This window comes from Phodopus roborovskii, unplaced genomic scaffold (assembly GCF_943737965.1).
Source record: "Phodopus roborovskii unplaced genomic scaffold, PHOROB, whole genome shotgun sequence".
NCBI classification, from domain to species: Eukaryota; Metazoa; Chordata; class Mammalia; order Rodentia; family Cricetidae; genus Phodopus; species Phodopus roborovskii.
Genome location: NW_026126461.1, coordinates 14737778 through 14809866, shown reverse-complemented (window position 1 = coordinate 14809866; position 72089 = coordinate 14737778). Strand labels below are relative to the sequence as shown.

The 72089-nt window shown below is 41.6% G+C and overlaps 1 pseudogene; it reads left to right on the top strand.

Annotated features, from left to right (window-relative positions):
* The first annotated feature begins 11589 nt into the window (after positions 1-11589).
* On the top strand, positions 11590-63494 carry LOC127226604 (ribosome biogenesis protein WDR12-like; annotated as a pseudogene).
* Positions 63495-72089: the final 8595 nt, after the last annotated feature.

The following is a 72089-nucleotide window of genomic DNA, read 5'->3' as shown; positions in this document are numbered from 1 at the left end:
AATACATTGGGTGGAGGATTGCCAGCACACTCTCCAAGCTCTTCTTCCCGGCTCTCGACGCCCGTGCCCTCTCGTCAAAGAAGCCATCGGAAATCAGTCTGCAGAGCAAACACAGAGCGCCGGCAAACAAGAGGGTTCTACGCTTTATTATGAAGTAAGTGAACAGTGTTTTGTTACCAACTCACGATAGCTCACAGAGAAATTGTAAGCAGGTGAAATGTTACTTAACTCAGCATCTCCCTTTCAGTTCCTTGCACAGCCACGTCCTAAGGGTCTTATCCAGAGGAGGCTCTTCTTGAGAAAGTTGCAGCCTCCTCAGGAATGATCTTCTCATGTTTGCAACTGGCCCACAATGCAAGCTTATGTTAATGTGATTCTTGTGTATGAAGAATACAAGTAAAAACAAGAACACACCCAACGCTCAAAAGGCTTAAGGCTTCGTTTTTAGACACATTTGAATGTATATGTGTATATACTTAATGTGCATTAAATACAGGTAGCCTAATAGTCATCAACAATAACCACTTGATAAGTTGTAAGTATAAGGATAATTATTTTGGTTTATGCTTTAAACACTTGCTAATGATTTTTATTTTAAATTTACTTTTAATGTCTTAGGAAAGTGCAGAATTGGGATATATTGATTTAGGTAAATGATTGTCCATATGTACTTGCCATATCTTCAATGATAGGTATCTTTAGGGTCTCAAGCTATTTATAATAAATGTACCTTAGATATTTTCTCTACTTCTCTTCTGATGTACCAAAAAACATGATGTATCTCATTGTGGATATACTATGGGCTATGATTTACATTGTTAAATATTTCTGTAAAGCTTTATTTGAGACAGGAAGATTTTATTTATTCCCCAACCTAGCTCATTTAAAGAATACATCATATTACACATTTTTGCTGTTAATTTTGACAATATCACAGAGAACTCTTAATTGTTAATTTCTTAACATTTTTTTTATGTTTTAGTTTTTAGTTGAGCAGGATGTTTGTGGAAGCCTGATAATTGTTAGACTGCACTTTAAACTGTGATACCTTACACATTTGATTATTTTAATATTATATCTGCTATCTCCGTATGTTAGAAATTCTTGATTGGCTTTATTTTGGGAAACTTCCCTATATGCCCTGAATCTTTTATTTCTAGCCTGATCTGAACACAGTGAATAAATCTAGCTGGTCTAAATTGCTGTTTATAATGTGTCTATAAATTTAGATTTAAGTATGCATTTTTTCCCATTATTGCAAATGACTTTTCTTAAGTATTTATCTTTATTTATTACTTGACTAAAATATTGCTGATTTCTTAATGTCAACTGAATATTTAAAAAATACCGAGTTGCCTCCACAAAAAGGAAGTATCTGAATGTACATAGAATTATGGATTGAAAATTGCCCTCTTTCGTGTTCTTTGGTAATATTTGAACTTGTATATGTTTCCCTTGATAAGTTCATTGCTAAATATTTCATCTATGTAGTGTTTAATATAATCTTTCCTCCATATTTAGCCTCTATAGTTGTTTCTCGTGTGTGTTCCAGGCTGTGATGTTGTGTAGATTGATTGGCAGAGACTCTTAGTAATCCCCTTAGAGACTGGTTTTCTAGCTACACAGTTTTACCAAGTACAAAGGGTTGAGTTTTCCTTCTTGATTTTTGTGCTTTTGCCTTCTTTCCTTTCTCTTACATGCTATAGTGTCAGCATATCCTTGAAAATTGATTAGCAACAATAGTATAATTTAGTTTCTTTTCAAGTGCCTAGAAACTTTTCTGTGTTAATCTTACTAGGTCACAAGTAAGCTTGTAAAAAAATCTAAAAAGCTTAAAAATTACCAAGTTCTCCCCCAACCCCTGAAACAACACATGTTTGAAATTTTCTAAAAGTTTGGGAATTAACACACTTTTGAGCAACAGCTGGATCAAAATATAAATAAATGGAGATTAGCACTTAGATGGAGACAAAACGAAAATACACGATATTACAAGTGTTGTGCCCAGACTCTGAACTCCCCAAACCACCAAGAGACCAGATCCAATGTAAAAGCAGAGTTATTTACGAGTTGACTGTAGCTAGCGTGGGTCCTCCATCCATCCGACCCAGTGGGTAGGGTAGGAGGGACCCGAGCATCAGTGAGTGGGGCAGGGCATATATTGGAGTAGAGCAAGGGCAGTGTCTTGGGGTCTGCTAGTTGCATAGCAACAGTCTCAGGATTGGGCTTGGGCAACCTGTCCTGAGCTGATTGGTCAGCTGCAGCTGCAGAAAGGTTGCTATGCCCTGAATTCCATTGTTACCGGAAAAGCACACCCAGGACCCCCAGCTAACTTCTGATTGGTTCCCTACCATATGGAGGGTATCTGGTGGTCACTGATTAGGACAAAGTTGGGGGCTCAGCACATGCTGCTGAGTCAGGGGTCTACATCTTGCTGGGTCTTTTCCCAAGCATGTCGTGGTTGCCAAAGCAGGGGGCTGGGTGAGGGTTTGGGCCCTTCATAAGTTATGAATGGAGGTCAGGGAAGGGAAGTGAAGCCTCAGGGATGGAAAGGGTTAGGGGAGGGAGCAGAGAGGAGCCATAGGTACTGAATGAGCCTGGCCTGGGGGCACTCTTCAGCCATTTGTCCTCCCTTTCCTAGGGGCCAGACAGTAGGTGAGGAAGATGGCAAATTTCTCAGTTGCTTCAGCACAAAAGAGCACTCTGATTTTAGTGTGAAAATCTGGAAACATACTCGCAGGGGAAAATTGGGAGCCTGTGTGCTGAAACATCATTTGCTGTGGATAATGTTCTAATGGATATCTCCCCTTCTAATTTTAGCACACAAACTGAAGACAGATTTGTGGCTTTTGCTATTAAATTATTCAAAATTGTTATCTTCTATACATTAATAGGCACATATTTTTACTTCAGTGATTTATAGATTTATTTCTCACATAATTTCTCAAGAGGAAATCGATCATTGTGGTTCTATGTGTTAAACTGGGGCTTGGTGGTGGTTCTTCTAACTTAGTGGAACATGTCATTATTTGTATGTTTTTGCTGTGTGTGCCTCTTGGCATTCTTTCTAAAATGGGAAAATATCGTTATGGCTCTTTGCTGTTTCATAGCAAATGCCGACAGAACCCCTTCCGCTTCACCGTGTCCCTCCCTCTTCTCTCTTTGCCCGTAGAAGTGTCTTAAGTCTCCCTTATAACCCCAAACATAAGTTTAAAAAATAGCCTTTCATGTCTTTGTTTGTGTCTGAGTGTCTAAAATACACACATTTTCTGTGCTTATACCTTGAATCTGAAAATTCAAGGTAATTTCTATTATAAATAAGAGAACAGGAGAATATTAATTTGAAAATTTGTAATTAATAATACTTAGTTGTCCAAAGTTTAGTGTGAAGACTTTGTTTATCAGCAAACAGGAAGACAAAACCCACGAATATCTGATGAAAACAAGCTTTAATACTGGCCGGGAGAATCGACACTGCTCAGATTCATACCCGGGATTCCCAGATAACGGCACGGTATTCGGTTATTCAGGTAAAACCCACAAGACTACACACCTCCTACCTTTGTCCAATCAGAGGCAAGTATGCATCCTGACGTACCACTTCCTACCTTTGTCCAATCAGAGGCAAGTATGCATCCTGACGCACCTCCCACCTATGTACCTTTAGCCTACTTGCCATCATGCACATCCTGTGAAATTGGGGTGCAATGCATGAAAATTGCAAATAATTAATAAAAATACTGTGCTTGGGGAAAACTGATTTGTTTAGGGGTTCACAGTCTTTCCCTCTGGAGTTTGGATTTAAAATTCAGGTGTTGGCTCCCATCCATTGTGCTCTTTTTCTCCTTCCAGTGAATGCCTTGACTTGAGCAAATGTTAGAAAGCTTGCCTTCAACCCATAATAAATGAAACTCTTCTGTATATTTCTTTGCAGCTTCTGCCCTTTGATTTTGAAGACATAATGTTGGCTAGAATGCTTATCTCTAATAGGCCCAGAACCTCTTCAGTTCATTAGTAGGGGATTTATACCAAGCAAGAAGCACTTTCTAATTACCCTGATTTTTGCCGAAGCCAATGAGAAAACTGACATATGTATAGAGTTTAAAAAGAAGAGTCCTAGGGATTGAATTGGTCTGTTATTTAGTATCTTATGGATTTGACTCTTCTTCTGAGGTCCCTAAACAAAATCCTACGTATGAACCTGTTTATTTCTGTTTCACATAGGGCACAAAGCAAAGGACTCATTTTGTTTTACTTTGACTGACTTGTAATATGTGTTCACATTGAGCATGATGACCAGACCGAGGCGGCATTTCTCGTGCGCAGCAGCTTCATGTTTGGAGCTATGAGGTGCTTCTCCTCTAGGTGTTCCTAAAGCTATCTCTGGTGATTATGAACTGTGTTCATCCCACTGTGCCGAGGAACAATCAAAACTTGTTCCTTCTATTTGATTGTGCATGAGCATCTGTTAGTTAACTTTCCTTTGCCTTCCTCACCTTAAATCATCACCGTTCTGCATTCAGATAAAATAAAGTCAGTTTAAGATAGTGTACCCCTCCCATTCATCCATTTCCTGCCAACGAGATCACTCTTCATGGAGAGTAATCTCCTACTGCACAGAGACCACATGTTCTTCTCATCCACTCATGTGTGGACACTCCAGAGCTGATTCTGTAATATCTTTGCTAATGTGAATAGTACATTACATATATACAGGAAGATACATCATTGCTTATGGCAGACTTCATTTGATGAGCAGTTTTCCCACCAGCCTGGTCCCAGAGTCACATCAGCCCCAAATAACACACAGAGATTATGTATTAGATATAAAGCTGTTGGCCTGTTACTAGCGTTTCTTATTGGCTAGCTCTGTCTTAAATATTAACTGGTTTCTATCAGTCTAAGTATTTCCATGTAATCTTATCTTACAGAGAGAGGGTCCCGACTTCTTTCGAGTCCTTACATCTTGACTTCTCTCTACTACATCTCCCAGAATCCTCCTTGTCTCCTAGTCCTGCCTATCTTGCTTTCCTATTGGCCAGCAGTGCTTTATTAATTAACCAATAAGAGAAACACATTTACAGAATGACATCTCCCGTCAGCTTCATCTGTTAGTGCTGATAGAGCTGGATCTGATGCTACATCTGGTTTTAAGTTTTTGAAGCGCTTCCATGAGGTCCTCTGTGGTTATAGTGTCCGCATTTCTACAAACAGTGGGAGGGTTCGCTTTTATCCACACCCTGGTTGGCACTTGGCGTTCTCAGTTTTCATGAAAGCCCTCTAGTCGAGCAGGATGGCGCCTTCTCTGGGTTGGGTTCAGTTTCCCTCATGTCTAACGACACCATGTGTGTTTAGAAACCTGTGGTCCATTTGTGTCTCCTCTCCTGCAGTGTCTGTTCAGATCATCCCTGCACTTAGACTGCTCACTTCTTTGTGGAAAAAGAGTTTATTTTTGAGTCTTTTACCCAGCTCTGAATGTTAATCCTTTGTCAGGTGAATAGTCTGCAAATACTCCCTGCTTTGGTCTTCTGATCATTTCTCTTGCCCTGGGAGCGCCCTCCAGTTTGAGGAAATTCGATCCGCCTGGTTTCCGTTTTGTTGCCTGTGCTTTGATGGTCAGCTCTGGAAGACCATTGCCACTACCATCTGTCTCGCAGCGTTTTCTGGATTTGTCACACTGCTTTCACAGTTTTAGGCATTGCACTCTGTCTTTCACACACTTGTTTACTTTCGAGCAGGAGGGTCAGGCTTCGGTCCTGTTCACGTGGGGATGTAGGCTTCCCAAGAGTCTGTCTTTTCTCCAGTACACGTTTGAGCATCTTTGTCGTCAAGCAGTTGTTTTTAGATTCCTGAGTTTATCTCTAGGCCCCGTGTTTTCTTCTGTTACTCTGTATGTCTACTTTTATACCAATGCTATAATCTTCGGTCAAGACGACAGATTTAACAAGACTAAAATTAAATTTAAAAATTGAACTAAAGCAAAACATACAACAGGTACTTATTTAAAAAAGATTTATTGTTATTTTATGTGTATGTTTCTGACTGTATGCGTGTGCACCACATGTGTGCAGGATCCTCTAAGAAGACAGAAGGGGGCATCCAATTCCCTGGAACTGAAGTTACAGGCAGTTGTGAACTGGATGATATGGGTGCTGGGAACTAAATCCATGTCCTCTACAAGAGTAAGAGGTACTCACCACTGCTTAGCCACTCTCCAGCACTAGGTATTCATAAAGTATTGGATAGGATAATAGAGCACACTATATATACTATTATCTATCTGTCTGTCTGTCTGTCTATCTAGCTTTCTTGTTTGCTTTCTGTTGCTATGATAAAACACCAACCAGAAGCAGTTTTGGGGAAGAAAGGGCTTATGAAGTTCCCAGGTCATGGTTGGTCTTTAAGGTTAGTCAAGGCAGGAACCTAGAGGAAGAAACTGAAACAATGTTGCCCGCTAACTTTCTCAGCTTATATAACCCAGGACTACCTGCCTAGGGATAGTAACACCCACAATAAGGCCCACCCTTATTAATCAGTCAAGAAATTGTCCCACAGATATGCTTCACAGACAGACTGACGAAGGCAATTCCTAAGTTGAGGGTTTGTCTTTCTAGATAATTCTAGTTTTTGTCAAATTGACAAAAAGTAACCGGTATATACTCATTAAATTATGAATCAGGTATCATGATAAGATTATTAAAATAATAAAATAATTATAATGATGCTATGTTACCATCATCACTTAAGAAGCTGGAGAGATGACTCAGTGTTAAGATGACTTGCAGCTTTTGCAGAGGACCTGGGTTTGGTTCCCGGCACCCGCACAGTAGTTCAAAGCCACCCACAACTCCAGTTGTAGTGTGATCTGATGTTCTCTTCTGACCTCTGTGGGCACCAGACACGCACATGCTGTACATATGTATATGTAGACCAAACATTCATACACAGAAAATGACATAAATATTTTAAAAACCTTACTTAAAACCCTAAAACCGTTTATGGTCACACATTATATTAGTTTTGTTTTCTGACAGCTTCTTTCTGATTGACGCTAGTTAGTTAGCTAACTTCTCTTAGCCTTAGCGGTTTAACCTATGAAAGAACCGTATGGTGAAGTCAGACTTGTCCTGAAAGAAGAGGGTAGGTAAAGTGCCCAGACATGTTAGCTTCTTACCTTCTTGTTCAGCCATTAATAGATTTTCTTATTTATGTTCTTCATAAAGTAAAACTATACTGCTAAGACCGTAATGGAGTGTATGCAGAAAGCATCTTATGTTTTTGCCTGTACTTTTTCTGAGATACCACCTGCTGGGAACTTCCAGAGAACACACTGTGTTATGGTGGTTTTGTGTTTTTATATCATTTTCCTCTTGCTTCTGTATGGTTGTAAAGCAGTTTCTATCTAGTTTTCATCACATCATATGAGTATGTGTGTGTTTGTGTGTATTTGTGTGTGTGTATGTGTATGTGAGTTTGATTGTGTGTGAGTGTGTGTGTGGTGTATGTGTGTGTATTTGTGTGTGTGAGTGTGTGTGAGTTTGATTGTGAGTGAGTATGTGTGAGTGAGTGTGTGTGTGACTGTGTGTGTGACTGTGTGTGAGTTTGATTGTGTGTGAGTGTGTGGTGTATGTGTGTGTATTTGTGTGTGTGAGTATATGTGTGTGTGAGTTTGATTGTGTGTGTGTGTGGTGTGGGTGTGAGTGTGTGAGTGTGTGTGAGTGTGTGTGAGTTTGTGTATGTGAGAGAAAGTGTGTGAGTGTGTGTGTGGTGTATGTGTGTATGAGTGTGAGTATGTGTTTGTGTGAGTTGTGTGAGTGTGTGTGAATGTGTGTGAGTGAGTGATTGTGTGTGCGCACGTATGCTTCACAGTGATATTCGGTAGGATTCTCTATGGGAACAGAACCAATAGACTACATATCTATTAGTTCTATTTTTATCTTTTTGCAGATTTTTTTTTAGGTGGCCAGAAGAGGGCACCAAATCCCCCGGAGCTGGAGCTACAGAGGCTGGTGAGCCACCCAACCAGCGAGCTATCACTCCAGCCTATGAATGCTTTCTTATCTACACTCCACACACTTATCTTTGTGCTTTGGACTATTGACCTGATTAGTGACGTTGAAGATCTTTCTATACACATGTTGGCCATTTGAATGACTTCTCAGAAGAATGTCTTTAGATTGTCTCTGCCAATAATCAAGTTATCTGTCGATTTTTCTTTCAGTTTGCAAGAAATGTTTTGTTGCTGGATTGTATGAGTTCTTTACATATTTTAGATATTAACCCTTTACTTCTTTATTTATTTTTGAGACTATAATCTGCTTATAACATTTATCTCTTTCTTTTCCTCCTTCAAACCTCCTATAACTCCCTCCCCACACTCCTACAAATCTATGGCCTCCCCCCTTTTTAATTAATCATTACTGTATTCATATTTATTTATACATACACATATATTTTCCTAAATACAACATGTTGTGTCCACATAATGTTACACGTATGTATATTTTTAAGGCTGGCCCTTTGGCACTGGACAAACAAATGTGTGTTCTTCCCTCAAGAGGGCACCTCTACTACTTCCAGCTTTTTCTTAGCTGCCTGTAGTTCTTAGTGTAAGATGCTAATCCTTTATCATATGTTTAGTTTTCTCCCACCACACGGGTTGACTTTGTTTGTCTGTTTGTTTGCTATGTAGTTCTTCAGATTGATGTAGACTTCGTTCTTTATTCTGTTGATATTGAAGAGCTATAAGGTGAAATCCAGTGGCCAGTGATAAAAACACATTTCATTTGTCCATTTCTGTTGCACATCTCAGCATTACCCACAATCTCATCTTGAAGGTGGGCCTCCCTGTCTTTGTTCTAGATACTCCTCTTCCCTGTTTGAGCTTCTGGAACAGCTTGCTTGCAGCAGGGACTTTAGTTTTGCATCAGTGGACTCATGATACACTTCAGTTTCCACATTTTATCGTAGATGTTTGCCTTCGAAACAACCAGTACCCTGTGAACTCATCATTAAAGGGGGCATAAGATGTAGAATTTTCAACATGACACAAGTATAAAAGTGATATCAATGAGACGGAAAACAGTCTACATTTCAAGAACAGATTAACTAGAATCAAAATGTCAGCCTTGTGGGACAACAAAGTATGCAACAGAAGACAAAATCCACATGTTTAGTTTTGTGTTTCATTTTTCATATGCTCTTTGGTCTGACAAAGAAAAGGGCACTCACTATTCAGCTTGTTGTAAAATGTTTTTGCAGTAGTTGACAAGCATTTATTACCTACTTGGTTAGAATGAGAGCTTGGATATGACATTAATAAAAAAAATTTTTTTTTATCATTGTTCCACTTTCTGAGCTCTCAGAAAACATGAAGCCAACAATTTACAGGAATTAATGTTTTCTTCTTTTAAATACTAGATAGAGTCAGGTATTTGACATGAGCACAAACTGAGCAAGACCCTGTCACCTCTTCAGGTGAAATGAGGCTTAGGGAACCTAGGTTTACTGCAGAAGATACTTTCTACAGATGGCAAGCAGAAAACTGAGCTCCCGTGAGACATTGTCTCTCTTCACAAAGCACCAGTTGAACACCTCTGTATGCAGGCATTGTGTGAGGTACCACACAATAAAGAAACGTACCACACAGTAAAGAGAAAATAAGCCATAGCCAGGAGTGTGCCTGGCAGCTTCTCATCTAGATCAGCATTTGCGTTTCCAGCATATCTTTCCAGTAGAACTCATTCAAAATGGTGGACTCAAATAGCTTATTTTTCACATACTTCTTCAATTGTCGTTTGCTGGATGCCCCAGATAAAATAGATAATAACATAGCCATATTTTTTTTCCCAAGAGAACTTGAAGTCAAGTTTATAAGGTAGATATCAATTAAAACTAGACATGTAAAACCAAACATATATGTTCAATATCCATAATAAAAAGTGTGATGGAAGAGTTCATGGTACCTCGATGATGTTCCAGAGAGTGTGTGTTTCTGAAGGCTTATGAGAGCATCACCGGGGTGGTCAGGGACAGTCCCAGGATGCAGTTGCTATGGTAAGCAGAGGAGAGACAATCGGTAAGTCCCAATGGCGAAAAGTGTGTAAACACTTAAATAAGTAAAAGAGGTTCATGTATCACAGGATAAAGGGGTTCAAGAAGTTGTAAAGAGGCAGAGGAGAGAGTGTGTTTCTGACGCGGTCTAAGGTATTAAGTAGTGTAGTTAAGGGATGCTGGGCAAATTAACTTCTCTAAACATACAAGTGTCTTACATAAGGCAATGATAATATTTTTATTTTTGAGTACTCTTGAGAAATTATGAAGTAATTAAAGGTGTCTATTATACACTACTGCATATATACATTTATGAGGTTTTTAATGTGAGTGTGCGTGTGTGTGTACATGTGTGTGTGCACATGTAATATGAAATTACTTTGTGGAAGAGAGATTTGTATAATAAAAAAGCGATTATGGTAACATCTGGGATTGTGTAAGTGCAAAACTATAATATTAGTATATCCTAATATAATCTAATCTGTAAACAATGTGAATGTATACACTGCACTGGTCAAAACAGAGGAAGAAGGCAGAAAGACTTTTGATAATTAGAGAAAAAGCAGTAGGATTTGGTAACAGATTGTGTGTGTGTGTGAGAGAGAGAGAGAGAATGGGGAGAGAGAGAGAGAGAGAGAGAGAGAGAGAGAGAGAGAGAGAGAGAGAGAGAGAGTATGGTAGCAGCCGGTCCAACCGGGGCTCCAGTCAAAGAGGGAAGGAAGGTGGTGTGGTGTGATGAGAGGAGAAGACAGAAGTTTCTCTGGAACATGCTGAAGGTGCTTTTACATTCTCTCGGTAGAAGTGTCAAGTGGGCAGTGAGTTTCACAGTTCTGCAGCTCAGGAAGAAGCGTGGGCTGTGAATGAAGGTGGTGATTGAAGGCATGGGCGGAAGGAATGTTGTCTTGGCAAAAAGCACTGAGTAGGATGGACAGCAGGGAGAGGTTGGGATGTTGAGGGATGCTACCGTTCATTGTCTGGAAGAAGGACTATGTTGTAAAATGGTAAACCACACCTTAGAAAGAGCCAAGAGACTGGGAGAAACATCCATGGAAACTTATGAAAATCTGAAGGAAAAAGCACAGAAGCCCTTGGAATCCTTAAGCCATAGTACTGATAATGATGATGATGATGATGATGATAATAATAATAATAATAATAATCATAATGATAATAAAATCCAAGACCGCCAAGACAGTGACAGAATCTTCCTCTTCAACACCTCTGGGCAGCACATTCTGTCAGTGAGTGCAGGGGACATCGTGGAGTCAGTGGAATCTCAGGCATTATGCACTCCCCAAGGAGCTCCGTGTCTGTCTCATGAAATGATGTACATAATGGGAACTCCAAGAGGGACCAGGTGCACTAATTGCATATTTTCACTACTCCCTAAGCTGCTCCAACCCCACCCCCAGGCTCACCCAGAGCTCTGCATCAGATCCTCTGCTGAGCCCTCCTTTCTCCCTCACCCATCTCCAGGAGACCACACAGATCTTCTCTTCCAAATTTCCCTCTTTACTCTGATGTTTTCTTCCCACCATGGCACAACTCCGGGCAAGTTTCTACACTGGGAACAAGAAATACACAGTAGGTGATGCTCCTTTCTCAATCCCTACCTTCTGGAGACCAAACATGAGCTCCACAAACATGTCAAGTTCAATTTCCTTACCTAGGGCCAGTTTCTTCCAGTGTCCTTGGTCAAACACATGGAACTGGAGAACATCTTATTGGAAGAGGCTGTGGAACTAGGATACATGGAAAAATGGACTGCACCTCAGCCAGAGCAATTCATGTTCCATGATGACTGGATCAGTTCAATTAAAGGGGTAAAGAATAGGACCCTGTCTGGTTCTTATAATAAGACTTCTCAGATCTGGGCCTTGGAAGGAAAGTCCATAATGACAATTGTCGTAAATACAAATGTTGCGGGAGATGTGAGTTGGGTGAAAAGGGCAGTTTTTCCTGTTTACTACTGAGCACCTCATGGATCAGATTGTTCTCTTAAGGGAAGGTTAGAGAGGAACAAAGTGCAAGCCCCACGCTGTTGCAGAAGTCATGCTGGGAGTGTGGATTCTATAGCAGTCGGTAGTTCAGGAACTAAACTTTGGAGTGGCTTTTGGGATAAGACGCTAAAGATCTGGTCTACAGTCACTGGGGGGGGGGCGGTGAAGAAGATGAAATGGAAGAATCCACAAATCGACCAAGAAAGAAACAGGAAACAGAGCAATTGAGGCTAACAAGGACTCCCTTGGTGACCTTTTCTGGCCACACAGGACAATTTGCTCAGTACTTTGGTCAGTCACTGAAGAAATATGCAGGACATCTTGGGATCACGCAGTTAGAGTGTGGGATGCTGAGTCTGGTGGTCGTAAGTCAACACTGACAGTAAATAAAGGGTTTAGCTGTAGTCCCCATTCTCCCCTTTGTAAACATTAGGTACCTGGAAGCACAAATAGGCTTATTAGACCGTGAGGTCCCTGAACTAAAGTTGGTCCTGTGGTGTTGCTGTCCCACCCTGTCTACGGGCTGGGTAACATCAGTAGTCTCCTACCCACGAGTAGTCGCTGACCTCAGGGTTAGACAACACTGTCAAGCTGTGGGTACAGGAAGCTATAAGGCCGCAAAGAGACACCATGACCACGGCAACTCTTATAAAGAAAACGTTTAATTGGGGCTGGCTTATAGTCTCAGAGGTTTCGCCCATCATCATCATGGCGGGGAACACGGTGGCGTGCAGGCAGACACGGTGTCTGCTACACCGTGATCAGGAGGCAACAGGAAGTGGACTGTGACACGGAGGGAAGCTTGAGCAAAAGAGACCTCAAAGCCCGCCCCCACAGTGATGCCCTTCCTTTCACAAGGCCACAGCTCCCAATAGCGCCCCTCTCTATGAGCTTATGAGGCCCAGTTGCATTCAAACTGTCACACTGGGGCCTGGGTTGAACTTTTGAAACCCCAAATCCCATCTGGCAGCGACACACTTCCTCCAACAAGGTCAGGCCACACCGACTCCAACAAGGCCACCACTCTTATCCTCTCTTAAGTAGCACCGTTCTCTAATGACCAAGCATTCAAATATATGAACCCTGTTCAAACCGCCGCCGGGGCCTCTGGGCCCTGTGTCTGAAGTGCAGGGTGTCTTCAGCAATAGGGACTTTCAACTACGGGGGTCAGCCAAGGGTAACAGCTGCATGTTGTGGTACACCGGGATACTGACTGACAGCTCAAAGGAGGAGGGCTTTCATACCTTGTGCTGGGACTTTTTTTTAGATTGTTCTTGGGTCTTGGTGGGGGGGGGGCGCATTGTCAGCCCGGATGGGAAATTTTCATTTATAAATATGTGTATTTATACACAAACCTATGCAGACTTTTTGCACTTTCAGGCAGATAGTTAATAGTATGACTTCTCATGACTTTTTCAGACATCCTTGCTATTGTTTTACCCTCTTCCCTTCTTAGTCTGTATTTGTTTCCCTCCCTCTTGCTAACTGGGCCCCCTGTCCTCCTCACCCCCCTTCAGTGCCCTGCTATCCCTGTCTCTGTCATTCCCCCACCCCTGTAATGTTCCCTGCCGCTTTGCTGATTTCTGTAGTTACTACAGGTCATGTACTCACATAGAAAGCTTTGCAGCTAGGAATCTCAGATGAGAGAGAACATGTAACATTTGTCTTTCTGGGTCACGCACTCAATATGGCCTCTTCTTGCTCCATCCATTTACCTGCAAGGTTCAGAACTTTCTTTTTCTCTCTCTGTCTCTGTCTCTGTCTCTCCCACTGAGGCAGTGCCTTGCTACGCAGCCCTGGCTGTCCTAGGACTTAGTATGTAGACCCGGGTGTTCTTGAACTTACAGAGATCCACGTACCTCTGCCTCCTGAGTTCTGGGATTAAAGGCGTGCGCCACCCACTCCTGGCTTTATTTCATTGTCCTTTTCAGATTGTCAGTATCCCGTAGTGATTAAGTATAAGATTTGTTCATTATATGTGCCATGAAGAATATCAGTGTGTCTCTTCTCTTGATTGTTTCAATAGAAGTGCCCAGAGCCACATAGTTGGGGGAATTGCCTTGTCCCATGGCTGTTTTAGTTCTAGTACTTCATGCCTTCCATTTTCATTTGAGAGAGGGAAACTGCACTGAAATTAACCAGACCATGGCAAGGACTGTGGTCCAAGCAGAGGCCTTAGTACATGGCAGCGTGTGCTAATGGCCAGAAGAGAAGGAAGGGGAGACTCGCTCAGGAGATGGGTAGATAAAGCCATGACACTGTTAGAATTACGTCTCACACATGCCTTCCTTGCCTCCAATGTACGTCGCTGCTAGATTTCTAGAATTTCTGCATACTACAGATAGGCCTTTCATTTCTAAGTTTAAACTCCTACGTTTTTAACTCATCTTTTTTTCCTTGTTTTTTGTTTTCTTTCTCTCATGCCCTTTCTAAATGTCTGCATCCGTACCCAGTGCTAATCGTGCCTTTGATCTTTCATAAATTGTCATAGCCATTTATCATTCCGAACAGCTTCCACTTGTAGTGCCAAGACTGTCAGTGCAATATGAGATCAGTAATTGCTACCGATCCATCATATCTGAAGTGATATGTCACTAAGTTCTTGGCAATCCACAATAGTTCACTAACCTGAGTCTTGTTGAGTAGGAATTAATGTCAAGTGTTTTTCTTTCTATTTTTTTTTTAAAATGTAAAAGTATTCAAAGGAGAAAGCCTACCTTAAGCATTGAAATTTTACCGAACCATTTATGTAAGCAAACCAGTGTGTTCAGACACAATCTAAGCATTCTGAGCATGACTGGCTGACAAATCAACCGCCTATTATTGTACTGTCATTAAGACGGAGAGATAGTGATGAGTGGTCCACAAGGGAACAGTGACATGGCGATTATTCTAGCTTCTTTTCTTTCGGGGTTAGAAATAACTTGGGATGCAGCCAGCGGGCACCTGTTAAGAACCTCTTGCTAAAGGCCATGCAATTTACAAAAGAGACCTATTCTCTCACAGAATGTCTTTTAGTCTCATTTTATTAATGTTCACCTTCCACCAATACATAAAATACAGGAGGAAAGGGACTTAAACGATGGGGTCCATGTTGCACCAACTTCCACAGCAGAATTCTATTTGGCCAAGAGGAACAGGACTGCTGAGTCAGTGAGGTGAGAAACTCCATTGGCCTTAGTGGGACAACAAACCTCTCCGTGAGGATCTGGGACCCTACTTCTGCACTTTTTATACTGGTGCTCTCTGAGGTGGCCTCTGAGACACTCTAGTTGAGTGTGAGTTGATACACACAGACTTAAGACCTTCCTTATTTTGGTTTGGAAAAGGAGGAAGCAGCAGAAACAGCTCAATAATTGGGTTTCCAGAACCTATCAGCAAAGCCCTACACGTGCTTTTAGAAGTCCTTCCAAAAGCTCCATCCTTGCCGTTTCCAGTCATCACATTGCAGTTGCTGTCATGCGGAACTCTAAACACAGCTGGCCAAACAATCGGCGTAACTTAAGCACAGAATCTGACGTAAGGCGGGGGGGGGGGGGAGTGTGGGGGGAGGCTGTGGAGCTGTGACAAGTGCATGCGCCAGAACAAAATGTCACATAAAGGAACCAGTGCCTCCCTTTTCCTTCTCTTGCTCAGTTTTATGAACTGTCTGTTGGTCAGTCCAATATGAAAAGAGTTAAAACTCTCTTAAGTTATGGTTACTAGGAATCTGCTAATATTGCACCTAAGCCAAGACAGACTCAGTGAATAGTTTTACTATAAATTTGTCCAATTCTCTCCCAGTAAGGATGTCCCTCTAGTCGGCTTTATTATTCGTATGATATGTTCAGAAGGATGATAAATTAATAAGCCCAAGACAATGGTCATTTGGCTGGAAGGCGTGATAGGAAAACACAATTGCTTTTTGAAAAGGATGTAAAGACAGGGTGTTATATTTTGGGAAAGAACGTAGTTATATAAAGGGAAACACGCCGAGCGCTCAAGGCATTCTGCCCTCTTTCTTTCTCAGTTAAAGATTCTCGTAACTCATCTCACTCCAGAGCTCTCCGCTCATCAGAATGGGATTTGCTCAGTGTCTACATGCTCAGCGGCTGAGCAGTCGTCACTGTCAGTGACACACCGCGACCCTCTCCTTCAGTTGTGGCTGCGTGTTGCCTGTGCAATGAGATATTTGTGGCTGTGGTTTTCCTAAGTTATGATAAAAGATAGGTTTCATATAAAGCTGTAGGCCCACAAAAATGGGATAGACGACAGAATATTTTCTTTATATTTACGCTTCTCGTATTGGTCGATGAACAGAACCCTGATTACCCGGTAGCCAGGCAGGGAGTACACATGGGTTACCAGATGAGAAGAACTCTGAGAGAAGGCAGAGGCCGTGAGAAAGAAGCCATGTAGCTGCCAGACGGGTAACATTCTGGGTTACGGGTAAGCCACAGCCTCGTGGCAATTCACAGTTTAATAGAAATGGGTTAATAATTAAGAGACAGCTTGCCAGTAAGAAGCCTAAGCCATTGGCCAAACGGTTTGTAGTGAATATGTCTCTGTGTGCTTATTTGGGGGCTCATTGGCTGTGGGACCAGGCTGGAAAGAAACTCCAGCTACAGTCTCACTTGGGGAAAACTCTCTAATGTCATAGAATTACTGAAAGTGAAATATACACCTACGTTGGAACTTTAACCTCCCCCCCCCCACACACTTATAGCTTAGAATTTAAATGGTAGGTTTCCTAGGTCTTAACCCTTCAGAGTAGAACAGGAGATTTGCCGTTTTACCCGCTTTTCCATCTTGCGTGGAGCTGTGCGCCTGCCTTCCTAACCACCTGACATTGCCTCGCTCCCTTCTGCCTCCAGGCAGAGCTCTGACGGATGGAATCCTTAATATTGTAAATGCTTCAGTTTTAGCTTCTCTATTTGAAAGCTCAACAGTAAAGGTGTACAAGGAACCCACTTTGCTCTGCTCAGGCAACTGTGTTAAAATGTTTTCTCCATATTTATTTATTTATTTATTTTAACAACTGGCATCCCATAGATACACCTCTCAAAATATAGTTTTAATAGAGGATTGCATAATTACTACCACACATGAGATGAAAACTGTGCAGAAACTCACAGCAATGGATGATAGTTGTACTAATATGACTGCTGTATCTATAAATAGGCAACTGCTTTCCTTGATAGCTGAACGCAGACGTGCTGTGCTGTGTTTGCAAATGACCTGATTGGTTCAGGATAATAAATTGCTAAGTTATCCAAAGGAACGTGTTCTTTGGCTTGCAAACATCTAATAGGAGGGAGATAACGAGAATGGAACACGCAGAACATCAATTATCCTCTGATAGAATGTAATCTTAAGGGTCACCTCCTCAGGTGCGGGAGAGGCACAGGCATCACTTTTCTTTAAGGAGGTCGCACAGCTCCATTTAATGCTCAGCCATTTGGCAAACACATAGGTTAATGCCTTTCAAGTTAAAAAGTGAGGAGAAGGAGGAATTCTGTGAATTCAGCAGTGGAATTTAGGGCCCGTTCTCCATCACGGGGCTGGGGTAGTGGATACACGGAAACCAAGGGAAAGAATGGAGGAGGAACAGGAATGTCGAGCAAGTGAATAGCGTAGGATGTCTGCACACACTCGAGTGCACTCGCATCTGAACTCAGTGCATGAGTCTGGAGCACGTCACTTGGGTCGCCTGTGGTGAGGGGTTACAATACTGGCGATTTCCATTCATTCTCCAGTGGTCTCCTGTCCTGATTTTGCCTTCAATTTTATACTCAGCTATACAACCATCGGCATTCATCATCATTTAAGTGAAGATATAAACACTTCAGATTTAGTGTACACAAAACTGTAAATGTCCCCCTCTCCCTCACACCTACTCATCCCCATCATTTCTCATGTTTCTGTTTCCTTGGGCGTGGATATGATTGTTCCCTATCTCGTTTACGTCCCAAACTGAGCCTATTGGATGCTCTCACAGATCTGTTTCCCGATATTCCTAAAATATAGCCAATTTTCCATCTGTTTCCACCTGATTCAAGAAGAAAAGAAACTGACATTCCAGCCAAGACAACTGGTTCAGCAGCCAGGGTGACCCCTGTTAAGCGTTTGGCTATCAGCAAAAGTAAGAGAAAGCCGAACAGGACTGAAATGCACCGTGCACAGGGCTGTGTCCCATCCTAGAGAGGTCTGGCAAGCAATTTCACAGGGTTTAGAGCTAACTGCCCAGCTTCACTTAGACAGTAATCTAATATGCACGAGAGGTAACTCAGTAAGAAAATGAGGTACAGGTTGCTTTAAGTCCACAAGTAGAAGTAACAGAACAATAAAATTGAAAATGCAGATTTCTACTTTAGACGTCCAGGAAAGATCTCTTTGAGGAGGAGACACTTGGGTTAGACTTGCTGAAGAACAGCGCAGCCTTGGAGATTGTGTGGGCAGAGAATGTTGACCAGTTTCCGGCTCACTCGAGGCCCAGAATGAGAAAGAGCTCAGTGTGTCATCATGAAGGAGGTGGTTGGTCTACCTGCCCACCAGTGAGAGAGCTTGGGGGAGGCAAGGCACTTGATGCTGTCACTGTCCGAGGCTAGGCGGCGGGGTCCCTAAATCTGAACTAACACTCAGTTTTACTCGGGGGACAGAGGGAAGTGATTTTAACCAGGGGTGACAACACTAACTTACCCGTAAAAGCAAAGATTATGGCTGGAAGGTGATAGGTGAGCTGAAATGACATTTCTCTTACTCTATTTCCCTTTCAAAATTAAAACTAGTCTTTGAGTCGACCTGGGTCTACACTAATTATCTACAGAGTTTTCCCTGCCAGAGCCCTTCCTTTCAGAGGGTGACAAGTTCAGCCTGTGCCAGCTGAAATTCACTGGTAAACCACTTCTGGCCTGATGAGGGCAACATTTGACCAAGCCATCGCAATAATAGGAAATACATAGAATACTTAAAAAAGAATTACTATTCTTAGTTTAAAAAATACCCTAAAAGGTTAGACGGTTGAAGTTGGCATTTAATTTTGGATAGTTTATTTACTAAAGGTATTTGTATCATTAATTTGTTTTGTTTAAAAACTATGCCATACCTGTTAATGGAGTTTATAGTGAAAACAAAAGCCTTAAAAGCTATCAATATTCTCAAAATATTTTGCATCTTAATAATTATCCATTTCTGTGTAATTATAATTACTATCTTAGTGGCAATAATAAGTTCATCTATTTCTGTGGCAGTTATGTATTTTTCTTATCAAAAAATTCCAGTGGTTAAACTGGGAAAATTTTTATTTTGACAGTGATTTTGACTCTCACATGTAATTTTTATTTATTTATTTATTTACATATCGATCTTAGTTCCCTCTCTCTCCCTCCCTCCTTTCCTCTTTCCCTCTCTCCCCTCCCATGCCCCCTGGCAACCCTCCCCTCCCATTCCCCCCCCCCCTACTCCACATGTAGGGCAATGCTATCCAGGTGGGGTCATCTAAATCTGTCAAGTCATTTGAAGTAGGAACTAGGACTTCTCTCCTGTCTCTAAGTTAAGAGAGTATCCTCCATGAGGGATGTGCCTGCAAAGTCATTTTGTGCACTAGAAATATATCCTGGTTTCACTGTCTGAGGTCCCTTAGACTGCCCAGGCCTTCTAGCTAAGGCCCATGTTCAGGGGGTCTGAGTCAGTCCAATGATGGATTCCCAGCTATCAGTCTGGGGGCCCATTAGCTCCTCCTTGTTCAGATCAGCTGTCTCTGTGTTTCTGCAGCTGGTCTTGTTATCCCTCTCTGCATCTGGATTCCTGTTTGGCTCAGTGTTTAGATGTGGGTGTCTGCTTCTGTTTCCATCAGCTACTAGATGAGGGCTCCATGATGGTGAATAACTTAGTCATTGATCTCATTATCAGGGAAGGGCATTTATGGTAGCCTTTCCACTGTTGCTCAAATTGTTAGTTGGAGTCAGTCTTGTAGGTCTCTGGACATTTCTCTAGAGTCAGTTTTCTCTTCAAACCTATAATGGCTCCCTCTTTTATGCTCTCTCTCTCTCTCTCTCTCTCTCTCTCTCTCTCTCTCTCTCTTCTGTCTTCTATCCCTACCCTGACTCAATCTTCCTAGTCCCCTGTGCTTTCCTCTCCTCCCCTTCTCTTTCTCCTAGTTCCTTCTCCACTCACTGCCCCCCCCCACTTCCCCTGTGCTCTGAAGAACTTGTCCCTTCCCCCTTCTGTGAGGGACTTTATATGGCTCTCTTAGAATCCTCCTTGTATCCTAGTTCCTCTGGCGGTGACTCACATGTATTTTTATTAGCATGTACTTTTTGTACTTGAGTATCTTGGGCTACTCTACTCCTTGTAGAATAATTCAGTAGAACTGAATTAAAGATCAATAGAACTAGACTAGAGCCCCTCCGCCATGACTGTCAGACTCCCTTGTACTCAAGCAAAGTCATCGTATGGGACCTTCTGTTTCTCCTCCAATGATGATAGTTTCCCACAAGCCAAGTATTTTTATACCGTACCACATTCAGCTGGTTGTTTTGGAAACATTCACTTACAATGTCCACATGACATTTTCCCTTTGCAGTTACTTAAATTTTAAAGAGGCTCTTGGTAGTCCATTATCTACTGACCCTATGGAATGGGTTTTTAATGGGGGAAATTCTTCATTTATGGCTATTTGGAATGAAATAATTTCTCGTTTCCCTAAATCATAGCTCACAGCAGCACCGTTAAAAAGATGACCTGCACTGCTTAAGGTGGCAATATTAAGCTATACCTCTGCGAAATAAATTTGTCTCATGAAAAGTTGTGCTGTAACTTTTGAATATGGGCACTCAAAAGTTTTAATCCCTGATTGTATTTAAAATGCCGTTTTAACTCCCTTGTAAGGGTTCTAGTTGGTGGCCCCGAGGACAAAGTATACTGATTAGCTAAGATGAGTCTAATTACTATTTATACTCTACTTTCCTCTTACAGTTCCTTCAGGAGAAGCTAATTAATAGATGGGACACCAATACTTTGTATTCAAAGGATCCAATGCATTAGGTTGTGCGCTACACCTACAGAGTCCCTTCAGGATGTCCATTAGGACATCGATGAACAGGTATTCACCATGTCCTTTCCAGTGTGAGCATGGAGGGAGCCCATGTTTTCACATCACTAGTTTTTGTGAGAGCCTGAAAAGGATGGGAAGAACGTCACTTTATTTAGTGGAAGCAGTTCAGAAGCTACCATGCATAAATGCATTGTCGAAGTAAAACAAACATTTCTGAAGAAATGTAGAATGCTTTGCAAAATCATGCACACCATTTTATAGATTACATTTTTACCGTTCATGAGTATTTTAGGAGTGTGTTGGGAAGATCCTTGCATAAGGAAAGGACTATTTCTAGGGCCAGATGGAAGCTTGCAATTTCATAATTCAATTATTATACCGAATATAAATACTATAATTATCTGGTTATTTTTCTTTCTAATTCCAGCTCCATGATGATTTAATGAGTTTGGTGTCTTCAACTTTAGGAAGAACACAGGCTAGCCTAACCCATGGGCCTCAGAAGTATCTATTATGACCAATTATTTAGTCTCATTATCCCATATTTGTAGTGTTTTAAAAGTATTGTCCAGTCTTTATTTTCCTATTTCCTTGTACTTTGTGTAAACATTGTCTAGTTCTTTAATTTTAGCATCTTAAAGTTGAACCTTAGATCCTTGGTTTTAAAACACTCAATATTTTCTCAAATATTTCTTTCAACTAAACATTCCCTTCCAAGCAGACGCTTTGAGACCTGGTATTTTCAGAAGAACTGAGTGTGACTAAGGTAGTCCTTTTGGTGAATTTTTCCTTTGACGGTTATGTAATATCCTTCCTATTCTCTTTTAGATATGTTTGGTTTGAAGTCTGTTTTGTCAGATAACACCAGCTTGTTTCCTGGGCCCATTTGCTTGGAATATCTTTTTCAGTCCTCTTATACTGAGGTGATGTGTAGCCTTGGTGTTGAGTTTCTTGGATGTAGCGGAACAATGGATCTTGTTCATCCTATTCATGCCTTTTTATTGGTGAATTGACACCATTGGCATTGAGAGTTATTAATGAACAGTGTTTGGTGGTTCCTGATATTTTGTTATTGTATGGTTTTTTCTCCCTAAAATATTTTTATTTGCTGGTCTAAGATTTATTCTTTGTCTGTTTTAGGTGTCATTAACCTCTTTAAGTTGAAGTTCTCCTTCTATTACCTTCCGTAGAGTTGGATTTGTAGATAGAAATTTCCTAAATTTGGTTTATTGTGGAGTGTTTTTCTTTCTGCATCCATTGTTATTGAATGTTTTGCATACAGTAGTCTGGGCTGTCATCTGTGGCCTCTTAAGAGTCTGTAGAACATCCATCCAGGCCCTTCTGAGCTTTAGAGTCCCATTGAGAAATCAAGTATAGTTCTAATGCAGTTGTCTTTTTATGTTGGTTGATCATCTTCCTCTGCAGCTTTTAATATCCAGTCTTTAGCCTGTACACTTAGTTTTTGGGTTATTATGTGTCATAAAGAATTTCTCTTCCAATGGTGGTATGCATAGCTTTAACCCCAGCATTCGGGAGGCAGAGGCAGGTAAATCTGTAGGTCAGCCTGTCTACAGAGTGAGTTCTTAGACAGCTAAGGTTATAGAGAAACCATGTCTTGAAAAACAAACAAACAAACAAACAAACAAAAAACCAAACCAAAACAAAATGAAACAAAAACCACCAAATTAACAATCCCACAAAAAGCCACCAAAACCAAACACACACACACACACACACACACACACACACACACACACACACACAAACAAAACCAAATCAAACAAAAAGAAAGGTGTTTTTTTAAACAAATGAACAGACACTTAAGTTAAATAAAAGGAGGATTTCTTTTCTGGTGCAGTTCTGTTTGACGTTGTGTATGATTCTTGTATGTCCAAAGGTACTTCCTTCTTTAACTTAGGGAATATTCTTTATGATTTTGTTAAAAATATATTGCGTGCTACTTTGAAGTCCTGCACCTCTGCGAAGCCATCCCCATCCCAGAAACAAGTTCCACCCAGGAACTTCACTGGCCACACCCTGCAGATATTCAGAAGCACTGCCTACCAGGCAACCCACAGCCACAGCATTCTCCTGAGATCCAGAAAGGGCAAGGGAAACCAAGGAACGGGAAACCCACCCAACCAAGACAAGACCAGATATCAACTCCTACAATTACAAAGCTACTTTGAAGCTCCTTTGTGCCTCAGCTGTGGTGACATCTTACTAGTACAAATAAAGCCTCTCTGAGGGTCAGAGAACGGAGCTTGCCACTAGCTAACCATAGAGGTCTGGAGGTCTGTGCAGACAGACAGGAAGTGAGCTAGCTGGGCAGAAACAGGATGTAAGTGGGGAGAAACAGGAACTCTTGTGTGCTGAGACGCTAAGGGGGAGAAGTGTGGCTGGGGCTCGCTCCTGCTCTCTGATCTCTCAGCGTTTCCCACCGTATCTGACTTGGGCTTTTTATTATCTACACCAGTTAGGAACTCCATTCACATTTAGGCTCCCATTATGGGACTTGAACCCTGGACCCTCAGATGGGGCATGATGCTCCTTTGGCTTTTATATGTTGTCCCACCTTCAGCTTCTCTGTGCCTTCATCTCCCAGGATTCTCCTCCTCTGGAAGCCCCGCCTGTCTTCCTGCCTGGCTACTGGCCAATCAGTGTTGTTTGTATTCATCAGCCAATGAGAGACATTGTATTTGTATTTGTACAGAAGGACACCCCCATCATCAGCCGTGTTACTCTTCTCAGGGCCTGGGCTCTTGTGGAGACACATAGTCTTGACGGTTGTTGTGTTTTTTAACCAGGCACCTAGGCATCTGGATTTGGGACACTTGTAATTGTAGGAGTTGATATCTGGTCTTGTCTTGGTTGGGTGGGCTTCCCGTTCCTTGGTTTCCCTTGCCCTTTCTGGATCTCAGGAGAATGCTGTGGGTTGCCTGGTAGGCAGTGCTTCTGAATATCTGCAGGGTGTGGCCAGTGAAGTTCCTGGGTGGAACTTGTTTCTGGGATGGGGATGGCTTCGCAGAGGTGCACATGCTAAGAAGGTCCGTAGGGGAAAGAAAAGCTGTGCCTGCCAGAAGGATCTGCAGAGACCCCAGGGAATGGAGGCAGAGAGGGAGGAAAGGCCTCTGCAGGTGCTGGAGGCTGGGGTGAGACTGTAGGGTGGGTCAGGATTGGAGGACAGGCAGGAAAGGACGCATAGTCTACCTCATGATTAGTTTCTTTTATAAATGTCAAGCTTAATATTTATTTCTGTAATTGAAAACATTTCTCAATCTTTTATAGTTATACTTACAACACACACACTTTTTTGTTGGTTTCTCATGAGTTTTATCTTCTCCCTGCTGCCCTCCGTCCTTATTTCCGTTAATGAGCATTTTACTATCCTACTTCAACTCATCTTTGGCCCTAAAAATATTTGTATCTATTTTATTTCATATAGTTAGTTCCTTTAACAACGTATCATAGTATCATCATCATTACCAAACCACCTCATATAATATAAAAATCACATTTCAGGGGTTCTGGATTCTGATAAGCTTCCATGAAGAGTTCATTTTTGTTTTTTATTACCCAGCAATTTAACTCTTGGTTGATAAACTTGAACTTGTGGAAATTTCTTTTTTATTTGTTATAAATTCTCTTGTTTTTGGGGAAAATCATTGGTCTGGTGAAATTCTCTCTAGTTGTAACACATGGTTCTTTGGATTTTAATGGTGAGCTGACAATTTTTTCCTTGGCTTCTTAGATCTGTCAGTAAGCGCGTCCCCCACTGTTTCGGTCAGCGATCAACAGCTTGCTTCTCTGCTTAGCCCTTCTCTCGGCTCGGCTCATTGTCTAAGGTCCTCCATCACCTAAACATTTTACAGAGGCTTATGTGCGGATGCCCTGGACTCCTCCTCCTTCACACCCTGCTGCACGGAATCCTCTATTTCCAGCCATCCCCAAAGACACCAGTTTTCCTGACTCTCGAAGGAATGAACCCGGATGAAGCTTTTTGCTCATTTTGGGAGCCATTCTGCTTACAGGAAACCAGCATGTTCCCCTTAGGGCAGGTCTCGTTTATGATCGCATTGCCCAGTGCATCCTTAGTTCCCTTTGGCATCTGTTTGCCCTTGGTTGCTGTCTAGCGCTTTAAACCGTTGGCTTTCATGTTTTATCTAGAACTTAAGTTCTACAGAGGGTTAGTGCAAACTAAGCTGGCCTGTCACCCTAAGAAGAATGAGTAGAGGCGTATTAAGTTTTTAACGTTAAGACTCCCTTATGAAGGCATCCGGAAGATCCGGTGCCAGGCAGGGTGTAGCAAGTTCTGGGAGAGACACACAGCCACTTTTTGGAGGTGGTTACTTTAATTAACTAACTAATTAATTAATTAATAGCCATTTTAACATCAGCTTCCTTATTTTTTAATTATTTCATGACTTATTTATGCCCATGCAACACACGTGATGTGTGTGGGCGTCGCCACAGGACAGGAAGTGGCTTGGTAGCTCCCAGAGTGGAGCTACCGGTGGACGTCAGCTGCCGTGTGTACTGAGAACTGAGCTTGGCCTTGTGCAAGAGCAGTGAACACTCTACACTGTTGAGCCATCTCTGTGGTTCCTGTCTCCTCTTACGTTGAATTAAATGATGTTGCTATGGGAAAGTTCCAACAAAGCAGACATGTTTCCTTCTTGCTGCAATTTGAAGTCTGTGTCATAATATTAGTGCGTATAAAGCCTTTCAGATTTGGGAATGTCTTATTTTACATGTACTCTACATAAATTTCCCATGCATATTTCATGAGTGTTTAAATTACGGTTCATAAAATGGATGTGTTTAAAGTACGAGACGTTGAAATTACTGTCTTTTGTTGTCCCCTTAATATTTAAAAACGACGTGTCCTATTTTATTTCTGTGCGTGTTTGTATACATGCCTTGATGCAACTGTGCAAGTCAAGGACAGCTTTCTGGGGTTGGTGTTCTCCTACTACCGCAGGCTCCCGGGCTATCAGCCAGGCTGTCAGGCTTGCACAGCAAGGGTTTTTGTCAGCTGAGTTACCTCACTGACCCTTAGTCATTTGTAAAATGGCAAAATTCAGTGTTTTATTTTAATTTATTATGTCAAGAAAGAAAAGGAAATTAAAATTGTTCTTGAGATTGAGGGCAATGAAAACGCAGCCTGCCAAAGCCAGTTGGACGTGGTCAGGGCAGCTGCGAGGAGACACTTTACAGCAATGAACTACATCAAAGAAGAAGGAAAAAGAACCCAATAAAGGACCTGGCATTGCAGCCTGAGATCTAAGAAAGCAGAGAATGGAAACATAGGGGAGTGATAACAATAGTCCTGGGGATGGGCCCCGTGTGTGCGTGTGTGCGTGTGTGAGTGTGTGAGTGTGTGTGAGTGAGTGTGAGTGTATGTGTGAGTGAGTGTGTGTCTGTGTTTGTATGTGTGTGAGTGTGTGTGTGAGTGTGTGTCTCTGTGTGTGAGTGTGTGTGAGTGTGTGTGTGTGGTTACAGAGGTTGATGTTCCTTAGGGTGAGCCGTGTGTGTGTGTGTGTGTGTGTGTGTATGTGTATGCACACACACATACACACACACTCACAAATAAATTAATAAATAATAAATGTAAAGAGATGGGAACATTAACAATGTTTCCATCAAACAAAAATCCACGTCCTTACTGTTTCATCATTGAATTCCAACAACTGTTTTAAAAAGTCATTGTCAATTCTCAGACTTCCAATTAAACTGAACTTATATTTTACAACTCATTCTATAAGATCATCATTGCCCCATTATCAAAATCAAAGACACTAAAACAACGACAGAACTAACATCTTTGCTGCACACAAAGAAACAAAAACACTAGCAAAATACTATCACACAACCCAAGAGTAGTGTGTGTGTGTGTGTGTGACTGTGTGTGTATGTTTGAGACTGTGTGTGTGTGTGTGTGACTGTGTGTGTGTTTGAGACTGTGTGTGTGACTGTGTGTGTGTGTGTGTATGTGTGACTGTGTGTGTGTGTGTGTGTGTGTGTGTGTGTGTGAGTTGTGATAAAACTCCAGGCCTTGCATATGTTAGGCGCACGTTATACCACTGAGCTATATTTCCATACCTATACAGCATATTAAAAATGGTAATCATTCACCTTGATCAAGTGAGGTTTATCCCAATGATGAAAAGATTGTTCAATATATGCAAGCCAATAAATGTGACATGCTGCATTAACAGACTAAAGTCAGGCAGCATGCTTATTTCAATAGATGAACATGCTCATTTCAAAGATCTCTGACAAAATTCAATATTCCTTCATAATTAAAACTCTTAGGTCATTAGGATAGCATGGGTATGTGAGCACAGGATGAGGCCTCTATGGCAAAGATAGACTTAATGTCTCACAGGGTAGGAAAAGCTTGGAAGCTTTTCCTTTGAGGTCTGGAAAAGACAAGGGTACTATTTCTACTCCGTTTAACATAGAACTAGAGTCCTAGTCAGAGCACAAGGCAAGGAGGAAATGAGGGCACCCTAGTTCAAAGGGAACAAATTAAGTTGTTTGCAGATAACAATCTTAGGTGCAGAAAACCATAAAGTCACCAGGGAAGGGTTGTTAGAAAATCCGGTAATTCTCATGACACAATATCAATATGTGAAATCAGTACTGCTTCTATATACTAACAGTAAAATGCATAGCTGAGATTCTATTCATAGTGGCCCCATTGAACAAGCAAGCAAACAAAAGGCCTAGCGTGGAAGATGTCTCTTTACTGACTCACTCCTCCCACCTGGACCGTTAAGGGGTAGAATATCTAGGTGAAGTATGGTAGGCACCAACAAAGTAAACATGCACGGCCTTCCAGCTTGGAGAGACATTAGAATGTTCTAGAGGGTGGGGCAGTTTGGGGAAGCATGCATTCATTATGTACAGAGCTGGTCTTGGTGATGTTCACCATTGACTATGTCATGGACCATTATGTCAAATCTTTATTTTCAAGAGAAGGTGAAATTATGAATTCTTGAAACTTCCTTACACTTAAAGCGTCCATAAGGTCACATGAAATATGTGTAAACTGATGTTTGTTTGTTTCTGGTCTTCTTTTTCCATTTGCTAATTTTTCCTTGCTCATGTAGAATGCCTTTTCATAAGAATCTGCTAAGACCCCATTTTTGTATTTTTGACCCACATCTCACATTTCCCACAGAGCTGCTGGAATCCTTATCTTTGGCATCCATGAAATGTCTATTTACAGTTTATAGACTACCACATAGCTTATTTTTATTGTCGTCATGCAATAATAATTGAGCTTCAGTCCCTAGAATCTTTAGTTATCTCTTCTATAGATTTTTCAATAATCATTTACTAATGTATGGTTGGTGTTCATCATGAGTTTTTTTTTCCTTAAGGCATGGCACCTAAGGAATGCTGAGAGGGAGAAAAATAATCTTTCCCAGGGCAGAGCACACAAACTGGTTACCCAATACCAAATGGCCAGCCTGAAAACATACACAAGTAACATTATACAGAGAGAGCAGGTTGTATATGTGAGTATACATGTTTATGCATATACATACATGTATGTAAAAACAATTAAAAAAAGAGGCCACGAATTTGAAAGAGAGCAAGGAGCTGTGTATGAGAGAATTTTCAGGGATGCACCTACAGTACTCACAATAAATTTTTACTTTAACTGTACAAATTTATAGGGTACTATATGACAATTTGATAGAAGTATTATAGTGTTTCATAATTAAAACAGTAGAGTTAACATTTGTATTTCCATGAATAATTAAACTACTTAATGATTGTATATGTGTTTGGATTCCTCTGTGATATTTTAATGTATGTATACAGTATGCATAGATCAGAGGAATTAATTTCTCTGTCTCCTTGTCAGCTCATAGTGGTCTTGACAGCTGTGCTACAAGCTTTCTCTTCAGAGAGTCCTTCCCTTTAATGGACTTAGTGTTTCTGACAGTAGTCTAAATCAAAACATAGGAGAAATAATTCTTGATGTTGATTTGGCAAAATTTTCTGGAAGACATCCCAAAGCGTAGGAAATAAAATAAAAATACACAAATACGACTACAACAAAGTTTTTTTTTTTCCCTCAGCAAATAAACCAACATATCAAGAGACACTATAAACACTGGAAATAAGTAGTTCTGTCAATTTCATAAGGGATTGGAAGAATATATAAAATCTCCAAAAATCTTATCAACCCTTTTCAAAGAGAACTCAGTTAACCCAGGAGAGGAAAACGTAAACATGACAGAGATGGAGAAGGGCAGCCGGGATGCAGGGATGCACACACCTCACACCCAGCAGGTGCTGAAGCAGGAGGGGCCTGAAGCTGAGGGTATCCTAGGCTACAAAGTGTGACACTGTATCAAACAAATGAGAACAAAAGGACAAAAGATGACAAGTACTGACAAAGACGTGAGACGGTTACATCTGCTCATTGTTAGGATTGTATAATATCTGCAAAGCCAAAATAGAAAGTAGTGTTGAGCAGGCTCAGAATTACAGTTACAACTGCTTTGTGCCCTGCTGATCTCAGTACTGGGCACATATCAGAGGGAAGAGGAGTCAGCATGCTACAGAAATACTAGCCTCTGTGTGTGTGTGTGTGTGTGTGTGTGTGTGTGCGTGTGCATGTACACTTACATGTGTGGGTTACAGCATTTGTCACAACAGCTACAAATAGAAATTATCTAGATTTTCATCTGATAATGAATAAAGTTTGCTATGTGTATAAAGTGTGATGTGTATATAAAGTATGATGTATATGCATATATACATATTATACTTTCTGCTATATATTTTATACTAGTCTACTTTAGTAGAATACTATGCAGACATAAAAAGAATCCTACCGTATGCCAATATTAAGAGAACTGATGATAATCATGTTATGTGGAATAAGCAAGTAATAGACAGATTGTGTAATCTCTGTGATGTGCAACCTAAAGCAGTTGACTTTGTGCCACTTGGAAATAGAATTTTAGTGGTGGGGGAAGCAAGGTGGGAGGGGTGTGGCAGGTTTGGTTACGTAGGCTACGGTTAAGTAGGCCACGGTTACGTAGGACTCAGACATGTTATAGCCTTCAAAGAGATGAAGGGTTTAGTTTATACCAAAATGAAATGATCAGTATTTAAAGAGGTAAAGTGTTGAACTCAACTTGTTGTGTATCAAAGAATGCCATGTCACTGCACACATGTACTCAAGTTCTGTGTTGGTATGTACCAGTACAATCAATTTAACTGAAACACGGGGAACTTGAATGATGATATCTTTATATCCATAAATTTGGAGCTAACTTGTTCCTGGAACTATTTCCATCCTATGACCATGGTGTAACTTATCATTTCGTTCTGGATTTGCTTTAGTTTTTATATACAGATTGGCTGATTTTTATTTTATTGTGGCTTTTGTTTACTGTTTGCTCTTGTGAGTGTTCCTTTTTTATATGAAAACTCTAAAGCATGTAGAAAAGCAGAGAGTAATATACTTACCCCCCTTTCATACAAGCCCCATGTTCATTGCCATGCGGATACTGCTTTATTTTTCTTAACACCCACTCCCTCATCAAATCCCGGTTATTTCTAGCCCATCGATGGTATCACCTAATTTAATTTACAGGGAATGGAATATGGTGATGTTATTGACTTCAGTGTCCAACAGTCTGTCACTTATGCTCTCGTGGATTTAGCACCTGATTACATGATAATGCTCTGTAAATTTGTTGAATATTGTCTTTGAAATTGTATTGGGTTAATTTTATTTAAAATAATATTTTAGACTACTCCTTGAGGTGTTAAGTTTTGTTCTATTTATATTTTAAAATATACTGCTAGGTCATAAAATAATCTTTCACTATAATTTCAATCTGTTGCTTTGTTCCTTTCTAATATTGTTTGCATTTTTATATTTAAGGTTTATTTACTACCTAAATAATGTTTATCTTTTAAAGATGTCCCTAATTTTTCTTCTTATATTTACTGCACCCTTCTAATTCAGATTAATGGAGGTTTTTTTTTTTTTTTTTTTTTTAACCTGAAATTGAAATGCAATTCATAGTCTGGAAAACGAACCTTTTAGCCTTGTCAAATTCAATGCTTTCTCATATTAGTAAGTGTGTAATCACTAACACATCTAATTCTGGAATAATTGATTCAATTAGAAATCTGTGGCCACTATTAGACAGTCTCTATCTTTAGCGTTTAAGGATTCTTTGAATAAATCATTTGACCACTTCTTAATCTTGTTATAAGTTTGTTATTGTGCAATGTACTTTAAAAATGCACCTTTTGTCAGACCTATACTTTAAAAATTCTTTTTTCCCATTGTGTATATTTCTACTCTTGTGTACTTTAATATGAATTAATTATACTCTATGTTGTGCAGTTTTCCCCATCTGCTTCTGATGCCTTAGAGTGCAATGCCACAGCTGAGACACTATCGCCTAGTTTACAGTAAGGGAGTTGTACATTTTTCTTCTAGTTGTTTTATTCTACCTATTTATCTCTTAGGCTAAAGCTTTCAGCCTCACTTAGCTAATTTCTTTATACGGGTTGGGAGATGTCTTCTCTTCAGTGTGTGGATAACACATTCTCCCCACAGTATTTACTCCGAGAACTGTTTGCTGCTTTGAACCGCCTAGGCAGTCATTGCAAATCAATTTCATGAACTTTCAAGTCAGCTCTATTGATATTATGTGTATTTCACTGCGCCAGTTGAAAATGAGGGAATGGTGAACTCTTCCAGATTTCCAATTGTGTTATGGGGTTGTTTTGATGTTTTTGTTTTTCTAAATTTCCATATATTTTAGAGTTGAGTTGATAGTTTCAGCAAAAAGATACTTAATAGGATTTTAAATACTATGATACACACACACACACACATACACACACACACACACAAATTATTAACATTTTAAAAATACTGAATGGTACAATCCATGAAAATGGGGTGGCTTTGCATATGTTGTTGGTTTAATTTCTATATGTAACTCCTCTCAATGAAGTGTTATTTTTTATTGAGAATAGATTCCTTTCTCATACTCTATATCCCGATTATAGTTTCCCTCCCCTCCAGATTATATTCCCTCCTCACCTCCGGTCCTCTCTGGATTGATTTCCTTTTTGTCTCATTAGAAGAGAGCAGGCTTCTAAGAGACAACAACCAGGCACGACAAAATAAAATATAATAAGATGCAGCAAAAACTTTCATATCGCAGTTGGACACAGCAACCCAGTAGGAGGAAGAGTCCCAAGAGCAGGCACCTGAGTCCGGAACCCACTCGCTCTCACAGTCAGGAATCCCGTAAAAACACTAAGCTCACAGCTATCGGAAACATGCAGAGGGCTTGGTGCAGATGCCTGTAGACCCTGTGGTTGCTGTCTCTGTGAGATCATAGTGCTTTGTTTGGTTGACTTTGAGGGCCTTGTTCTCCTGGTGTCCTCCATCCCTACTTTACAACCTTCTGCTTCCTCTTCTGCAGGATTTCCTGAGCTTTGAGGGAAGACCTTTGCCTTCCTACACTGTGTGACATTCAGTCTCTTTGCAAGACATAAACCTGGCTAGCTGGCCCAGGATCTCCCAGAAAAATGTTGTCTCTGCCTCCCATCTCTGGTAGAAGCACAATGAGATTACAGACTCCCCCATTCCATCTGATTTTTTATGGGAATCCTTTTTTAGTTTTAAAAGATTTATTTAAGTTTTTTTTTGTACAATTTATTTTGATCATGGTCTTTTCCCTCCCCCAGCTCCTCCAAGAAGCGTCCTACCCACCCAACTTCATGTCCTCTTCTATCTCTCTCTCTTTTTCTCCTTCCTCACTTTCTCAGAAAAGGAACAACCTCCTTTCCACCATGAAGATCAAAACAAACTAAGGCAAAACAAAACAATAAGATAAAAACCAAAAAGCACACACACACACACACACACACACACACACACGCACGCGCACACACACACACGCACACACACAACCGTGGAGTCCCTTTTGTATTGTCCATCTTCTTCTGGGCACGAGAGCTGCTCTAAAGTGTCCTTGTGACAACTCCACCAGAGAATCTTGTTCCCCTTTCCCAGCAGGCATCTTGGTTAGGGGTGGGACTTAGTGTTCAATTCTCCTGCTCAGTGCTGGGGTCCTGTCTGGTTTGAATCTATGCAGGTCTTGTGCCCGTTGTCACAGGCTCTGTGAGTTCAGACATGTATCATGCCTACTGTGCTGGCAGATGCTGATTTGTTGAAGTCATCCTCCACCTCTGACCCTTTCTGCCTCCTCTTCTGTGTTGAACCCTGAGCCGGGAGGGGAGGGGCTTGGTGAAGACGTCCCATTTATGACTAAGTTCTCCACACTCTTATTCTCTCCGTATTGCCCACTTGTGGGTCTCTGAGTTGATTGAAGTGTGCTCAGGAAGAAGTTTCTCTGATGAGTGTAGAACGATGGGTATCACACTACACCATTAGGAATCATTTTTATTGTCATGTAGATTTTCTCCTAGAAGACCCATGACCTATTTTGTCTCAGGTTCTTGGCCACTTCAGCAGTGCCTGGGATGAGATCCGTCTCACGGAGTGGGCCTTAAATCAAGTAAGACAGAGATTATTTACTCCCATGACATTTGTGCTACTATTGAACAAATACATCTTGCAGGCAGGTCACTGCTTTGGTTGCAGAATTTGTAGCTGGGTGATATCGATGACTGTTTGTAGCTCTACCCATTTGCCTGTAAACTTCAGAATTTCATTTTTCTTAACAGCTGAATAATATTCCACTGTGTGAATGTAACAGATCTTATCTAGTCATCAACTGTTGGACATCTATGTTATTTCTAATATCTTGTTATTATGAATAGACCGGTAATGAACATGAGCAGACTTCTCTGTAGTAGGATGTAGAGTCCCATTGGGCATATGCCCGAGTGGTATAGCTGGACTTGTTATAATTTTAGTCTCTAAGGCCATTTGTTTAGTGCAAGCATTGGGGACTGGCTGTATCCCTCGACCTTCAGCACTGTTTGCATTATAATTTCTGAAATCTTTTAACTTTGCACCCATCTGTGTCTTTGAAGGACAAGTGTGTTTCTTACTGATAGCATATGTCTGTACTATGTTTTAATTCATCCATCCAATTTCCACCTTACATTGGAGTATTTGGTCCATTTCTACTCGACACAGCTTTTATGTAAGTCACATCTTTTATTACTTTTCTCCATTTCTGTCTGCTCTTGTACAAGCTTTTTTTTTTTCTAGTGAAATATTTTAATTTAGTTTTATTTTATTGTTTTTAAAAGTTACTTCTTTCATATTCCCCTGCAATGTGGTACTAAGATAATTACTATTTAAGTCTCGGTTCACACTGGTTTCAACTTAATTTCAACAATCTGTAAAATTTTGGTCTTCAAGACCATCATTCTTTCCATCTGCTTATTGTTGCACAAAATTATCTTTACAGATTGTACCGCTATGAGATTTACAATTAATGCTTTTTAAAAGTAATTTTAAAACATAGGAGACAAAAGGCTTAAGACATAAGTGAACATATCTTTATTCTTTCTTTGATGTTTACCTGTGACATTGCATTTACCAGTGTGCTGGGCTTCTTCTGTGGATTTGAGTTAGTGGCATACATTTCCATCGTAAGAAATTCCTTAAAATTTCTACCAGCTACGGGAAGAGTCTTAATTTTTTTGTCCTGTATATAGAACTTTTGATGGATACCTTTTGGCGTCAGCACTTGAAATGCATCCTGCCACCGGCTTCTGCCTGCTTAGTCCCTTTGAAACGACAGAGCTACAGGCTTGTTTCATTTACTTTTACCCATTTAAATTTACGGATTTAATTATAAAAGTCTTCGTAACTGTGCTAAATCCATTTGCTGTCCCCTGCTTTCTATAATTTTGCTCATCATTTATTAAAAGGCTATTTTAAATGTTTCAACACATTTTCTTGTGTGGTGGTAATCTCTGCCTGGAAGTTGGTTATACATGCCTGCTCCTCTTCTGTAGCAGGAGTATCCTCTCCCAGTGTTCTGTCCTGTGATTATCATCCCTGTGATGATGATTTGTCATGTTACTATTGACTTTCTACCTAAATAGTTAGTGGTTCTTGGTTATTAATACTTGATCTTCCATTTAAAAGTTCTGTTCACCCTATCTGTGTCGCTGGGTCTATGTAGCTATCTTGCTTCTTACTTTAGGGCCAGAAGGGGAAATATTACCAGTTAGCATGTGCGAAGGCCCGCCTTCTCAATAAGTGTTTCTCTCAGATCTTATTGGGTTTCTGCAGCTGAAAAGAGGAAGTTTGTTCAATCTGGAGTATATCGGGTAGTGGCTCTAATCCAAGTGTAAAAATATAACTCAAAACAAGTTTTTGCATATATATATATATATATTTTAATCTCTTCATCATCAGTTATATGAAATGTTTGATTTCCTGAGTTCTGTTTCTATCTTCTGGTCACACCTACTTTTTGTAAAAGATTTTTTTTTTTTTTTTTTTTTGATGTGTGTTTTGCCTCCATATAGATGCCATGTGTACCTGTGGTGGCCACAAGAGGGTGTCAGGTGTCAGGTCCCCTTGACTTGAAGTAGTTACAGGAGGGTGTGGGCCATCATGTTGGTGCTAGTAACAGAAACCAGGGGTCCTGCACAGACAGCAAATATTCCTAACCACTGAACCATCCATCCAGCCCCATATCTAACTTTCTAAATGAAATTATAGTCTTAGGATAATTTCACCACCCACCTACGTAGCTGCATAATTTAGCATTGAAATTTTATGAATAAAATTACCAGGAAGACATAGTAGCATGGCAGAAAAGGCAGCACACGAAATAACAAGATGGAGAATATAATATTATTGCACAGAATTGTGAGTTCCAAGATGATTACTGGCATTCATTCAATTATCACGTACATGTTAAACATGTCTTCTGCAAATAATATTGATGATTGATAAATAAATAGCAAATACATATTGACTAGGTACATAAGGTTAAATTAAGTACACCAATATTCTAATTTAATGTTTTAAACAACTATAAAGTAACACAGTGATTATTTTGATCCAAAACAATCTTTTCATTCATATGGAGAATACTGGCTAGTTTTCAGTTTGGTGCAAATTATTGGCGCATATTCTTGTGAAGTAGGGAATTGCTTTTTATTACACAAAGCAATTGCAAAGTATGACCAAGAGGTATGAGAGGCATGTATGCAGAGGTGTAATGAGGCCCATTATTTTGTATAGTGTGTGCATATTGGCCATTTTTCTATTCTACACCATACTCCTGTGAGCCAGTTCAGCATCTGTTGCCCATCAATATCGAAGAAGTTAGTAAGAAAATTTGTTCACAAGAAAGTTGTGATGGGCCGTATGGTGTGGGGAACGAATCTGGAAGCCATTTTTCCACGTTATCTTCAAAACAACCCAATGAAAGGAAATTTTTAGATGTGGCCAATAATTTAACTCACTGATTGTCTTCACTTTAACGTTCTCTCCAGCATCTTGGGAGAACACTTTACATTCTGTACCTGGGTATGGTGACTTCTTACAGATTCAAATTTGCATATGAAATGACAGCTACGAAACCAACACTCGCATAGACTGGACCAGTCAGAAATGGAATAGAATCTTCAGTGGCAAGCCTTGACTTTTGCAAATCATTTGTTTCGAAGATAAGACGAATGATTGATTTTCTACTCTAAGGGACTGAGACCACTCAACACCAACTTCTGCCTTTTTCTCAAGATGTGAAATAAGATTTAAATATTAAATGTTGAAGGAGTTAAAACGGAAATGAATAGCCAAAGGAAAGAAGTTACATATGAAAGGCAATTAATATAAATATTATTAAGTGGTCTGATTGATGGGAATAACTTAAAATATTATGTATTTTTCTCTCAGCAGAAAAAAGTAATGCATTAAAATTTATATTGAATTTCGATAGCTGTAAATGTATGCTGTAAGGAGTAGGTTTTTCCGCCTGCTGCTGGTCTGGTCCCGCCACCACGCCAGCCCCAATTATCACACTGAGACATTGTATTTGATATAATGCTGTTGGCCAGTTACTTGTTTCTTATAGGCTAGCTCTGTCTTAAATATTAACCCATTTCTATTAATCTAAGTGTTTCCATGTGGTCTTATCTTATCGGAGAGAGAGAGGCCGGCGTTCTGCTCTCTCCCTCTCTCCACCTTGACTCCTCCCTACTACTTCCTCGAATCCTCCTTGTCTCCTAGTCCCGCCTATCTTGTTTTCCTATTGGCCAACAGTGCTTTATTCATTAACCAGTATGAGAAACATATTTACAGAATGACATCACCCATCAGTGCAAGTGTACATCTTGTACATGTGAATGTGAACTCAAGTGAATTCTTTAGAAAATACTCCGCCATGGACTTCCTGGTCTTGGGAGCAGAACTGTGTGTTGTAGGATATCATTTGCATCCAAGAGTGCCTTACTAGACATTAGCACAGTTCTATTGGAAAATGCCACATTTAGTTAACAACTGCCACAAAACAGTAAAAACAAGATTATCAGGCAGATAACTTCAAGAATTCAAAATGTGCATTGAAAGTAGGGTAAATGAGTTATGGTAAGCTAATTAACTCTTATAAAAGGAGAACACACAGGCTGTTTTTTCCAGGTAATTAATAATGACCTCAAAAGCCAAGATATAAGATATGAGCTTTATGATGCCGTTTTTATCATGTTGAAAATCACAACCTACAGACCTTGAAGGCTGACTAGAGGCCACATTTGGAGAATGGCTAGTGACTAGGAATGGAGCATGAAGGGCATTAGCTTATTTGGGTTATTTATTTTTAATTTCTTGACCTGGGTTTTATTCAACAAAATCCAAATAATTCAAATTGTACACTTGTGCATTAAAATCTATATATTCATGCTATTATCTCAACTGTATCTATAAACAGAAAGCTAAGGTTAAAAAGATTTTTTTTCTTTACCTGTGTACAAAATACATCATATTTTAACAGGAGCAAGGCAAAAGGCAGCCAATTAATATCTAGGGTCTGAAAGATATTGCTTTTCTATTTGAATATTTCAGGAAAAAGATTTTGCTACCTTATTTATTTATTTTTTTCAAACAGTAGGGTAGTTTGAGATAAGCGTTTTTCCTGTTTGAATACTTTGTATTACTCCCCATCCTAACCCCCCTCAAGCTCCTCCCATGCCCTCTTCCTTCTACTCTTCAAATTCAGGGCCTTTCTTAGTTTATAATGATTACTACACATGTATGTATAAATATATAACTGCAGCCTGCTGACTCTATTTAGTGTCACCCACGTTATTTGTTTTTTGGGCCAACTCTTAATCCACCAAGAGAGATCATTCGCTACCCCAAGCCCCAATATCTCCATTTGTTCTTACTCAACACACTTCTTTTGTAACAATGAATAGACCAAACCATGCCCAGCACTCCATTAGCCAGCTGGAAGGCAATTACATCACTGGTCTAGCATAGACAAGACTTCACTACATTAAAAACACAAAACACCACATCATGATAGAAACGTCTTGAAAACTGTGCCTATTCCTTTTGCCTCATATAAAGACATTTAGCATCTATGACTACAGAAGAATTTTCATAGCTTTTTTATTCTCTCATCAATTTCAAGTTTAGCACCCTAAATCTTATTTTGAATATTTTACAGTGTCTGTTTCTATATTTATACATGGAAATATGGTGGAGAACTGGTACTCTTTTTTTTGGATAATCCCAAACCACCCCCAAATGGCCTGAGCTGCTGTGATATTTCAGATGAAGTTGTGTTTTAGTGTGAATTATGACAATTATTGCACATCTCCTTCTTACACGTGTTCACAAATGTCAGCATTTGTAGTGCTGAACAGTGATGAGGACAGGGATTTCAAAATGAAAGGAAAACAACTGATTTTGAGGTAAAAATTTAGATTCATGATTATTATTTTTGCTGAAAGTTAGAAAACTAAAAAAATTAACTTACTAACATTTTGGCGAGCTTAATGACTTTTCAAAGTTTATAAAATAAAGCAGAAAACAGGTAGTAGTGAAATCGGGTGACTCTGGATGATTAACACAGGAAAAGTTCGTAGACTTCTGGGACTACACAATAATAAAAGATTCAGTGTGAACCACGAGATTCCTGTGGCTGAGCCGTGGCACATGCTAATGCTGTTCCGAATGGGATAATGAACACCTTTCCACTGTAATAACACCTAGTCTAATCCTCTCACTCTAAGTTGAACATAAATATAAAGGGTATTAAGAATATATTTGAGATGTCAATGAAATAAAATGTTGTCACAGGATAATGGTCTCCTGCTGCTTCAGAGAATGCCAAGCCAAAGGCAAGACTTTCATTTCTCAAGTAGACCATGCTGATCCACGACAGCGCTGTGTCGCAGTGATTGTATTTCCATTACACAAAATGAGCATGTAGATTTAATTAGTTCGTCTGATGGGTGCTGATATAGTGAACTGACAATAAGTGATCGTCATTACAAACTGTTGTCTTTACATAGGCAGCTTATCAAAGGAAATAAGGATATTTCATGAAACTGTCTTCAGTGGTTCAGGGGGATGGTGATTTCTGAATAGTTAGTTGTAGGTTGGTTTTGCTTAAAAGAGCAGTAGTTAATATAACAATCAAGGACCAGTGTGATTGACATGCACAGACTGCCTTATATAATGTTCTTGCTAATATTATAGTTCTGCATTTCAACTTCCTGACAGGCAAAACATAATAATTAAATATAATTACTTGAGCAAAACGCACGACGACACAAAGTTGGATTCCTTCTTGGAATGATTTACTAAGACATTTACAAAACCATCTTTGTTCTTTTTGAATAACAACTGCTGAATAATGGTTGGTATCATCAGCCAAGAAACATTATTTCCCGCTTCTAGTACTAGTCTAATACAAGGGTTCAATTGTGGAAGACATCTTAGGGATTCTTAGGAAGTTCAGCGGTATGATCCAAAGCAAGCTTTGAGGTAATGAGATGGGACTCGCTGCTCTTTTCCTCCTGGGGGAAATGATATTAATGCCAAAAACGCTGGGCTTTTGGTGAATGTGTTAGATAGAATGCTTTCTATTTAGAAATACTTGTTAACACCTCAGTGGGTGTTGGGTTTGTTTTCAGAAGACTCCCAGTGTTTTTAAGTGGGACTACAAGAAAAGTTAATTTCTTGTTCTCAAAGGCGGATTTGATTGCACACACTATTGTCAGCCTTAGGCTCAGATAGTTCAATACTTGGCCCCCAGTTTGCAGAGCCCGTTAGGTTAAGGTTGGGAGGTGTGGTCTTTCTGGGTGGGCGTTGAGGTCCAAAGCCCACTGTCATTCCAACTTTGCTCTCTGTTTCCTGCTTGTGGTTCAGGATGTGAGCCACCTGCCTCCACTCCACCATGAGGGACAGATAATTGCTCCCTTCCGTGAGCTGCCTTGGTCATCCTGGTGTTTTATCACAGCGATAAAAAAGTGACTAATCCACATACCTTTATCATATTTGTCGGTGACCTTACCTAAGTGATTTCCATAATTCCAAAGCCGGTCTGTTTTTAAAAAATCATGTTATCCTGTGTGCATTGGTGTTATACAGCCAACAAACCTGAAATGTAAACTCCTTAAAAAAAAAAAAAAACCAAAAACCAGAGAACTAGGTAACTGAAAAAAGACTCCCCACTCCCCCCCTCTTAAAAACTCAGTTGTCAAGCACACTGCATGCTGGGAAATAATTGTCAAAAGTGCAGCAAGAACACCACGGGAAATGCTTACATTCCCAAGACACCGCTGGCCACCAGGCTGGTGGTGGCTCCGCTTGACACCTAGGACCTTTACGATGCCTTCTATTCCATAGAAATTTTATCTGTTCTCATTTTTAGTGAGCATGGGTCTTGTCAACATTCTAGGAATGCCACGACAGAATAATACAGTCTGTATTGGTGACAGAAGAAACTCATTTCCAGCACACAAGTGTAACGAGTACGGTTTTTCCGCCCGCCGCCGCTGGTCTTGTCCTGCCGCCACGCTGCCAGCCCCAAATACTACACAGAGACTCTGTATTTGGTACAATACTGTTGGCCCGGTTACTTGTTTCTTATCGGCTAGCTCTGCCTTTAATTATGAACCCATTTCTGCTGATCTATGTATTTTCACATGGCCTTCTCTTACCGGGGAGGCGGCTGGCGTCCAGCTCTCTCCAGACCCTCCATCTTGACTCCTCCTTCCTACTTCCTATTTCCTCCTTGTCCCCTAGTCCCTCCTATCTTCCTCTCCTATTGGCCAACAGTGCTTTATTAACCAGTATGAGAAACATATACAGAATGACATCTACCATCACACAAGGTCTGGAATCAAATCACTGTGTGGCTTGGCTCTTCTCAAAGCCTTTGTCTGTGATGCTCAAGATGTCTGTCTTCTTGTTGTGCTCTCTGCCTACATTTATTTTTGTCTGTATGCACAAATCTTGGTTTTTGTCCTTGTGCAAAAACTCCCTTTTGGATAAGAACACAAGGCAAGTTGTACGTGGGCCCGTGCAGGTGACCTCATTTTACTGTTGACAGCTGAAGTTTCCATTTCCAAACAGAAGCCATGTTCCAAGGCGCTGCGACTTAGCACTCCAGTGGGCAACAAAACTCATCCCACGATATATGGAAGCAAGATTTCTGTTGAAATTTAATATGCATATGAAAGGTGATGAGAACAAAGAGGTTGGCCAACATTAGCTACAAAGTAATAACAAAGCCAGAAGTAAATATTACCTATTTTAGAAAACAAAACAAAACAAACAACAACAACAAAACCAAACACAGCATCTCCATTAACAGGACCTTCCATTGCTTTTCTGTTTCTAAACAACTATTCATCATGATTCAAGGCATTGTAGTGTCACCTCCCACTGCTAAAACATGTCTGTGTGTACCAGGTTTCTTCTGGCCTGGGGGAAAGAAGGCATTCTATCTATGGTTCCTCTTTCCTGTAAAGGAGGAGTTTCTTAAGAGATGGTTTTCCTATTGCACATAGCACAGACCTTGGGTACTAAACATATATTTTGAAAATTAATGGATGAATGCATAGGTGCATAAAATAACTTTGCAAGTCACTTGTCAGTTTAGAGCTACAATTTAGATACATTACATCTGAGCTTAATTAGGACATAAAACACCGTTCTTTAGGGTACATAAAAATGTACTTTAGAATATATTACCACTAAACAGATTTAAGAAAGACTTTGTTACATGGCTACAAGCCCAAATCTTCTAGCTAATAATAAATAATAAATAAAATTATACTCTATTGGAATCTAGATAGATTTTCCTATTTCCCCATTATGTCATTAAATATTGTCTGTGTCTTGTTACCTGTATGCATGTCTCTTTGTATTGCATACCGACTGGGAGCTCTTCCTTGGGGAAGACCATTTCTCCCACTCAGGAATTTTAGCTACTACAGTCCTTTGTCTCAGGTTGAGACCCCACAAGGTACCCTTCTCGAGTGTTAGAATGTCCCCTGGTGTTGTCCATGTCACCATGTCCACTGGTGTTCTTGTTTGGGTCGTCTTTAGGCAGCCAGGAGACCTTGTGGGTGTAGCCTCTCTGGCATCTCTAGGAGACAATCTCACGGCAAACTTCCTTTCCTCTGGCTCATCTTTCTGTCCTGTTTTTGACAATAATTCTTGAACCTCGGATGTGAGGATTTTTTTCTAGTTCCCTGTTTCTTTTTTCTGTCTTTATTTCCTTTTTAATTTAAAATTGAAACAAGATTATTTTACATGTCAATCCTAGTTCCCTCACCCTCCCATCATCCCCTATCACTCCCCACCAAACCCCAACCCATCCCCTTTCTGTTCCCTAGGGAGGGTGAGGCCTTCTGTGGGGAGTCTTCAAAGTCTGTCATATCATTTGGGGAAGGGCCTATGTGTCTAGAGTATCTATCTGTGTGGAATGGGCTCCCAAAGTCCATTCCTATACTAGGGATAAATATTGATCCATTACTAGAAGTCCCATAGACTGCCCAGTCCTCCTAACTAACACTCAGATTTAGGGGGGCTGGGTCAGTCCTATGCTGGTTTGGGTTCATGAGCTCCCCCTTGTTCAAGTCATCTGATTCTGTAGCTCTCTCCAGCCTGGTCTTGACCCCTTTGCTCATCACTCCTCCCTCCCTGTAACTGAATTCCATGAGTTCGGCTAGTATTTAGCTGTGGGTGTCTGCTTCTGCTTCCATCAGCTGCTGGATGAAGGCTCTAGGATGGCATAATAGTCGTCAATCTCATTATCATGGAAGGGCATTAAAGGTAGCCTCTCCACTATTGCTTAGATTGTTAGTTGGGGTCATCCTTGTAGATCTCTGGACATTTCCCTAGTGCCAGATTTCTCCTTAGATCTATAAAGGCCCCCTCTATTATGGTATGTCTTTTCTTGTTCTCTTCTATTCTTTCTCTGTCTCAATCTTCCTCTTCTCCCCTCTCTTTCTCCTGACTCCCTCTCCCCCCCCCCCCATGCTCCCAATTTGCTCGGGAGATCTTGTCCCTTTCCCCTTCTCCGGGGGACCATGTATGTCTCTCTTAGGGTCCTCCTTGTTTCCTAGCTTTTCTGGTGGTATGAATTGTAGGATGGTGATCCTTTGCTCTATGTCTAAAATCCATATGTGCGTGAGTACATACTGTGTTTGTCTTTTTGTGACTGGGTTAAGAAGCTTGTGTTCCTCAGATGGGTTTAACACAACCTTTTCCTGTCCAGGGCCCCAGAGCGCTGTCTAGTATCGTTACAACTGAACTCTCCTCACGAAACCCATTTGGTTCCCTGTCCTCTTCTGCACTGTGCTCCTCTAGGCCAAGCCACCTTGGTTTTCTCCTTGACGACCACAGCAGCTCCAAGCGTTGTCCTCAGTTGGTGTTCTGTGCCTTCGATCTCATCTTTTCTACCACTGGACCAATGTTTTCCCTCACCACACCCACTGAGGTCTTACTCGGGAGCGTAGCTTTCATTCTCAGAGACATGGAGAGGCTCCTGACAGGACCCCAGTGCACCAGAAGGATGCGTGGGATGCTTACCACCGCCTCGCCTCACTAATGACCGCCAGAGTGGTTGTCTTCAGGGTTGGTTAAGACTTCTGGGCATCCTAGCCTCCATCGTTCTCTTAACATGATGAGAGATGTCATTCTGTAAATATGTTTCTCTTATTGGTTAATGAATAAAGCCCGGTTGGCCAATAGGAAAGCAAGATGGGTGGGACTTGGAGACAAGAAGGATTCCAGAAGAGATTCAACATGTAGGACTTGAGAGGGCAGAGGTCTGGATCCTCTCTCCGGTAAGACAGACTACCATGGAAATACTTAGATGGATAGAAATGGGTTAATATTTAAGATAGAGCTAGCCAATGAGAAACACTAGTAACAGGCCAACAGCTTTAGATCTAATACAGCGTCTTTGGGGCTGGTGAGGCTGACAGACCCGACAGGTGGGAAAATCTGCTCCTGACATTAACTCAGGCCTCATGGCTCTTGGACTATGCAGTAGTAGTAGGATGCACCCTGTTTCTCTTTTCATCCCTGATTGTGTATCAGATCTTCTACATTTGATCTGATTAATGGGAAGGGGTGAAATGGAATACTAAGTTAAATGACTCCTTTAAGGATAAAAGTACATTTTGAAGAAACATGTTACTTTCAGGGTAGGGGGAACCTATCGAAGTAAAGCAAATGTGTTTGAAACAGTGAGTCATTGAGTTTTTCTTTTCTTTCTTTTTTTTTTTTTTTAACAAAAGTGAAGAATATTTACCCAGTGTGTTTTTGATTGAGTGTAATGGATGACACCAAAGCAGCTCAATTAGGTTAATTTGTCGGGAAAAATAAAATAGTCAATTTGCTAGTTAAATATAGACTTCAGCTCTGACATCAAAATCAATATTAAACAAAGCAGTACTTTTTTCATTTATTCTCCAAACAAAAACGAATATGTTTTTAAATATAATTTTACCTGGGCCGATTGTTCAGGGTTAATTCATTAGCCACACATATCTGAGGGGAAAGTGGTATGGCTGGGTTTGCTGTCTGAAGACTTGGGTTCTTTCTTTTAGCTCAGTCAGCCTTCAGAGCTTGTTTTTTATGTGAGATGGGAGTAATGGTGTCTATCTAGTGGGCTCTCTGTTCAAGGATTAAAGGGAGCAGGGTTCATGTGACTTTATACGCTCCAACACCGGTTTCAGAGTGGGGAGAAATAATTTAAAGAGACAATTGCATTTTGGTAATTGCAGTATCTCATTCATACATTTCTATTAATCTAAGTATTTCCACGTGGTCTCATCTTACTGGAGAGTGGGCCTGGACCTCTGTTCTCTCCAGTCTCTACAAGCCGACTCCTCCCTACGACTTCGTCGAATCCTCCTAGTCTTCTATCTAGTCCTGCCTATCTTGCTTTCCTACTGGTCAACAGTGCCTTATTCATTAACCAGTATGAGAAACATATTATATTTAATACAGAGTCTCTGTGTGTTAATTGGGGCTGGTGCCGCAGTGGGTCTAGGCTGGCAGGTAAAACCTACACCTAACACATACATACCTACATACATACATACATATATCACATAACAGGAGGTTGATTTTTCCTGAAACATAGTTTCTAATTCAAAAACACTTTTCTTTGCACTGAGAAACTTTTCTTGCACTCTGATCTGCTAGCTAGGCCATTCTAACCACCAACAATATAAAATGATCTACTTATAATAAGCCAGGAAAGGAAAGCCTCTCTGCTTTCTCTTAGTAGTGCAGTAGCGTGCCGCAGACTCGCGGTGCGTGTTGTGGACCCCAGGAAGGTCTGGATGCGCTTACATTTCATGAGTGTTTCCCAGGAACTGGAGTCAGTGCTTCCAGACCAGATATGACCATGAAGACAAGGGTCCAGCTCTGTCCAGCTCCTTGTTTCACTGACTCTTTAGAGGTCGGGCTCTGCACGACCATTCCCCAAGCATTTGGTGTCTTGTTTCTTTGTTCTGCTGCAGCTGCAGCCACAGAAGCAGGATGAGGAAGGGAAGACAATGAACGATGGCATCAAATCCGCCCTACCTTGCCTCACACAGGTCTTTGTCTGGACGCTAGGATCACTTGTGAACGTTGCAATAGGCAGCCTTTCCATGCATGGCTTTCCCCCACAAAGGGGGGAATGTTCTATAGACATAAAATGCCTTTTTATAAACATGAACCCATGTTCATTGTACAGACCAATGGTTTTGCTGATACATCCATGTGTTTGCCATGCTTAGCTCCTGTTCCGTCAGGCTCTCGTCACTGCTTGCCTACGCCTGCCTTTTTTTAGTCCATAGCGCTCCTTCTTAAAGTTCATTTTTAAAGTGTATCATTTTGTTTCAATGTATGAGATAAAAAAAACACATGATACTTCATCTTCCTGTTTGAAATTTTTCAGGCAAATCGATGTGCTCTGGTTCCACTCATTTTTGTCCAAATCACAGGACTTCCCTCCTCCTTGTGATTTAATAACACACCACTGAACACCCGTGGGTGTCCATCTCATTTTCTTCTTTCTTTCTTGTCTTTCAAGACAGGGTCTCCCTGTGTAGTCCTGCCTGGACTCACTTTGTATTCACACGGTCACCACCTCTGTTACTCAGCCTTCCTTTGCAGAATTCAGAGTTATCAGAAGCCCTTTGCTTTTTGCCTGAAGGACTTTTGAAACGTGTGTATATTTGTGTGTGTGTGTGTGTGTGGTGCAAAATATAAGAGCCCACTGGTGATGGATTCCTTAAGTCCATCTGAAAATTGCTTATTGAACCTTAATATCTGAGGGAGACTATTATGGGGAATGAGTTCTACGTTGAGAGTGTTGTTTCTTTAGGCACGGTTTGACTATTTCTTTCTTGTGTTATTTTCTATCTTGTGCTAGCTATACACATAAAATTACGCTGTTGTCTTTATCTTTGTTTTTGTGCAAACATATACTTTCCCTGTGGTCACTCTTTGTTCTTGATGGTGGGTAGTTTGATGCGATAGTTTGGTTAGAATTTAAGTGTGTATGATTCCTAGCCCGGTAGGGCTCAGGAGGTTTGAAGGAAGCTAATTTTGATGATATACACCTGTAATACCTACATGGGTAGGACGGGGGAATCGTGACCTCAAGGGCAACATGACTGGTCCTGTTTTGAAAAGGAAAACCAAACTTAAAAGGAACTTGGTTATTATTTCTTCAGTTTCGCACCCCGTTTCCCCAGTCCAGAGTCTGTAACAGCCGTGCATCACCATTTAAAGCTGCTCTGCAGTGTTATTGGGGATGCACTCACTCTATCCTGATTACGGTTTCCCCTCCCTCTCCCTCCCCTCCCATCCTGATCCACTCTCTTTCTGTCTCTCATTAGAAAACAAACAGGCTTCTATGGGGGTAATAATAAAATCAAATATAATGTGATAAAGCAAAGACTAACACATTAGAATTGGACAAACCGAAGAGAAGGAAAAGACCCCAAGAGAAGGTGCAATAAGAGACCTCCTCATTCACTCACTCAGGGATCCCATGAAAACACTAAAGCCATAATGAATGTGTTGACCCAGGCAGGTCCTGTGCTTGCTGAAGATGGTGCCGGGCCCACAGCTGTTTAGTCTCAAAAGAACACACAGAGGTTTATATTAATTATAAACTGTTTGGCAGATGGCTCAGGCTTCTTATTTTCTAGCTCTCTCTTAATTATTAATTCTATTAATCTGTGTATCTCCACGTGCTCTTGGCTTACCAGAGAATGCCTGGGCATCCTATCTTCCCAGTAGCTACATACTGTCTCTCTCGAGACCCCTCTCTGTGTTCCTCTTCCTGCTTGTACTTCCTGCCTGGCTACATCCCGTCTGTCCAATGGCTGAGACAGCTTTAGTCATCGAAGAGAAACATATTCACAGCGTACAGAAGGACATCCTTCATCATGTCCTCTTTTTTTTGTCTAAATACAGAGGAAGGTTTTAACTTTAACAGAGTAAAATGTATAACAAAACAGTCATCAAGCAAGAACTGTAGTTAACAATATTTACTCCATTAACATTTGGCAAAATTTCCTTCCTTCCTTCCATCCTTCCTTCCTTCCTTCCTTCTGTCCGTCCTTCCCTCCCTCCCTCCCTTCTCTCTCTCTTTCTTTTTCTGTTTTTGGTTTTGCAAGATAGGGTTTCTCTGTGTCTCCCTAGCTGTCCTGGAACTCACTGTATAGACCAAGGTTCCCTTGAACTCACAGAGATCTGCCTGCCTCTCTCTCCCCAGTGGTGGGATTAAACGTGTGGGCTACCGGTGCTCATCTTCATTTTATTTCTGATTTGTTAATTTGGATATTCTCCTCTGTTTTTTATTTGATCTGGATAAGGGTTTTTCAACTTTATTGAAGTTTTCAAAGAACCAACTCTTTGTTTCATTGATTCTTTGTATTGCTTTTTTTTTTTTTTTTTTTTTTTTTTGTTATATTGATTTCAGCCCTGGAATAATGATTTCTTTCAGTCTATTACTTTTGGCTGTGATGTTTTCTTTTTGTTGTAGTATTTTCAGGTGTGCTGTTAAATTACTAGTATGAGGTCTCTCCATTTTTTAAAATAGGCACTTCACGTTACGAACTTACCTCTCACACCTTTAGCCCCATAAGTTTGGGTATGTTAATTCATTTCAATCAGTTCTAGAAAGGCTTTAATCTCTTTCTTGAGCCATTTTTTTTTTTAATTCAGAAAAACAGAATTGGTTAGTTTCACTGAGTTTTCAAGCTCTCTGTTGTTTCTGTTGTTGTTGTTATCAGGCTTTAGCCTGTGGTTGTCCAGGAGGATGCAGGGTGTTGTTTCAGTTTTCCTATATCTGTTGAGACTTGCTTTGTGTCAGAGATGTGGTCAATTTTGGAGAAAGTTCCATGTGGTTCAGAGAAAAAGGTGTGTTCTTTTGTGTTTGTGTGAAATGCTATCTGTTAGGTCCATTTGGTTTATAACTTCAGTTACTTCCAGAATTTCTCTGTTTAGTTTTTGTCTAGATGATATCTGTCTGTTGGCAACAGCAGACTATTGAAGTCTCCTGCTATCACTGTGCGAGCGTCTATATGGAATTTAAGCTGTATTAGTGTTTCCTTTATGACTATTGGTACCTATATGTTTGACGCACGTATGTTTAGAATTGCAATGTCCTCCTGGTGGATTTTTCCTTGGATGGGCATGTAATGTCCTTCCTTATCTCTTCTGATATGTTGTTTGGAGTTTGTCAGATAACACCAGTTTGTTCCATAGGCATATTTTAATAGAATATCTTTTTTAATTCTTTTATACTGAGGCAATGTCTAGCCTTGGTGTCAAGTTGTGTATCTTGGATTTGGCAGAATGATGGATCCTGTTTCTGTATCCATTCTGTTATTCAATGCCTTTTTACTGGGAAATTGAGATCATTGATGATGAGAGTTATCAATGTATAGTGTTTGTTAATTCCTGTTATTTTGTTGCGCGTGCGTGCGTGCGTGCGTGCGTGCGTGCGTGCGTGTGTGTGTGTGTGTGTGTGTGTGTGTTTGGAATTATTTATTCCTTGTGTGTTGTTAACTCTTTAGATCCAAGATTTCCTTCTAGTACCTTCTGTAGGGTTGGACCTGGGTTTCCATGCCCTTCCTCCATGCCTATTATTCTTAGATTTGGTCTTTTCATGGTGTCCCAAAATTTGTGGATGTTTTCTGCTTGGAGTTTTTAACAACTGACTTTTTTTAAACCAAGCTATCCATTTTTCCTATCACGTCTTCAGTGCCCGAGATGCCGTCTTCCATGTCTTGCATTCTGTTGGTGAGGTTTGCCTCTGAGGCTCCTGTTTGAGTTCCTGCATTTTCATTTCCAGATTTCCCTCAGTTTGGGTTTCCTTTATTGATTCTATTTCTACTTTCAGGTCTTGAACTGTTTCATTGGTTTTTCCCTCCGCCTTTTTGTTTGTGTCTTCATAGATGAAAGGATTTATTAACCCTCCCTAAGGACCTCTATCACAGTCATAAAGGCTATTTTCAGATATTTTTCTTGTGCAGTCAGCGTAGTTGCATTTCTCAGGGCCGACTGTGGTATGGTGGTTGCTGGATTCTAATGGAGACATATTGTCCTGGCTGCTATTGGTTTGTGTGTTTACAGTGGTGTTTCAACATCTGGATTTGGGAAGACTGTAATTGTAGGGCGTGTCTCTTTTTGGGTTGCTGCTTCCTTTTGTTCTGTTGTCCTCACTGGTTCTCAGGAGGGTGTGGTGGTTGTGCGTTGTCTAGTAGGATTTTTTTTGGGGGGGGGGGATCCTTACAGGTGTGGCGTCTGAGGTTTTCAGGTAAAATGTGTTTCTGGGTACCAGGAGCTGACAGTTCATAACAGGGAGGGGCCCAGGGGCTGAGGAGGGAGGAACCCTGCATGTCTCACCAGGAGTCGCTTATTCCTGTAGGAATAGGAAGAGAGAGGTGGTTAGTAGGCTGTCTGCTACAGAGCTGGGGTGAACTAGGGGATTGGATTTGGAGGAATGGAAGGGGAGTTAATGATCTGCAGTTACCCCGCCTTGCTGGCAAATGTGGCCTGCTGATTCCCAGGGAATGAATGCCTGTGGGAGTTGGGGGCTGGGACAAAGGTGAGGCTTTTGGATTCTCAGGGAGTACCTGGTGGGGTTTGGAGGTTGGGATAAAGCTGAGTGGGGTGAAGGAAACTTGGAGGGGAAGATCTGTGTGGTCCACTCTTGATGGGGGATGGGAGGCTGCCGCAGCTGGCCACCTGCGGAGCTGAGGAGGAGGAGACAGTGGTGAAGTTCTTCAGCTAGTCTACCTTCTTCCCTGGAGGGAACTTGTGGGCGTGGCCAACCAATGTTTGGTTTAGCTGAAACCGATGTCATGAAAGGGGCCATGCCCTACACTGCCAGGATGGCCAGACACTGGAGACCAGGTAGCCCAGAGACCTAGGATCAGGGCCGTGTGCAGTTATCGTCAGAGAGCCTTCCTCCAGGGGAAGATGGGAATGGTGCAGAGATAGTCAGACAGCATGCAGAGAGAGAGAGGGGGGGAGAGATGGAGAGAGACGGGGGGAGAGACAGAGAGAGAGGCACAGAAAGAGAGACAGAGAGACAGAGAGACTATCCCCGGCCGAGATCAGGGAGCCTCGAGGAAGAGGGGAAAGAAATACTGTAGGAGTCAGAGGTGCCGGAGGACCCCAGGAGAACACAGCCCACTGAATCAACTCAGCAGGGCTCCCGTGGGCTCACAGACACTAAAATGACAAGCCTGGCACCTGTATGGATCCTCACCATGTCCTCTACATGTATGTTACAGCCGTTAGCTTGGTGTTTTTGTGGGACTCCCAACAGTGTGAGCTGGGTGAGCTGGGTGAGCTGGGTGTGGGTTATTACAGCCCTTCGTGCACAGAAGAGATTGCCTTCTCGAATATTTTCTAGGGGTTCTTCCCCCGACTTCCAAACTGCACCAAATGTGTGTACTGAGTAGACCTCTGATGAGCTCTCCAGCCCCTTACTCCTTGTAAGTCAAGTCCAGCTTTCTAACCTCAATGAGGGAACTTGTGTACCCAGTCTAGATTCTCCGGCTCAGCGGTCAGCATCCCTACAGTAACCCCGAGGCTTCCAGAACTCATTGTTTCTCCTAACAGAGGCTGGCCCTTCTTTATTTGATGACCAGTGTGTCAAGAACAGTTATGCATACTTTCTTTTAAAATGCTGTTTTTCAGATAAGCATAAATATGAACCCATTATTTCATCCTACATATAAGTATGCATTCATAATTCAAACTTGAATTTGCAAGAGATGGATTTTGTAAGTGGTATGCCTTAGGAATCAACCCTCTCCTCCCCTGTGCCTAGCCAATAAATCAAGCCCTAGGTACTATAAAAAATCATTCCTTTGACCAACCTTACTACATTGTATTTCACATTCTCATTTTTGTACTTTTAGTTTTGATTTTTTTCTCATGATTTTTAAAGCATAGGTTGAAGAGTATTCTATTGTCCTATGATCTTTAAAATTTAGAAATTAATTCAGCTTAGTAGAAAGAGGAGAAATTAATCTGTGTATCTATCCATCCCTCCACCATCACCTATTATCCATCTATCCATGCATTGGTCATCCATCCATCCAAGTGAAAGTCCCCATTAAAAAAAGTTACTTGATTTACTGCATCATACTTATTTAAAGAGAGAATGTTTGGTTATAGGAGACAACAAAACCAACAAGTAAACATTGTAAAGAACAAAATTTTATTTTCTAGTCTTTTTCTCAGTATGAAAACAGTTTATAGTTGATTTGTCATGAGGAATAGCCTTTTATAGGGCTGACTTATTTCACTAAAGAAACTTTCTTTGTGAATTATTACCCCGGCATTCTGTGTTAATTTTTCTTTCTATTTTTATTCAAGTATTTTTTGGGGGTGTCCCCTCCATTTCCCCGTGTTGACAGAGGCTGCTTTCTCTTTCCTTCCACACTGTGGGAAATGATGTGGGAAATCTGTTAATGTAGCTGCTGGGTTTTTTTTTTTTTTTTTTGTGACATCCAACCTCTCCACACATCTCCTTTTCCTATTCCAACAGTAGTGCTCACATGGTGAACATATGAATATATTTCATTTGTCTAACATATTTGAGACTTATCTAGCACATGCTTTTTAAAATCTGTTCTCAGTTGTCTGGAAGAGGTAGACAATGTCCCAGTTTGCTACATGTTTCTAGAATGAATGTCATGATGCAGTATCTTTTCTCCAGGATCACTGCCACGTCTCATTCCTAGAGCAGACGGGAGTCAGCACAGAGGAGATAGTAAATAGCCACAGGGTGAATTAATACACACTTATTTTTTCCTAGATTATTAGGAGTTGTTATTACCGTGTTGCCTGGAACCAATTCAGTCAATTTAGTTAACATTTAAAATTAATATGTTCATCCACGATGCTGCTCGACTGGCGGTACTCCAGAGGCTGAGGTGGAAGACTATCATGTTCCAGGTCTGTGTGGGATACCGGGAAAGTTCATGGGGAGCCGGGGCATCGAGAGAGAACTTGATTTCAAAATAAAAAGGAAAGACGTGTTGTGGATGAGGTCAGTAGTAGAGCAAGAGATTGCCTGGCATGCAAAAATCCTCTCGTTCAAGCCCCAGTGTGATGGGAGACTAGCGCAGAGAGGGAGGCTCTACAGACACTCCTATGCATATGCTTTGTGTGAATGATAGCGATGTTTCGGTCGGCAGTGGTCCCTGTCTACAACGGTGATCGACCTCACAGGACTAGGATGCAGCTAAAACATTTCCATCCCTACTGATTTTACACCCATAGTCTTGTAATGTGTTTACTGCTGGCTCATGGTGATGGGGATCAACGTTGCCACACGGCCAGTCCTGTGTGCCTATAACTTAATACCTGATAGTGACGACACATGGCTGTGCTCCTGGCTTATAAACTTACTGCACTAGCATATATAACTTTTAATGTGGACTTCCATATAGAAGAAAGTTTATCACAAGTAGCACAGCATGCGATTATATCAGCCTCATGTATTTTTGCCACATTTGAGCTGGGCTCCTTTCTCTTGTACTTTATTTCATCTCATACCGTTTTCTTCTTCATGGCTCTAGAAAAAAATAGGCTACACACACACACACACACACACACGTATGTGCTCACATATGTACATACATATTACTATAAACATATACACATATTTTATGATATATGCTTGTTAAAACATAATGAATGTTTTATTTTATATCATAAATGCCATGCCTTTGTCTACCAGCGTATATGTCACATAGACTAGGTGTGCAGCAAGTTGGCTGTCTAACTTGATGTAGGAATTTACCGTGAAAATTACATGATGTAATGGCACATTTCCCAGAATTCACTTCTGTCATTAAAGGGATATCACTTCACAATTTTACTAGTTCTAACTCCCAGATTATTGCATATGTGTATGATGGCTTGAATTGTCAAGTCTTTATTTATATATTAAAATGAGATGGGATGATCCTCTAAATAGAAAATTAAAATCTTCATTAAGTAAATTGGACACTAAAGATAAAAATAAAATAGTATTTTTTTAATGTATGTATGTATGTATGTATGTATGTATGTATGTATGTATATGAGTGTTCTATGCCTTTAGGCCAGAAGAGGGCATTGCATCTCACTATAGGATGGTTGTGAGCCACCATGTGGTTGCAGGGAATTGAACTCAGGACCTCTAGAAGAGCAGCCAGCGCTCCTAACCACTGCACCATCTCTCTGGTGCATAAAGTAGTATTTTGCTATATTCTGAGTCTTGATCCAGTTAAAAATGTTAAAATACTTAAGGCCAGTAAAGTGACTGAACGGTGACCGCTCTTGCATGGACCCCGCCTGGTCTTAGGATGCCAGCCACTAGTGACGGATGGCAGTGATGGAATGTCATCAGGAATTGGATGTGACATTCCTGTCAGGTAAAGGTCTCAGTGACAGATAGAGAGTTGGACATGACCACTGTGATGGACTTCCTGTTTGATGCCTCCCTGATAGCTTGCCACCAAGACAGCTTTCCAAGGGGGCTGAGCCTCTTGACATGATTCTTCCTGTCTTTATCTATCAGTGTATTGGTTTGACAGTGTGGGAATTCAGAGGGACAAGTGAAGGCAGCTTCCTCCTCCCTCCTCAGTGCGTGCTTCCGATGGTGCTTTCTCAGTGTGGTTTCTATTACTTAGGAAGAAATTGTCAATTCCTAAGGGTGTGCCAACTCCAGGAAACCAGCCGTAGACTCTTGTGGGCTTCCCCTGTGGGTTTGGCAGTAGAGACATTGGTATGCTTCCCTTCTGAATTGCTGTATTCAGGTCATTTGAAATGCATGCAGTTTAGTGGCTGGAGGCAAAGAATTTTACAATAGGTTCATGGAAGATGAGGTAGACATATGTATAATATATATCATGTGTAAATTGATAGAGAGGTGATATATATGGAATGAATGGATAGATAGATAGGTGATACATAAACAGGTAGAAGATTCTTAGTCTTCTATATATGTCTTCCCAAGTGCTATATTAATATTATCCCAGTTCCCTTTTGATCAAAACGGTCAGTTCTCTCTATATGTTTTAAAATATGGAATCATTTCGTACTTAATGTATGTCAGATTTTCCTTATGACATAAAGATGGCGCTTTTAAGTGTGAGAATCGTCTGAATAAATTTCGGCTTAAAGGTCACACCATGTGCAGCAAGGCGGGATCTCAGGCCCCCACTTACATTTCTGGCAGTCTTCACTCCACAGTTAAAGGCACTTTGAGCAAACGTTTGGCATTCAGAGGTCTAGATTTGAGACTTAGTTTGTCTGCAGGGATGATTTGTCTAGGCTTGAAGAGAGATGTTTTTACTTTCCTTTTCTGAGCAACTTCGCTGTTTACCTGGAATCAACACGGCCCCAAACCGCTGACTACAACAACACACAGTGTGATGTCGCTTGCAAGGCTGTGGTTCTAACGCAGCACTTATTCCCGTTCCTTGATGAATAATTTGTTCACCTCTCACTCACCGATCACCATTTATTGATCACCTTTGATTTCCTCAGCCAATGAGGATGAAAAGGGCAGGCAAGTTCTTTCTCTTACGGTCCTTTCAAAGGAGAAGATTAGGGTAGGCTTACCAGGGCTTTTCTTTTGGGCCACCAACCAGCTCCCACATCACCGCATGGAGACTTAGTACTTATGAATACGTGGCCTGGCTTAGGTTCCTTCTGGCTAGCTCTTGTAACTTATCTACCTTTGCCACAGGCATTTTTTAACCTTTTTTCGTTCCATGTGTCTTGCTTTCCTGCTCCCTGCAGTGTCTGGCTGGCTGGTGGCCTGGCTTCTGGCCCTGGGCGTGTCCCTCTCTGTCTCCAGCCTAGATCTCTCCTCCTACTTACTCTCTCTGCCTGCCAACTCCACTATCCTTTTTCTGCCCAGTGATTGGTCATTCGGCCCTTTATTGAACTAATCACGTGTGGTAGCAGCACATCTTTACATAATTAAACGTGCATCATTATACAAATGCAGCACAAACAAAGGAACACACCTTTAAACAGTTAAATATCCCACAGCACAAACAAATGTAACACATCTTTGCCCAGTTAAAATAACATTTCACAACAGATCAGTGCATGAAAATTGCCATTAAAACGTTCAAGTGAGTGGCGGGGAGAATTCGAGTGTGCCTCCTCTATAAGATGTGAACAGGAAAGGCTTCACAGAGTAGGTGACAAATGAGCTAAGGTCTACGTGGTACACAAACGACAGCCCTGAAAAGCTGCAGTCTCAGCATTTCGGAGAGCAACACTAAGGGCCCAAGGTGGGACTCACTGAGCTTAGCTTACTTAGGGACAGAAGAAAGGCTAGTGTGACTGAACATCATATGCGACCTGGTAGGAATGCTGGTTTCATATTGGCAAGATGCACCAGTGGACTTGGACGAAGGAAGGAGAGTGGTTTGAAAATAGAACTAACAGAACTTGTCAGGACTAGAACTTGAGCCATGGAAAAGGTTGGCAAAAAGCACAGGAATAACTTCTATAAGTTTGGACTCTGCAACAGGGAGAGCATTATAAATAAATAAAAAGGAAGAATGCTTGCTTAGGGGAAAGGCAAGACTGAATGAATACAATTACTAGGTTTAATGTCTGGGTCATATAAATTTTAACATAGCCAGTAAATATGCAAAACATATACACAGTACTGTGTGCGAAGTAGCAAAATCTCCTTAAAGATAGTTTTTGAAAATGATCCAACAAACGAGTAAGTAAATATGACAAATGTCTTGCAATGTTTTGCATTAAGAAAATATTTGGTATTATTCAGTAAGTATTTTTGGTACCCCTTGTCCCCTTTCTCTGATAGCTTCAAACATAGAAAAAGAAGACCATTCTCTTATATAAACATTCTCTTATATAAAGCCACAAAATAGAAATTAATACAATACTGCCATACCAGTCATGACCTGGTGCATCTTATAGTCTCCAATCGCGATTGTTCCTCCAGACCCAGCCTCTGGGGTCTGGGGCAGGATCACACATTGTGTTCTGTTTCTGCTTCTCCATTTTTCTTTTTATTTGAAGTATTCTCCAACCTTTCTCTGTGCTTCTTGATCCTAACATTTCTAGGGACCACAGGAGACCGCTCTGTGGAATGAGGCTCACCTGACTATTTTCCACCATGGTTGGTTCCAGGTTATCCGTCTTCAGCACGATAGCAGAGAAACATGTCCTCATCAGTCCATTGTATCCAGGGTATATTAGCTTGTTCTTTTATTGGTAACTTTCACTTTAATCACATAGTTAAGGGCTGTCCAATGGATTCTGGCATTGTAAAGCTACTTTCCGTTACTTTTCTAGTTAACAAATTTATAGGGAAGCATCTTGTTATCATTAAATATCCTGTTTCATATTGTATACCCACAAGTTTTAATAGTTGTGTTTTTTTGGCTGAATATTTTGCAATGAAGTTGAAAAATTATGACTGTTCTTCTTCCAAAATTTTAATTTTAACTGTAGTTATGAGTTAGCTTTTTCCTGGAGTAGCTTTTCAATTTTTAATTAATGACCTTTGAAATCAACTATTTTTACTTTTGAATTTCAATGGGTAGTATAAATGCTTTGGTAGAGCTTCAAATCCTCTAGTGTAGAGTAAAAAGGTAGGGCTTACTCATAAGATAAAAAAAAATGAACCTTTGATTTTGGTATTTTTGAGATGGATCTTTGTGCTCTGTGTCTTTGAAGCATCGTGAGCCTTTTGACACCGAGAGGCAACAACCTGCTGGGACATCAAAGAATAAAGCCTCGGGTGTAAAGAAGAGACGGTCACATCACCTAGAGAGGTTTCTGTCATGTCTACCTATCACCAGGGGCCAGGGACTGCTGCCAGTACTGATGGAAATAACGGAAAGCTGGTGTTTCTAATGCACTAGCCTTTAATATTTATATTTGCTGCAGGAAGTCTGTAAATAAAATGAGTGTGAACAGGGCTGGTAAATATACTTGGAAATACCCCCATCTCCTTAAAGATGCCCAAGATCACCCATCTTAAGAGACTAATTTTGTTTCCCTACTCGAAGCATGCATTTCTATTAGATGTGCCATTGTAAATTGAAAGTAAGAACAAGAAAAAGGAATTTAATAAAATAAAGGTATACCGCCTCATCGAAGATATCATTTTAAACAAGTCCTTTTAGCAAATATTTATTTGGGGTATTTTCCACACCGAAGCCTCTAGCCAATCAGCATAACAGACTCATGTTTAATTCTCAAACATTCTATCTCCCCCGTCTGCTCCAGACGCATAGGGATATAAACATCTTTGGATAATGAGACATTCACAGAACTAGAAGAAATCAATCACAGCAAACCCAGAACAGAAATGGGCAGTAGAGAGTGGATCTGAAGATGGTGGGTGTGAACTCATGAGTTCACATGCTAGTGAACCTGTGAGTGAGTAGAAGGTGGTCGGCTTGTTGGCTGTGGTTCAATTGGCTCCGTCTCTCCAGTAAAGAGTACTGAAGATGCTTCCAGTTATTGCTGTGTAGGCTTGGGCTTTACATCAGGCTATGTTCCTGGAAATGAAAGATCTAACTCCTGTATAAGGGACTGCGCTTAGCTTCCAGGTGGCCCAGTGACCTATGTTATCCCTCTGTTGCTGAAAGTCAGGAGCTCTGTAGAGCCCACACGTCAACTCCCCCCCCCCCAAAAAAAACAACAACCGCAACAAAAAACAAACAAAAAAAACAAAACAAAAACAATGAGTGGAAGGAGTAGGTTTTTCCTTGCTGCTGGTCTTGTCCTGCTGCCACGCCAGCCCCAATTAATGCCAGCCCCAATTAATATCTGTATTTGATATAATGCTGTTGGCCAGGTACTAGTTTCTTATTGGCTAGCTCTGTCTTAATTATTAACCCATTTCTGTTAATCTACGTATTTCCACGTGCTTTCATCTTACCGGGGAATGGGGCCTGCGTCTGGTCTCCCCAGTCTCTCCATGTTGAGTCCTCCTTACTACTTCCTCTCTCCTCCTTGTCTCCTAGTCCCTCCTACCTTCCTTTCCTATTGGCCAACAGTGCTTTATTCATTAACCAGTATGAGAAACATATTTACAGACTGACATCTCCCATCAAATGAGCCACCCTGTGTGTGAGTGGGCGATTTAAATTCTAAAACTAAATCACCGGGAAAGCGATGGAGAGGAAACTAGCACTTGCGAGTGTAGGAAATGAGAGAGAAGACAAAACATCAACTTAAAAGTAACCTGTGCGGTTGCAGGAGGAGGAGCAGAAAGACTAGGTGTGCTAGCAGACAGTGAGGTACTTTGAACAGAGACATCTTGTGGATGTGACTTGGCCATTGCACACTGATAAAATGATTGCAGTGAGGTTAGCAGGACAAGCCTACACCACGTTAGTTCTATCAGCATTTCATCTATGAGGCCGGAAGAGTTAATTCGTCTCCATCATTCTCAGAGGGACATCTGACAGTTAATTGTAGCTGGGGAAGTGGGTGTCTTTTCCTTATCAGTGCTGTATCTATCGATAAGTTGTTCATTCTCTGGTATCTAAACTCCCATCTGTGCTTACGAAAGCAACCCTGACTACACTCAGTGTGTCACACACACTAAAGACTCAAATGTGGGACAGAGATGGGTTGGGGAGAGGATGAGATTCAGTGCCAGGAGTGGGGATGAGAGAGGGTAATTGAGGTGGAAATGACTAATTTCATTCAACAAACAGAAGAAAAAGCTCAAGAAACATTTTAGACACAGAGACACACATGTTCTCACACAAAGACATCCCGTAAAAACAGAACACTGGAAACCATAATATACACACAAAGAGCCCATAAGGAGAAAACAAAGGTCTTGACGAAGCTCTTTTACGGCCGAGTCCAGGGAGGGCGGGGCCAGTGAAGAGCAGGGGCGGGGCATCTGGGGGCGGGGCATCTGGGGGCGGGGCATCTGGGGGCGGGGCATCTGGGGGCGGGGCATCTGGGGGCGGTCCTCTGACTTCATCACACATGTTTCCTGTGGCCCCTGTTCATATGACCTCTTTATTTCCTCATATTCGTTGTGATTTGATTTCATGATCCTAAATATTATATAATTTTGTGAGTGTTTCTTGTGTACTTAAAAGTCCTTTGTATTCTGCCGTCATTCTGTTCTATAAATGTTAATTATATAAAGTCATTTGTCAGGGTTATTTCAGCCTCCTCCATCTTTATTGATTTTATTTCTACATTCTCTATTAATTATTGAGAGACAACTGCTGAAGTACTCAAGTATAATCATGGATTTGTTTGTTTTTAATTCCATTATTCTCACTTTTTATATTCTCAGACACTGATTTTAGATGCAGATACATTTTTATTCTTTATGCTAGTTGACGATTTTTTCATCATTTGAAATATTCCTTACCCAGATGATGCTGACTAGGATGATTATGATTTATAGTGCTAACCACTGGACTTTATTTCTCTGCACATGAAACTGAACCTTTGCTGATTAAAAAGTAAGTAGAAGAATCAAGCAGACCAGCTGAGATGGAAAACTCAAAAAATGGCAAGACGACTCAGAGGAGAGGTTCAGATGATGAGTTCAAGCTCCGCAGGCTGATATACCCAGCTAGCTAGTGACAGGCAGAGCTAAAGTCCTCGCACTATGTGATCTGGAACTCTGCCCAAACCCAGATGTGCCTATAGATGGTTTTCCCCGAGTGCCTGATACTGAGTTCTGAAGCTCAGGGTTAGGGTGTGTGGTAGAGATTGAAACCATTGATTTTACTGGAGACTCTAAGCACAAGGAGACCACAGCTCTGCCAACGGATCCCCGTAAGGCCTCACTGTGCTGTGGAGAAGCAGGACAAAAGAGGCTATCAGGTCATTTACAGTAAATTAATAAAGGCATCATTGAGCTGTCACAGAAGTGGCCTTCATATCATGAAGCAATTGCTACTAAATAATGCGATTCCGAGAAAGCATGCTTTCCTACAGGTGCAGTCACTTCCCCGAATAGTTCGTATCCTTTGGTTTTCATGGTGTCCACCCAAAGGCTTCTCGGTAGGCAACTCACCTGCTAACGAGTATTTGCATGCGTGCATGAGCAGTGCCTGCATGTGGCGATGGAAGGTTAGAAGACTGCCTGCTACCTCTTAGTCAAGAGAAATGGTCAGCGTTACACAATTAACGTGAAGTCTTCAGTAGTTTTCTTTCCCTTTAGTAGTTTCCCTCCTGTGGGTCTTTACCCCTTAACTGGTAAACACAGTAGGGAAACAGACTGCATTCTGGCACGTTCTTCTGTTCGGGTATCTCTTACCAGTTTGTCCCTTTGTTGCCTCTGTCACACTGCTATAGTGTAATTGGCGGTTTTCATGACTGTTCATCTTTATGCGATTTACAGAGTCTGCACAGAAAGTGTTTGACGAAATCTATTTTTGGTCTCAGTTGCAGAAGCCTAATTTGCATCCCCTCATGGGTCACCATGGCTTAAATTGATCTGCACTGACCTGGCTCATTTTAAATCACTCAGGATTTGTCCGCGTGCACACAGAACAAAACACTTCCTGTACCTTAGAGCTTGCAAAATCAATCCCAAGGAAATTACAGCGATCTGGATGAGTTCTCCAAATTCAAGTGTGCTCGGTTGCTTTGTTCAAAATTGAGAGGAGTTTCAGATTAAAAAAAACTAAAACACTGTAAGATACTAACCAACCCAGGCAATATTAGTACCACTTATGAGTGATAGATACACATTTTCCTGCATAACACGTTATTAATGTTTTATTTAGTAACTGAAATGAATATAATTAATTCATATTGTCTTTGATTATATCACAGTTTTGGCACAAGGGAAATTTTTATTTCACTATAGCCATAATGGTTGAGCTGGGTAACTTCTTCTAGAAGGGACTTATGAAGAAGTAAGTGACCAAGAGTGAACAAGGTTCATTTAACCAGTGAACAGAAACAGGAATTGAAGCAACTTCGAGTATTTCAGAATTTACAAATAAGCTTGTCTTTAAATAAACTGTTGAGCTATAAAAAAATAAAATTATATTGCTGTATTTACAAAAATGATGTTATACCTGGAAGTATACTACATCCACTTAGATTTTAAAATGCCTGTTATATATTTAATATTTTTATAAACAGCTATTTTAATTACAAATAATAGAGACCACGAGGAAGATAATGGGCTGGAAGGATTCCTGAAAGGAAGCTCAGTGAAAGAGATTAGAAAGTGTTCAGTTGATAGGCAATTAAGTCAGCTAAGCCTTGAAGGAGGGAGCATCTCTGGGCACAGAAGGAGGAGAAATGTTCTAGGTGAAAGAAACAGCATTAAAAAGAAACTATTAAGGCAAAGGCTTTTGAGAGAGTATTGAAAATAGTGGCAAGAGGATTAGGTGACTAGATGAAGGAGATGGCGAGGTAGCACACTCCAGACTGTGCCTGAAGAACAACAGTGGCCCTTCAAGCCACAGGAGGCTCCTGCCTCTCCCTTGAAGACAGTGAGGGCCAGCAAAGACCCAGAGCTGTTGAATGCAGCACAAAATGCAGTTCTAATCTGTAAATGTGATTATCTAAAGGGTGCTTCAGGAAGTACAGATGCCTACACACATACACACACACCACACACACACACCACACACACACACACACACACCACACACACACACACACACACCACACACATACACACATCGCACACACACACATACACATCTACACACACATACACACTCACATACACACCTACACAACACAACATACACACATATGCCTACACACATATACACACCTACACACAACATATACACACACCTACACCTACACACATACACACCTACTACACACACATACACCACACACATACTCACACCTACACACCCACACGTCCACACACCACACACACACACACACACACACACACACACACACACACACTTCTGGAAATAAAATTATTGTCTGGGCATTTCCAATTTAAAGACAAATGTTCAAACCAAAGTCTGAATCCCAAGCGGAACTCTTCCCTAAGAGAAGAGAGTCTAAAGAAACAGGAGTGCCAACAACATACCCAAGCAAAGCTAGCTCCAGACGCAGATGCTAAACTAACAATGGTTCAGCACAATGAGCATTTATTTTTATTCCCTTCCAGTCAAGTGCAGTGTGCCTTGTCTGTTGACCTAATATGTTGTCATTTAGTAACACAGATTCTTTATTTATGGCACCATTCTTCCCTGGGTCCACCATGCCATTTCCGTGGCTAAGGGTAACCAAGAGAGGCATGTGTTTTAACTAACGCAGGTGCGAAGGCTGGAGTTATTACTTCATCGCTGGGACTGGTAAAGCTGTAGATGTGGTCAGGCTCTATCAATACGACAAGCACGTGAAGGGCTCTGGTGTGCACATCGCAGTTTCGGCCTGAAGACATCTGTGGACTGGTCGGGCTGCGTTAGTTGCAGGCATCTAGTATCAGTTCTGTTTGCTAGGACCTTTATGTCACCTATTCTGATTAGTTGGTGCTCGTGTCATTTAATTGTTAAACAGTGAGACTAATTTCCTTGCTTTACCTCCTTTTGTGGAAGGCATCAAAGAGCGAGGGTCAGCTTTAGCATGACAGAACTTGCACTGGTTTAAGAGGTGAATGTAGCGGCCACACCCCTTGGGCGTGGCTTCAGGTGTGGATGGAGGCGGGAAGATAAAAGCTGTAGGCATGGTCTCTCTCACGAGCTCTCTCTTGGGTTGCAGGTGCAAGGGCGGAGAAATGGGGCGGCGGTTCTTTATTATTTTCTGTGTTAGTGTTCCAGAATAAATACCCATTTATCATTTATTTGGGATCTAGTGAAAACATTACATCCACGCCTTCAGGTGTGTAAAAACTGTAGACATTTGGAAGAAGAAGAAAATTTCCAAGGTTAAAAAGAAATTCTAGAAAGGGTAGGACTTCAAACACTGTGTAACGAAGACTGGCCTGCTTTTCACAGTCTTCTGTCCCCAAGTACCTGAGTACTATTATGTCTAGTTTATCTTCTCGGTTTTTAGTTCATATTTCCCTTTGAACTTAGAAGCTCCACATCACAGATTTATTTTCACAACATCTTTGCTGTTTAGTTGGTTGCTGTTGCTATGTTATTCTTCATTGTGACTTGTCTGGTCTTTATGACGTCCTTTTTGATCCCAGAGTTTTCCTTATAAACTTATAAAGAGTTCCACCTTTATAAATGTCTCTCCCTATTCTGCAGATGGTTCCACTTCACATTTTGTCAAAAGCACCAAGTACCAGCTCCCTTCCCCCTGCTCTTACAGAAAGTAACTTTTAGAATTATGTTTCCTTCTTCATCTGTGAGATGAAGGATCGGTAGTCTTTCCTTGCAACGATTCCGAGGCTGTTGACACCGTTCTTGCCCTGTATGGAAGTGAACGCTATAGAGGACAGGCATTGCCAGTAACATAGTCATAAATTGCCTCTGTGTCCCTACCTTCGTGTTTATGTGACAGTTGGGAGACCGTTATATCTACATCTATGTGACATGGTGATACTCAGTATGCCTAGCCTGTCTCCGATCCCTAGAAGGCATTTATGTCCTATAGCTGTGTTGGTTTCATGTGGATTTTTCTTAGAAACAAAACACCTACTGGTCCCATATAGAAAGGACACCTGTAGATCAAACAGGAAATTCCATCCAAGTCCAGCTGGGCGAATCAGTGAGTTTATTGGGGTTATTTTTAGGAACTTGGACACGGATGGTGACAGGTGATTAGTAACCAGGGAATACCCTTGGTTACTAATACGCACACACAGAGTCTCACTCACCCACCCTGTAAAAGGCTTGTGCATCGCCTCCTGGCTTGTCTGGGCACCTCTACCACCAGTGAATTATTTCATCTTTACATAGTCTCAGGGAAGAAGAAACCTCATAAGTGCTCTTGAACCTTGGGACTCTCATGAGCACCACCAGTCCTCGAATCTCTTTCAGGATTCAGAAGAAATAGTTTGTGAAAATTGGACATGATTTCCCCCTGTCTGTCCTTCCCGGACCTCAGCTAATCCAGCGATGACAATTTTCACTGTGTCTGGAAACTCAGGCCTTTCCCGTCCCCCAGGCTTCTTCTTTTCCTCCTCAGCAGATTCTTATTTGTGCTAGGATATACTGCAGTTTCTACCCTCCGATTCTGTTACCGTTTGCTTTTTAAATTATTTTTATACCTTGTAGAGTCTAACGATTAGTATAGGTGACCTGTTGTGGAGAGGAGGCTGAAAGTGTTAGTTCCGTGTACCTGTGTAGTCTTAAAACCAAATGGTTGCGTCTGCTCTTAGATTCTGGAACCTGGGAAGCTCTTTCTCTGCCTCTTCTATTTAAATGGTTCTCGTTTTGAAATTTAGTTCGGGTGACTCCTAGGTCATTGTATTCCCTCACAGAAAATATAGCTTTGGGTTGTGCCCCGTTCCCAGCACGCCGAGTCCACTGATCTAATTCTATCCGAGAGCCATACTGTAATGAATGAGAGTGAGAAGTCCAGGGTTTTCTACTTTAAAATAATAATTTGGAGCCATCGATGTAGTTCAGTGGAAGAGTGCTTGCCTGGCATGCACGAAACCCTCAAGCCAAGCCACAACCCTGAAAATAAAAAGGGATAATTGCCAGACTTGGTGCCAGTTACTATTACTAATAATGCCAATGCATTTTATAATTATAGAAACATGCTTCTAGAATAAAAAAGTCACGGGACACTCAAGTCAGGCATCCCTAGTAGTTCAGTCTGAAATTGAAAGATACATGCTCTTGAGTATGTTATTCAGCAGCAAGGAAGTCACTCAGAGGCAGGAAAGGAGAGGAGGGGCATACGCTTTCCATCCTTCTATTCCTTCCTCCAAATCTGTATGGTTGCTATGGCAATCAATTGCTCTTCTGTTAAGATCACTCTTCAGATCTTTCATAATTACCACCGCCATTCTACTTCAATTGGTTCAGAAATGGTCCCACACCACTAAGTGTTTCTTGTTCAGTCTGTACCATCTTTGGAGCAATGATTTTGAAACAGAATTCTGATCATTCTGTTTTCCTGCTTAGGAGGGAAGACTACAAGGTCGTAGTCTCAAATGAAGGTGATGATGTCATCTAAAACTGTGGTCGGATTTGGAGTCCCTACTTTATCTGTAACTCTCACTTTGACACGTCCTCTCCTCACCTTCCTTACGGCTGGCTCCGAGTGACACACCCAGGCACAGGGTTACCTGATGCCTTTTTCTCAGTGCAGCAGAAATGGCCCACCCATGCTGACATCGGGTGATTTTCCTAAGAAAAGGGCTTGACTCCAGGGAGGGCAGGTGTACAGTTCTTGACTCCTGAGTGCACATGTTGATGTCTAATAGGTTTCATTGGATGTGGTATGAACTTAAATCTTAACTTCTGAGGAGTGGAGTGGGTCATTTGGGAAGAGAAGCCACTTCCAAGGTTAGGAAGAAAAGAGTGACTTCCACCTTGGAGACACTTGGCCTGAAGAAAATCAATTGCCACATTTTGAGGACAGACTAAAGTAGGAAGAAATTGATGTGTCTACCCAACAGCCTCCGAGGTCACCAGGCTTGCCGGAGTCATGTGAGTGAAGTCATAAGTGGTTGTTCACTTGGCTGGCTTTGAGATGTCTGAGGTACCTGGTGACTCTGCCTGTCTGTGTTGGGCACTGCCCAAATTCCTGACCCAGACAAATTGAGAAGATAAAAGTCCGTTATTTTAGCCTGCTAATCTGGGGGGTAATTTGTTATGTAGCATCATGTAACTAATACAATCACTACCCAATCACTCCACAACGAGAGTCATTTTTCACCATGCCCAGCAACCCAACCAGAGCTCCTAATTGTCTTTGTATCATTTTGCTCATAAACACAAGTAATTGACAAGAGGTGCCTGAAGAAAACACAAGGCGGTGTCACAGTTAACACTGTTTTCTTGAATATGGTGATGGTGATTCCATGCTCCAGAGTAGAGAAGTTAGTGAAACAATTGTTCCAGGGCAGTGAAAATTAATTCTGCCAACCCTAGAACTGTAACTGTCCTGGGATGTATTTGGCTGATAATATTTGGTTAGCTAGGAAGATTTCATATAAAACTTATCTTGTGGGCAGACTTGAGATAACAAATGATACCTAAATATAACCCACCGCAGTCTATTGAATCTCTCTGATACGCAGGGCCCGGGTTCACACTACTAACCACTGCGCACAGTTATACTGAAAGTAACTGCCTTCTGTGCTCCCTCAAGTGAGGACCTGGGTCAGGACACAGACAGGAAGCAAGGGAGGGTCTCAAGAGAAAACAGAGTTGAAAAAGTCTTTGATAGAGTATTCCCAGGATGACCACAATATCCTAACAGGGTAAGAGACCGGCCAGTTTCAGTGAATGCAAAATCAAACAGAAAACCCCCCAACAAAACAAAGCAGAAAACCGAAACAACAACAAAATAAAACCCAAACCCAACACAAACCAAACAAACAATACATCTCCAATAACGAGAAAAGAAAAGAACCCCCCCAAATCAGTCAACCTAACAAAGCCACTGAAATTCAAGCTGGAAAGCATGCCTTGTTCTTCTGCATCCTGCTTTTCAGGATGCACTGCTATGTCCTAGGCAGAGCCACTTACGTCACATACAGAGCGACTTAGTTATACACAGAGCCATTTGCATCATGGGCTCATGGGCAGCGCAGTTCTCAGTGCTCAGTTCTACACTAACTCCTCCAGATTTGCCTCAGAGGTGCTGTTGGAGCCACACTCCTCAGAGGAGCACCTTGCATTGTCAATGTGTCACCTGCTTTGTGAAACCACTTGCATACCCTCCTCTGACTGGATCTTGACGTTAAAAGGTTTTTTTTTTTTTTTTTTTTTTTTTTTTGTTTTGTTTTGTTTTTCATCAAACGTATCACAACCCTGTAGTGAAAATCACATATCTTAGCGTCCACACTTCAGGTAATGAAAAGGCCCCCGGACTCTGATCTATAAATTGATTTAGGAGGTTGTCGACAAACTGCAGGAGGGCATTCAGTGAGTGGGCAACATATGCGTTATCAGTGGAGTGTGTGTGGCTGCAAAGCGGAGCATTTTATGTCTAGAAACATAGAAAGAATTTCTCCCGTGGAGCATGCGTACAGGCCATCAATTGAAAAAAAAATAAAAGCATTTATTATGTGTTGCTTTGCTGCTTTTGTAGGCTCTGTATTCTGCCTGGTGAAGATGCTTGAAAGTCTCCAGCAGAAGCCACTAGATCAATGGTCTGGCTGGCAGGAGACAGTAAGACTGAAACTGTAGAAGCCAATGTCTTAGACAGAGCGCTGAGACAGCTTTAGTGGGAAGTCGCAAGTCCGGGGACCCCAGAGTCTCCCTCTGACTCTTTTCCACACTGAGTAGTTCTGAGAACTTTGTCCAGGCTACCACAGTTAAAGCGGAGAGAGAGAACAGGGCATGAACATCATGTTGTTGGGTAGACTGTGACCTACCTACCGACGCCTTAAACCCCAACACCAGCACAAGGCCACTGTCCAACGTTGCAAGAGACTTGAAGTGTGGGAACTGGTGGTGGTAGCGACAGTAGCCAGCTACCTTTTAGAAGTAGCCAAGACTGGCTTGTAGTAGTATTTTTGTGTGTGTGTCTTCTTTTAATACCACTCCTTGTAAAGTACTTAAAATCTTATCCTTTCTAAGCAGCTGTAGCGTGTCATACTGACGTTTTCCGATGCTTCCCAGCCCCGTGTCTCAGCACTTTGAATGCGCCCGTACTTGGAAACAAGTCTCCCCAAATGTAATTAACAGGAGGATCTGGAGAAGTCCATGGTTCTTTAGGCAGCTGCATCAAGGACTATTGTACTGGATATATAAACAGGCACATAGGGTCCTGCTCAAGTCCACTCAACAGGAGGAGGAGGAGCTGGAACTCAGGTTACCTGAAGCAAATGACATGGCATCTGCGCTGGCCTGTCCTTGGGGTTCTGACAGGATACGGCCTCAGCTGCAGCCACTGAGAGCACCACCTGTGCATGATAGTTACTGTTTGCTTTTAAAAGCGCCCTGCCCCCTCCCCCTCTTTCTCTCCCTCTTTTCGTGTGCTCCCCTCTCCCCTCCCTTCCTCCTCTCTTCCCACTTCCCTTTCTCCTAATAAAAATCCCTCTGCTTGAACCTTGTCCCATGGTGCCTTTCTCTTGCTCACTGCTTTTCTTAAATCACAACGTTGGTCCCCTGACCGGGAAGGCTCTCCTGGCGTCTCTTCCTACCTGAAGGCAGTTTGAGGCATGCCAGTGCCTGCTTGTCAGGATCACTGGGTCCTTCCATCCAAAGTCCTCATGGTTGGTGAGGCCCCTCCACCTCCCCAGCCTTAGGCTCTTCCCACCCATGAGGACTCATCTGCTCAGGTTTCCCTCCTTTTTGCCTTGTTAAGTCCTGATATCAGGTAACCACAGCTCTCTCAGGCTCTGAACACTTGACCCCTACCCTTTGTGTGATGACCCCCAGGGCAGCCTGTGCCAGTCTCGGACACTCTGGTCCTTCGGCCTGCCCCTTGATTGACACCGAGGCAGCTTGTGCCTTTCTTGATCCATCCTCGCTTGATAAAAGCGATTGGCTCTTGTTCTGCCTCACTCACGGGGAATAATCCACATTCCAGCACTTTGTAATTACTTCACACTAGGACCCTATCCACCTGCTTCACCTCCAATAGATCTGCTCTCCTCCACCTGCAACGAATCTGCTTTTCCATTCGCTGATGGCTTTGCCCTCCATTCAATACCAACCATTGGGTTCTGGTGGGGTTATCTGCTTCTGACCATTCCCCTGGATGTGAGGCTTCCTTTCTCAAGCACAGTCCTTTCCTCACCTTCTGGCTCTTCTGGAATCCTGGTTCCAGGCGACTGTGTCTCTCTCAGAATCAGAGCCCTTGGCCCCTACCCTTTGAGTGACGACTCACTTGGTGGCCTGTGCCTGTCTTGAAATCAACCCTCTCTCTCTGAATTGCTGGGACAGTAGGAACTGCAGGCCCCTGGGTCTTATTTCTCTGCCTCATTCATGGGAGCTGTGTCATCATCTGAACCTCCTTGCTCCCATCTGGATGTCGTTTGGAGACTCACTGACCATCCCTCATCATATGTTGTTACAGGACTACCAGCTGTGGGCCATAGCGCTGGAGGTACGAGGCTACCAAACGTGTCCGGGTGATGCCGTGGTGACAGGAAAGGATCGGGTGCTTTAAGCCCCAGGGAGTTGATTTGAATCCACCAAGAATGACATTTTGTCAGGTCCAGGAGGCACCTGATGATCCCGCAGAGCCTGGGCAGTTAAATGAAACAGCTGGCTATTCCAGGATGTGGCTAGCAGCCCAGCTTTCCCGGGTCCCCCAAAGATGAGCGACATCTCCCATGAAGTAGTCTTGAGTACATGGGGTCCTCATCCCCACCTTACCTGCTACCCCTTTTTCTCTCCTCACTTTTTTTATAATAGATAAAAGCGAGGAATGTTAGTATTCAGGCGTCTGTGCTGGCCTGCCCTTGGGTTTCTGACAGGACATGCCCTCAGCTGCAGCCACTAAGAGCACCACCTGTGCACATTCACTATGCTACGTTTTAAAAGGGCCCTGCCCACCTCCCATCCTTCTCTCTTCCCCTCCCCCTCTCCCCCTCCCCCTTCCTCTCTCCTCTCCCTCTCCCCCTCCCTCTCGCCCTCCCCCCTCTCCCTCTCTCTCTCTCCCCCTCCTCTCTCTCTCCCTCTCTCTCTCCCCCCTCCTCTCTCTCTCCCCCTCTCTCTCTCTCCCTCTCCCTCCTTCACTTTGTCAGTTCCTCTCTCTCTCCTCCCCCTTTCCACTCCTTCCTTTCGCCTCTCTCTTGCTGCTCCTGTCCCTGGACGCTGGTCCTCTGTTTCTCTTTCCCCCTTTTATGATCCCTTTTCCCCCAAACAAACAAACAAAGAAACAAAAACAAAAAACCAAAAAACACCCTGCTTGAACCCTGTCTCATGGTGCGTTTCTTAAATTACAACAAGGATGGTTTATAAGCTGGTGGGAAAGGGCAGAGGAGAAGGCCGCTCATTGACTGTGATGTGTTAGTTAACTGTAACTTATCCAAGGCTCTGAGATTTCCCACACAGAATGGTGGATGATGGTTAACTTCCGTGATGGTTATACTTAAAGGGATGGCTTCAGGCCCTTGAGAAACACATCCTGGGTTGTAACTAGGGAGAGGCTAGGAGCCTGTAGCCTAAAAGTCACTCACCTACAGCTTAGGTAGACTTGGACACTATCAGAGCTGTGTTGGTCATGTGGGCCTTAAATCTGATGACAATATTTCTATGCTCTTGAAAGAGCTGCCATTGTGAAAGAAGATGACACACAGAGGCACAGAAGAAGGTAGTCTCTGGGGAAAGGGACACATGAGGACCATGTACCCCCCCAGCTGGGTGTAGCAAGGATAGCCAATTCCTCCAGAAGCTGTGAGGGATGCCAGGCACACACTCCCCCACCAACACACCATGCCCATTGAAATTGCTGGAGGAACTAACCAACATTCCAGAGCAGTGAAACAGTGAATTGCAGGAAGAGTGTGTCTGTACTTCTCACTATAACACACCCAGATGCGTCATCTCATTAAAGAGACATCAAAATTGCCATGCCTTTTATTCATTCCCTTGCCCTGCAATTGATAGATGAACTAACAGCCATGGCTTTCTCCTTCACATTACGTCCATGATGACAACTGTAACGACGTCACAGCTGAACCTGTACAGGGTTGGACGCATACTTTACCTCCTTCAGGTGGGAGGTATTATCTGTCTGAATCAAGGGTACAGTAAAACTACACGACGGAAGCAAAATCACGTGCTCACGTGATTTTCATCGTTTCACTGAATGTGTCCTTCACTCCCATATTGCCTTACAGTTAGTGTTATCCATGCATACCCTTGGTGGGAATGAATCAGCAGACATAACTAGAAACCGCAGATATATAAGCAGACTCATTCAAGTTTTCCTTTCAAAATTTCCT